The following is a 72,089-nucleotide window of genomic DNA, read 5'->3' as shown; positions in this document are numbered from 1 at the left end:
AAGGAAAGGAATTCTTGAGCACGAAGAAGAAAAGGCAAAGGCATGAATAGAGTACTCTCAAGGCATATTCTGAAAATAGGCAGATCCATGTTCAAGGAGAGAACAGGTGGTTTGTTTGACTTTCCGTGGCTCATTTATCTAGCTTGACACACTCATGACCCATGCCTTTGCTGGTCTCTAGAACTGCCTAATCTCTTGGATAGTGGGTGAGAGTTCACCCATTTGAACCCACACCTCTCTCCCTGGTTTCCTTTGTCAAAAGGTCGCATACTTTTAGCTTGGTATCTTGATTAACTCTCTAATGTGGCCTCTTTCTGTTTAGCTCCCTGGCCTCTGGACCTTGGCTGTTGGCCCTGATTTGTAGTAACTTTTGGCAATTTTTTATCATTGACTTTACTTTTGAGTTTTATTGTTAAGAAAATCTTCAGTGAAGATTTTATCATGTGGTTTATTCTTAGATCTTTATGACGTTTTTTAGTCTTTTTGCTCCTCCTGTTGGGAAGAAAGAATGCCCTTACATTGTAAAGCTAATACTGGGCAGATAAAGCTGTCGGTTTGAATTATAAAATGAGGACACAATTTGCAATAGAAAGCTCTTAAAGGGAGTATGTTAGAGTACAGAACTACAGAATAACTATGATGAAAGGGAAGTGTTTTTTTCTTAAAGTTTATATTTGCTTTGAGAGACAGAGCATGATTAGGGAAGGGACAAAGAGATCGGGAGAGAAAGGGAGACAGAGACAGACAGAGAGAATCCCAAGCAGGCTCTGCGCTGTTAGCGTGGAGCCCAATGAAATGAACCGTGAGATCATGACCTGAGCCGAAGTCAAGAGTCGGACACTTCACTGACTGAGCCTACCAGGTGTCCCACAAGGGAAGTTTTAAGTAAAACATGTTTTATAGTTATTTGTTCAAAATTAAGCTGTGTGAAATATGAAATTGGGTAGACTTTTATAGTTAGGAACTCAAGCCTCTGCAAGAATATGGAAGTATTGGCTTCATTAAAGAAAGAAGGGATCACAGTATTTATTTAAAAGTAAAGTGTTTAACTTAAAGCAAACCTAATAATTCCCAGTTGCCAAATCACAACGACACCAGCAATGAATAATTTAGATTTCACTGTAGCATTTTTAATATATAATCTTGTGGAGAAAAGTCCATATGATTTGTTTTTCTTTTCCAAGTTTGTGAGCAAAACCTTGAAAGTGAATTCTTAAGGCTTTCAAAATCTCTGAGTTCATACATGTTACTCATCAAACCTAGTAACCTCAAATCAAAAATGAAGGACTTTTTTTTATGGTGATATTTTCATTTTTTTCCAAAATAGCATTCAGCAGGCCCAACCTGCGTAACTTTGCAAGTTCTTTGAGAGACCTAGGGTTTTATGTGTCTGCATTAGTCTGCCATCTTAGAATGCGCTAGATGAGATTTCAGCCATTTTTATAGACCTGTCAGTGTTTTGGAATTTGGGTGTATTTGCATTGTGACTCTCATTAACTCAAGAGGAAGCCTCTAGTCAACAAGGTGATAAGGACTTTCACTCTAACGGCAGCCAAATGGATTTTTTGAAACAGCAATTTGTCCCGCTAGCAAATACTTTTAACCTAACATCATGCCAGAGAAACTCCACAAGAATTTGAATGTTCCAAAGTTCTACAAGTGGCAACAATTTGGAAGAGGGTAGAATCTTGATAAAGTTTTGATAAATCACTTGGTAAACTTCTACTGACTTAAAATGATCTCTTTGTTGAATGGCATCTCGGACTATAAATGATATCGCCAGCCATCATTTTTCACCTATTATCTTCTCACTGATTTCACAAACCTAGTAGGAAAAGTAGGTCAGGCTTGGTTACATTTTTAACTCTACTCTTATTTATATTGGCTGCTTTTTTCAGTCTGTAATAAATCTACCAAAGTAAGTCATCATTTATCTGGTATTATATCTGTAAGGGACCTAAAAGAAGAAAGAGGCATACTACATAAATACTTCCCCCCCCCCATTATTTTAAACATAGCTCCAAGTGAAATTTGTGACAGTAAATTAACAAGGCTTTTAGAAAATCTTGACATCTGAAGAATTCTTTATGAACCTTCGTTGGTTTCCAGAAGCTAAATTTGAGAAGACCGAATCTGAATTTAGCGCCTTCTCATTATTCTGAAAATTTGACTGTTACTCTAAAGCATGTACCACTATAAAGCCAAACACTTGTTTTCCTTTTTAAAAGATCTCCAGATTTATTAGCTACATTATGTTGACCCTGCGGACAGAAGAAAAACAACTGTGTTTAGTTTCCTTAATTCACTTCTGGCACTGTGTGTTAATGGTCCTAAAATACAAGTTGTAATTTTAATGCGTTTTCTTGCAAGAGTTTCACAATGGCCATAGGAAATGAGGATGTACGAAGCTCAAAATATTCTGAGTTCAAGAATGGTTTATATAAACAGTTCAGAGTCAGCAAAAGCTTTACCAGAAACCCCTGTCAACTTTCTACTTACAGCTTATTGACCAAAATTTTGTTTCCTAGCCATGACTAACTACAAGGGTGGTGGCAACAAGTACATCTATTTAACCTCCGCAGCCTCTTTGGAGGAGGTAGTCAATAGAGAAGTTGGTTAGAAACTGCTATTGGATTGGTCTTTCAATGCTATGTATACCTAAATTATTTGCAAGATGATGGGCCAGTCTTCATTTCTTTCTTCTTATATATAAAATAGATTCCCTTACTTCATTACTTATTGTAATAATAGTGACGTTATTTATTAAGCATTTCCCTGTACTAGGTAGTATATCAAGCACTTTCCAAATGTGAGCTAATTCTCCAACAATTCTGTGAGTCAGGTTCCATTATGCCCATTTTACAAATGAGAAAACTGAGATACCAAGAAGCAAAGTTACTTATTTCAAGTGTGTGCATCTCCTGATTGGCAGAACAGAGGTATTCTGCGACAGGGGACTTTAAACCACCCCTTAATTATAGGTTAATTACAATGACATTTCACTCCTTAAATGTCTTTTTCCTTTTTACATTACATTATTTATATTTCATTTCATTTTTTTAAGTTTATTTATTTGTTTTGAGAGAGAGGGAGAGAGAGTAAGTGAGGGAGAGAGAAGGAGAGAGAATCCCAAGTAAGCTCCATGCTGTCAGCACAGAGCCTGACACAGGGCTTGGACAAATGAACCATGAGATTATGACCTGAACCGAAATCAACAGTCTAACACTCACGTATAACTGTATGTATATACATATTTTATGTAAAATATTTTAAATATTTTAAAAATATTTTATTTACTTCTGAGAGAGAGGGAGAGAGAAAGAGAGAGAGAGAGCACAAGCAGGGGAGGGGCAGAGAGAGAGAGGGAGACACAGAATCTAAAGCAGACTCCAGGATCTGAGCTGTCAGCACAGAGCCTGATGCAGGCTCAAAGTCCTGAACTGTGAGATCATGACCTGAGCTGAAGTCAGCTGCTACTAATGGAGTACCCAAGCACCCCCTACATTATTTATATTTTAAATGGAATTCATTATTTTTGTTTGTTTTGGATCAAAAACCTTGATCCACTCACTCTTTGTGCCAAGTGTGCATCAGGTCATTTTCTGAAACATAATTTAAAAAGACAACTTGGCCATGTTGTCTACCATATAGTACAAGTTGCCCAAGAATGTCTCATTTTCTTTATTTGCAGATGAGGGATTATTTTATATGTCCTTCAGCAGATCTTGGAAAATTAATACCATATAATCACTGAATTTTTTAATGTTTATTTATTTTTGAGAGAGAGAGAGAGAGAGAGAGAGAGAGAAAGAGAGAGAGCAGGGGAGGGGAAGAGAGAAAGGGAGACAAAGAATACTAAGTAGGCTCCAGGCTCCAAGCTGTCAGCACAGAGTCCCACGTGGGGTTCAAACTCATGAACCTCAAGATCATGACCTGAGCGGAAGTCGGATGCTTAACTGACTGAACACCCAGGCACCTCCATATAATCTCTGCATTCAAAAAAAATTAGGTCTTTTAGGGCCCAGTGCAGTCCAATTTTTATGGTGGACAAAATTTTCTGATTGCTCAAGAGAGTCATTGCTAATAAGTTTGCAAAGAATCTTCAGTAAAAAATGTGAAGATAATGCTTTGAGGACAAGGCAAAGTGACAACAAGCTGGAATCCATCAACACTAAAAGGAGTGAAAGATGTTATGACTTTTCACATATATTCTTTTGCATGAAAGGGAAAAATGCAGAGTGGACCACTAGAGCTGTCTTTGATTTATAGGTGGATTTGGGTGATGTAAAAATAATTGCAGTAAATTACTCTGAGGAGAATCTAAAATCATCAAGAATGCAGCATTTATCGGTACATGATCCCTCATTAGTAAAGAATGAAATAATGCAGGCTCTGACAATTCTTTCTCCCACATTGGACAAACGGGCCCTGTGCATGATGTTAATGACTTGAAAGAATGCCAACTTCGGGCAATGTTTGGAATTTAACTAGCACTCATAAATACAGGTAGATGTGATATGATCCCAGCACTGCCTCTGGTTTGACTTGACCAGGCCTTAGGTTAAGCATGCTACACAACGATCATTCAGAATGATAGGTGAGGAGATTTGAAAGAGTGTTGCTTAGTGTTTAATGGGAATGCTTTCCTAAACATTTAGGCAATGATAACAGTGATTACATAGGCATCGTGTGAGATTGATGCATTAGTCAATAAAATCCAAATAGAAACTATGTCCTGCTGGGCAGGGAAGTCAAACGTTGTGCAAAACCAATTCTGTCTACTTTCTTCTCTCTCCTTCTATCATGCCCCTACTGCATTTCCACACTTACCCAGAGAAATCCTTCTTCTTCTTGGCAAAACTGGACTCAAAAAGCACGATATTGGACCATTGCAAAACTATGTTGGCTGTAAGTATGACTATGCTGACAAACTTTCTCTTGGTTCATCTCAGGTCAGGAAAAGCCACTTTGAGTTAAGTAAAATATTTTCGTGCTATAATCTGCATGCTGTAAGAATTGGAGTCTGTAAAGCTTAAGTTATGTCTGAAATCTGACCATTACTATTTGAATGAACTTGAGTCATTTATGTGGAGATTTACTAGGATTGAGATAGCATGGGTTTGCTACCATATTCAAGGTCATCAGACTCCTCCAGCAGAATAGTGTTCTCAATTACATCTAATGCAGCTCCTGGTATTCAGTATCTGGTATTAATCACGGAAATAGGTATTTTCATTCACTTTTGTATTTATGTTGGCTGTGTTCAATAACTCTATCCTTTGGAATAGGTAACATATAAGTGCTATGTTAGCAAGGAATCTATTAACAAACTCTAAGTCATCAATTTATTAGCATTATCTTTTTTAAATGTTTATTTATTTTTGAGAGAGAGAGAGAGAGAGAGAGAGAGAGAGAGAGAGAGAGGGCACGGGTGGAAGATGGGCAGTGAGAGGAAGACAGAGGATCTGAAACAGGTTCTGTACTGACAGCTGAGAGGCTGAGGTGGGGCTCAAACTTACAAACAGTGAGATCATGACCTGAGCTGAAGTTGGACGCTTAACCAGGTGAGCCACCCAGGTGCACCTAGCATTGTCTTAAATGGTTCTCTTGGAAAATTGTCCAGGACGAGAACATAAGTTAATCTTGGGAAGGTTTATGCAGAGATAATTTTATTAAAGTATCTCTCTTAATAATTAATAAAAGAAACCTAAGATATGCTTTTAACATTTCCCAAATATATAGTTTACTGATTGTTAGAAGGTGAGGGGGACAGTAAAGTATCCCACAACCTGAGAAGGCAAGTTGAGACCAGAAGACAAAGCAGGTGACTCCATGCAATTTTCAGTCTTATTTAGTAACTTATTGATGGGGGTGGGTGGGGGGTGGCGCAGATCGGGTGGAAGATGATCCACGGCAACTGAATGGTTGTTGTCCTCAAAGTCCAGAGCTTAGTCTACAGATTTTCTAGAGCAAGGGAACACACAGAAGGGCATTACCAGGAGATCAAAGTGTTTACATGCACCTCAGAGGGTCTGCATGCTCTTAATTGACAGCTCACCTATAATTAGACCTTGTGGGGCACCACTTCTGTGTCAGGAAGCAGAAAGATTATGTTATCCCTAATAGATTCGTGGGAAGCCAAAATAGGCTTCCCTCCATCCTAGTGGGCATCCCTTGGTGGACATTTCTAAGGTATGGATATTAATCTCCAAGCGGCCTGGAAACATGCATCCCTAAGAGAAGTCTTGAGGGAGCACAAACAAGATGGAGGGCCAGGAATGGAGTCAGTATTGTCAGCACGCCTACAGTGATTTTGCGGTAATTCAGTGATGCCTCTTTCCCTATTAGACCATGCTTTTTATTTTTTTTCTTAAAAAAAAAAGGTTTTATTTATTTATTTTGAGAGAGAGAAGGGGGAAGGGCAGAGAGAGCGGAAGAGAGAGAGAATTCCAAGCAAGCTCCATACTGTCAGCACAGAGCCTGATGTGGGGCTTGAACTCATGAACAGTGAGATCATGATCTCAGCCAAAACCAAGAGCCTGTTGCTCAACCAAGTGAGCCACCCAGGCACCCTGACCATGCTTCTTATTTGACAACTATCATACTGTATTATAGTTATCTTCATTCTTCCTTAATTATATGTTCCATATGGGCAAGAAATACGACTTTTCAATATTAATGACTAAAAATATTTTACAAAATATTGGATTCCTTGCCTGTGGTTCACGGGGTATTTAAAACATAGAGAAAAAGAGGCGCTGTTACTGGTTACAAATGCACTTTATTGAAACTAATAAGTATAAATACTTTTTAAATATCCATTTTGACAATACAGAAAGTGTATATGAAGCTCAAAGGCTCCTCAAACAAATGACCATCAAGTGGTAAACACTTCACGATGATTGATAACTCTGAAGGAGCCATAAGAATCATTGGGGAAATAAACAGGTGACAATTACAATCTTGTGGAAATTAAAATATGTAGTTTTACAAGATGGCTGATCTCCCAGTTGCTCGGTGTACTGGAGAGGAGATTATAGTGCATACAACTGATCAGTCCATGCAATATGATTCAACTCACCCTCATCCTAAGTGTTTTTGTGCTTCTCAGGAAGAGAGGACTTTCAGGGATTCCTCCTAGAGTGGAGATTGATAGTGGTGTAACTTTAGCTGTTAGGAGCACAGGCATATTTACAGTAGACATCAGGTTTACTTACAAAGTTTTGGGCCACATAAATTGTCTTAAGACATGATTTGTGAAAAATGTGGCCAGGTGGTCAAATCTTAATGTACTCACTTTCTTATCTTTTAGCCCAGAACTCCTCCTTGTCCAGATTTCTACTTTTATCTCTGGTAGTAAAAAAAAAAAAAAAAAAAGCACAGAACTAGAGCAGAGAAAGGCTTAGCTAGAGGCAGTGTATTATTGAGGTAACAAAAGGTAACATAGTCATAGGTTTAAAGGTTAAGAGGGATCTTTGATTAGGATGACTCTCTTGGGGGAGAGGGTATTGCACTGCGTACCAAAGTTGACTCTGGCCCCCCATAATGCACGTCCATCTTATGTGCAAACTATGTTCAGCCCATCCAACATTTGCAAATGCCTTAACTCTTACAGCATCAACTTTGAGTCCAAATTCTCTTTTAAATCTCATCACCTTTGGGGCGCCTGGGTGGCTCAGTTGGTTAAGCGGCCGACTTCGGCTCAGGTCATGATCTCGCGGTCCGTGAGTTCGAGCCCCGCATCGGGCTCTGTGCTGACAGCTCGGAGCCTGGAGCCTGCTTCAGATTCTGTGTCTCCCTCTCTCTGACCCTCCCCTGTTCATGCTCTGCCTCTCTCTGTCTCAAAAAAATAAATAAACGTTAAAAAAAATTAAAAAAAAATAAATCTCATCACCTCCAAAGTCCCCCATTTCCTTACCTAAATCATCTAAATCAGGTAAGGGTGAGGCTCTGGGGAAAATCTCTTCTAAGGCACAATTCCTCTCCATGTTGAAGCCTGTGAAACTCAAGAAACAAGTTATCTGTTCCCCAAATGCAGTGGTGGGACAGGCAGAGGAAACCGGAGCAGGCATTTCAGTTCACAAAAGGAGAAAAGGGAAGGAAGGGTACCAGTCCTAGGGAATTTAAAAATGCAGTTGAGACGCTAACATTGGCCCTAAGAATAACCCTCTGTAGTTTTCAGCTCTGCCTTTTGGGCTTATGACTCATTCCGCTGAGGTTGCACCTCCACCCTTGGAATCACCCCCCACCCCCCTCTTTTTTTCAATATCAGAGATAGCATGTATTTGTAGCTGAAGAGTTTTACCAGCCTGTCTTCTGGCTATGGAATTATGGGAACTCTACAGCCTTTTTTCATTTGGACCTCTCTGTTGCCTTCAGTCCAAACTGGCAGTATTTCTGCTGGCATGAAGTTACCATGAACTTCATGAGTCTCCTATGTAGGTCACAAGGATTCACTCCATTAGAAAAGAAGCCCCTTCCACGGGCCTTTCTTAGATAACCTCATCTCTAGTTTTGGCTTCCGCTGAAATGGTGGAGGTGGATCCATGAGTCACAGGCCTAATCTCTTCGAGGAAGACGTCTCTTTGTGACTGACTATGTTGACCTTTTGTCCCTTCTGAGGCACTAGAAGATGGTTGTCCAGTCACACTCTTGGCCATCTTTCCAGAACGCTCTTGACAGTGAATCTTGCGGTTTTAGAGTCTTCTGCAATCTGGATAGCTGAGAATTTCCCATTTCATCAAGTCCTGGTTCCTTTTTTATTTATTTCTTCCCCCTTCCCCCTTCTCTTCCCTCCTGCAGTTTATTATAAGAAGCAAGAAGAAACCAAGCCTATTTTCAACACTGAGAATTTCCTCAGAAAAACCCAAGTCCATCACTTACAAATTCTGCTTTCCATGTAACTGTAGGACACAGTTCCACTCAAATTTCTGCCACCATATAACAAGAATTCTCTTTCTTCCAACTTCCAATATGTTTTTCATTTCCTTTTGAGCCCTTACCAGCAGCGCATTTACTATCCTTACTACCATTAGTCAGCTTAATGATGATTTAAGTATTCTCTAAGACAATATAGATTTTCTCTCCTATGCTCCTCATTTCCTTCTGAGTCTTTATTAGCAGAGTCGTTAAAATTCATCTTTTTACTAACAGTCTGTTCAAAGCAGGCATGGCTTTTCTAACATGCTCCCCAGAGTGGTCCAGTTCCTACCCTTTCCTCAATTCCAAGGCCACTTCCACTTTTTTAGGCATTTGTTACAGTAACATTTCATTCCACTTCCAATTACCAAGATTTGCAGTAATTTGCTGCTGTAATAAATTACTGTAAATTTAGTGGCTTAAAATCCTAATTTATTATCTTACAGTTCTGGACATCAGACATTCAAAATGGGTCTTACTTGTCTAAAATCAAGATGTCAACAGGGCTCTAAGGGCATGTCTATTCTTTGGTCTTTTTCAGCTTCTAGAAGCTTCTCACACTTTTTTTCTCATGACCCTTCTACTCTCACAGCCAGAAGTTTAATGTCCTCATACTTTTCCCTCTGACACTTCCACCTTACTCTTATAAGGACCCTTATAATTACATGGGGTCCACTCAGATAATCTAGGGTCATCTTTCCATCTCAAGATGCTTCACTTAATTACATCTGCAATGTCCCTTTTCCCATGTAAGGTGTTCACAGGTTCCAGGGATTAGGCCATGGACGTCTCGGAGGGTGGGGCATTGCATTTCCTTCCAGAGAAACATACTATAAAAATGAGTTCCTTGAAAGCAGAATTCATACCTTCCTCCTTTCTGTATCATCAGAACCTAGTACAATCATGTTCTGGCACCTAGAAGGCACCCAGCAAATGTTTTTAATTGCTTTAATCAAGAAAAATATGTATTCGGTATCTGCTATGTGACAGACACTCTTTTAGGTGGTTGGGAGAAATAGTGAACAAAACACAGTTCTTATTCTTACAGGCCTTATATTCTAGTGTGGAGAAGCAGAAAGTACATGCCAAAACTATGTATTAAGTGATGATATGAAGAAAAACAAACCAGGATAAGGACAGAATGTGCTAGTGTGTATGTAAGAAGTCCTCTCAGAAAGGATGCCATTTGACTAGAGACCAAAAAGAACTGGAGAAACAAGATTTATGAGTATTTGGGAGAAGAATATTAAAAAAATTAATGTTTTATATTATTTTTGAGAGAGAGAGAGAGAGAGAGAGAGAGAGAATGAGCACGGGAGGGGCAGAGAGAGACACACAAAGAACTTGAAGCAGGCTCCAGGCTCTGAGCTGTCAGCACAGAGCCCCATTCAGGACTCAAACCCACTAACTGTGAGATCATGACCTGAGCCGAAGTCAGATGCTTAACTGACTGAGCCACTCAGGTGTCCCTGGAAAAATATTTTAGAAAGATGGAAGATATGTGCAAAGATTCTGATTTAGGAACGTGGCTTGGATTTTGAGTTTTTAAGGATAGTAAGAATACAAATGAGGGTCACAATGAGAGAGGGAGAGAATGGTATCAGATGAAGTCAGACAGGTAGAAAGGTGACAGAATGCATAGGATTTTGTAGTCTGTGGTAAAGATTTGGATTATACACAAGGAGAGAAATGGAGGTACATTACAGGGTTGGAACAGAGGCTAGTAAATATCTGACTTGTATCTGAAAAGGTTAATCTGGTTGCTGTGTTGAATACCAACTGTGGAAAGGTTAACGGGGGAAGCAAGGAAACAAGACAGGGCTATTGGAATAGACCCAGGAAGAAGTGATGGTGATTCGGATTAGTTTGGTAATAGTAGTAGGGGTAAGAATTTGTAGTCCATTCTGGACACATTTTTAAGGTGGGGCTTGTATGATTTGCGTGATGGATTGGATGTGGTGTGAGAGAAAGAATGCAATTATCTTTCTTGGATTTGGCTGAGCATTTGACGAGTGGAGACACCATTTTCTGAACTGGAGAAGATTAGAAAATAAGAACAAAATCCCAGTTTTGTATATGTTTAGACTAATGCTTATCAGACATTAAGTCAAATTCTTATGGAGGCAGAGAGACATGGGAGACTCGAGTTCAGGAGAGAAACTGGGGCAAGAGATATTCTTTTGGGAATCTCAGTACATGGATGCCATTCAAAGCTCTGGAACTGGGTGAAATTCCCAAGGGAGACATTTTAGAATAGAAGTGATACCAAGATTGAGAAAAGGGGCATTCGTGTGTGTGGAAGTCAGGAATATGAAAAGAAAACAGCAACAGTGTGCCAACAAGAAGGCAAGTGGGGGATGATGGGACCCAAGGGAGAGTGATGTCCTGGAAGCCAAATGAAGAAAGTCTTTCTAGAAATGCATAATCTAATGTGTCATCTGCTGCTAAGGTATAAGATAAGGACCTCAAAACAACTATTTTTTGACAGAATGGAGGTAATTGTGTTTTGCTGGAGTTGGGGATACATTAAATGCCTGATTGAAGTTGTTCGTGGAGCTTCAAATGCCTTTATAATTTACCCAACAGCAAAGAATCCTTATTGCATTTCTAAGTGTTGACAAATACTTAACACTTTATGTTATGCAACTTGGGGCTGACTGGTAGTATAATTATTGGAGGTTTTTGAAGTTTAATTAAGGCTTCTAAGTTGGTCAGAACGCCTGGGCTTGCTCAGCCTGTAAAGCATGTGACTTGATCTTGGGGTCGTGTGTTCCAGCCCCGTGTTGTATGTACAGATCACTTAAAAAAAATCAAAAAGTCTTCTAACTGGGTCATCTAGCATTTCTTTATTTGCAATACCCTTAAAATGTATTCTAAATTTTCAAATTTCCTTACCTCCAATTATCTCCTTCTCATTATAAGGCAGATGGGTCTATAAAATGGAGAGATTTCTAGAACCAAGGACAGTTTCCATTTCTCTGGGAGAAGGCAGCTCAGTGCAGGCAGAATAGTTCACAAGGCATTTTTCCTTTAACTTTTTGTCCCATTTTCTCATGATGCTGACATAGATCAAATATCAGATGCTCCAGGTCAGAGATTAGTTACGGGAATTCTTTAGTTAAAAATGCATTCATTCTTTTGAAACAAATAAATATGTTAGTAATTAGTGTTGTTTGTATATTTTCCTCCACTTAGTAAAATCAACAATCAAAACATTGTTGGCTTCATATGACTCTAATATTTAAATCATAGACTTTATAATTGATATATTTTGCAAAAAAAATCAATAGGAACACATACACACAGTATGTAAAGCACATACAGTAGTGAAACTCATAGAGCCAAAAAAATTCTCGAGTATTCTGCCAGTGTTCATGACAGTTTCCCTTAAAATACAATGGATCAATGAAAACTATTCCACACACTTTTCCCATATTATACTCTTTTGCTTTTATAATATCCTTTCCACAGATGGGACACATACAGAGAGCATGGGATTGGCAAATAGCAGGGGAAACTGATTAGGAAGAGGAGGATGTGAAAGAAATTTGCCACATTTGATTTACAATCTACAGGTATGACCGGAGGACAGAAATCACTGTTCATGTACCTGGCTTGTCCTAGGCAAATGCTGGGTTGTGATGGGGTGAGAATTTTCCCTTGATGCCTCTTATACCCTTGCTGTCTGCTTCCTTCCCTCTTACTGAGGATGTTCTTGCAGTGCTAGACATCTGGTTACATATTTCATTACCCTCTGCTTGAGCGCATCAGTCTTGGTTCTAAGGATGTTTCTCTGGTAGGTCATAATGAACATTCTCAGATTTTAATTGGGTAAATAATCTGTGCTGAAAACGGCTTGGTTTAATTCTAGGTTAAAACTGAACAGAATAGGCAATCAGCCAGCCTTTGCTAAGTTGAAAGTAAAAATAAGCAGGAAGGGGAAAATACATTAGTAACGGTTGGCATGTCAAATCCCCAATTCACCTGTAGGAACAAAACTGACTCTGGACATGTGAATTCAGGAAAGGGCTTAGAAAGCTTAGTATTGGGAAATGTGGGTTCTCACTGATTGGAAAGAAAATATTGGTCTTTTTTTTTTTTGGTAAGGGGCTTATATTTGCTTTTTTATCCACACTTTATTATTTAACTTCAATAGGTATCAAAGGGGCCACTGTTATTGTTATGGCTAAGAGAGACTCAAGTTCAAATCCGAGTCTTGACACTTACTGGTGATTTGATCCAGTTACCTACCTTCCATGTGCCTCAGTTTCCTCAAATATAGAAAAGAGACAATTTTCACATCATGAGATTGTTGCGATGTGGATTATATCAAGTGATTTATGAAAAAAAGACTGGTGTAAAATATAGACCCTATAGATTTTAATTGGAAATGGAATAACATGTTCTGGAAGCAAACAATACATTTGACAAGAGTGTAATAGTTATATATCAACAAAGGAAATTTGGGGAAACCATTTCTCAAGTATGGACATTTTTCAATTATAAATAGGAAGCCTTTTTGATTCATACCGTAAGGTGTTTAGTACAGAAACATATTTACAAAGAACAGTTTGAAATCTCAATAATTCACTCATGAGGAATCATTAAGGTAAAAGAATGTGGAAGATTCATAACACACCAAAATGAAATGTTTGTTTACTACATGAGTTATATTTTTGGATGTCATTTCAGAAAACTAAGAGATTATTTATTCCAGGATGACAGGATATATTAGACTTCACAAATGGTGATTCTAATTCCCACTTCATCCATCCATCCATCCATCCATCCATATATGTGATTTATGTGTTTGTATATCATATCAGAATCACAAAACACCTATAAACAAATGTCAACAAAATCTCAAAATACAAGTTAGAACCTCTCTAATAACCTTCATGTATCTAACCTCAATTATTCTTTGAAATCTGGGAGAATCCTATATATTATCACACAACTAAGCTTATATAGTTTGAGTTAGAGTCACTAAAGACAAAAGTACGATCCAAAGTATGAACTCAAAGTTGAAGTGAGCAGATTTCACAGAGTTGTGGCTTCCGAACAATTGCCACGTGGAAGTATGTGATTAGCTGTATTGTTTATTTTATACTAGGGAGTTTTTGCCTACAAATAATGCCTACGTTCGTTGCAGCTCTTTTGTCCAACCTACGATACAAATCCTAATAAACTTCAGTATGTTCTGGAAAATGAAACTTTGAATTGTTTAAGCATACAAAGAACAAAATAAACTGTTGTCAGACTTTGGTTTATTGTAAAATTTAGCAAAGATTTATTTTTTGGTAATCCCTGACCCCTTGCTCTGAAAACAAAAGCAAAAACATAATTATTGCTTATTCTTTTTCCCCCTACTTTACTTGTGCCACTGTAAAGAAGGGAGAAAAATCATTGTAATAAATAAAAATAGAGATGTACGAGAGAAAGATCAATCAGTCCAGATGAGAAATATTAGGAGCAACAGAATTATCATCAAGCAGTTTCAAAATAAGCTTCTTTTAAAAAGGTTGTCATATATATATATAAAAAAAAATCACACCAAAAAGATAGCAGCGGAGAAGAAGGATAAATACAAGTTAATTGCACACCAATCCCATGCAAAAAACTGGGTCATTAGCCAAAGCAGTAGTATTCAGAATCCAGTTTGGGGTGCTTGTGCAGTGCTTGTGAGTCCTCTATTATGGAGCTGTCACTGAATTGGTCCAAGTCTGATGGGGTCTGATGGCCTGGGACATCATCTGCCAGAGTGTCCAGAAAGCTCCCCACGGAGATGCCATCCAGCCCATCACTGCCATCATGCAGGCTATTGTAGCTGCCACGTAAGGAGGTGCTCTGACTCTCCAATAAACTGCACAGGCTGCCACTGAGACTGCTTCCTCGGCTGGTAATGGTGGCCTTCTCTTCAATCATCCACTTGATGGACTCAATGCTCTCGTTGATAACAAGCAACTGGCGCATGAGCCTCACATCTGTGGCTCTGAGGTTAACCTACGGGGAAGAGGGGGAAGACGAAAGACACGCCAGTTATTCTACCTGTTTTTAAAACGTGTATTTATTATTGAGAGACAGAGAGAGACAGAGCATGAGCATAGGAGGGGCAGAGGGAGGGGGAGACACAGATTCCGAAACAGGCTCCAGCCTCTGAGCTGTCAGCACAGAGCCCGACGTGGGGCCTGAACCCACGAACCGTGAGATCATGACCTGAGCCGAAGCCGGACACTCAACAGACTGAGCCACCCAGGCGCCCCATCTACATTTTTGAAAGACTCAAAATTCATTTGGATCCTGTCTTCTGCAGTCTATAACTTGCAATGCACAGAACAGAATACAAATTCACTCCATCTCAGGATCTTTGGAAATCTGACCGATGGCAAAAGTCATAAACAACTCACTTCCTGCCAGATGCATTGGGTCCAAAGGGGACTGTAAAACTCCCACTGCATCCCTGGCCCTAACCAAGTTGCCTGGGAATACCATTTTGAATGTCAGGTTTTCTGCTCAGAAACACATCCTCTCTCTGGCCAGACTAATCACTTATCCATATTTACCTGGGGATATATATATATATATATATATGTAGATCCTGTGAGGTGGGGAGAAGAGAAATGTGTAGAAATTAAGGAATCACTACCATTGTAGCAGCTCCTGGTTTTTGCATGATAATGTACCAGACATCATTATGCAAAGTCCAACCTTCATTAATAGCAACCCGTTACCATAGATTATTATTTTTATCCCCATTATACAGATGAAGAAGCTGAAATCTACAGAAAAGAGTTAAGAGTACAGAAAAGGTCTGCACTCTTTATAGCTATGTTGACAAATATATAGTACTAAATAATGCTTTTATTTTTAAGAACAAATTGCTTTAATATTCCTTGAATCAAAAGGATGCCATCCAATACTGTTCCACTTTACAAGATGAAGCATACAGATGTCTCCTATAGACCTGGTTACTTGCCTCGGACATGTCAGGGGAAGTCCCACTCCAAATTGGTATATGAAAATCTGAGAAAGTTCTAGAACTTCCCTAGGTGACTTCTAGGTGTGTAGTCCTAAACGACTTCAAAGAAATCTGTCTCACAGCACAAAGTAGAATTTCTTTATAGGCCCTACAGTTAAATGGGGGACATTCACTAATATCAAAAGTGTGGTGGTTCTGTAGAATACGGAAAGAGGCAGGCTGCACGAACTCTCATGATTGCCCCTATTCTAGTTGGAAGTGAAGAGACATAGCTCCCATAAAGATTCCAGTGCCTAGACTAGGAGCCAGGAATACATTTGGCCACCAGAGGTCCTGGTCACATTCATTATGGTTTGAAATGGAATTTCTGGTTTTGTTTTGTTTGTTTGTTTGTTTCCATTTGGGGTCATTAATCCAAAAGGGTGGGCCTTGCTAATTCTTTCTTTTTTTTTTTTTTAATTTTTTTTTAATGTTTATTTTTGGGGTCATTAATCTAAAAGGCTGGGCTTTGCTAATTCTTTCTTTTTTTTAATTTCTTTTAATGTTTTTTTATTTTTGACAGAGAGAGAGAGACAAAGCATGAGCAGGAGAGGGGCAGAGAGAGGGGGAGACACAGAATCCGAAGCAGGCTCCAGGCTCTGAGCTGTCAGCACAGAGCCCGATGTGGGGCTCGAACTCACGGACCGCGAGATCATGACCTGAGCCGAAGTCGGGCACTCAACCGACTGAGCCACCCAGGTGCCCCGCTGACTCTTTCTTTAAGATACAAGGCTAATTCAGACTTGTGGGTTTCTAGAATTATTAAAGGCATTCAGTCATGAGTGACTCAAGCCTTAAGGGAGAAAGGAGCCTATTGTCTTCAAATGTATGCATTCATATTATAAAAGTACTTCCCGGTTAGGAGTTAATCCATAACCGAAGGTGAACTTTGGATTGAGTGATTGAAGTGAACAAACATTAGAAGAGATAGAATGTCTATCAATGACTTCGAAGATGTGAAGTTACCAGTTATGTATGTATAAATACCAAAAAAGCATAAAGTACGATTTTAAACCCTTCATTTTGTGAGGATATTACATATAGTAACCAGGGTAACTTCCTTATCTTCTCTGAGAAAAGCACCAAAACCAACTGTGTGGAAGGTAACAGTGACAATCATTCATCTCTGAGGTGCCCATGAACAGAAGAATGGTAACTGAGTACATTTTGAGAGGCTTTCCTGTCTGTCTTAGTGTCTCAGTGACACTGCTGGCTCAGTGACCTTGCAGTGGTGTTGTGTTGAGGAAGGAGGCTTTCTGGCGGTCTTCCTGCTCATAATCACCCACACACCCCATGGGCCATCAAGATACTGTTCAGGTTACACGTGATACAACAGATATTTGTCAAGCAACAAATTGTCTAGGTCCGCTGAAGAGCCTAGAAACCCCATATGAGCCAAAGTCTTACAAAATTCTTCTGTTAGGCATCTGTAGCTGATGAAACACGCTGTGCCCGCTGTAGGCATGGTGCGACATAAATGGGACCGTTTCCCGTCAGCTCTCCAAATGAGCCACAGCTGCATTTGTTCGCAGCCCCGCCCTGTCGCGTGAAAATGTTCTGGTCTTTTCCAGCTGCGAGTGTGTTCTCTGTTAGTTCCCTCCCTTGAACTACTTCTTCTCTTCCTCTTTAAATCCTCCCCATTCCTGAAGTACTCTTCTTCCATCAAGCACTAAAGCTGAGTCCAGCCTCCTCTGCTGGCCCATGTAAGAAATGTCTTACAATTTTTCCATATCTTAACGTCTGACCTGAGCACTGATTTTTTTTTTTTTTTTAGAAATAGGCATAATGTTTTTAGAAGTAGTCCCCTGGGTGACGCAGTCAGTTATGCGTCCGACTCTTGATTTTGGCTCAGGTCCTGATCTCAAGGTTCATGGGATCGAGACCCGAGTCGAGCTCTTGTGCTGATAGCATATGGAGCCTGGCTGGGATTCCCTCTCTTCGTCTTCCTTTGTCCCTCCCCGCCCACCCCCCCATAAATAAACTTCAAAAAGAAAAAAGAAATAGGCATAATTTTAGATGTGTGAAAGTTCGGCTCTTAAGGTGGTAATAATGCACATTCCCAACAAATGTGTCACTCTGGGGTTTTAGCATGCTCAGGACAATTTTTTTCCAGCAGTCTTGGTCTGAGTCACACAGTGACTGCATCAGATACAAATTTTTCAATTTCATTGAGCAACGCAAATCAGAGAGGAGTAGACTATGAAGTCACAAAAGCTTCCTTTGACCATTTTTTTTTTTTTTTTAATCTTTTTCTACTGAAGGTAAACATTCACAGGCCATTGAACCACGGCTGGGGGAAACATGATGAAAGCAAGTCAGTTAGAACTCGTTGATCTGGCTGATAGTGATTACAGATTTAACTTCCACCTCTGTCCTCCTGGGGGGAGAGTAAACAGCTGTCTGCTGTAGGAGTGCCGGGCCGGCCGGTTCACATGGCTGCCTGTCCATTACCTGGAGCTCTAGGCTGCTTCCTACCACTTTCTCCTGGAACTGAGGTGTGGTTTTGCTATCGCCAATGAACCTTGAAAGTCTAAGCAATCTGTCGCGGAACTAAATCACAATGATGCTTCTGTCTCCGGTAGCTACCCTGCCTTTCCTCCCTGTTTCTCATGTCCGTCTTTAGAATGTCTGGCCATCTATCAAGGAGACAGTAGCCTGGCCCGTTGGTAGGGAACTTCCAGTTCTTTCACCTGAGACCTTATAAGGTCCAGTAACTTTAAGGATATAGAGAGTTGGGAGGCCCTGTTCACGGTCTGGGTTTACATTCCCTTTCTTGGAGAACACTTTCCTGATCTATCATGGTATCCAATCTCCATGCTGAGTTCAACACTACTCTTCTATGGTTTTTGGGTTCCCTTCACAATATTTACAGCTAGTTGAAATCATCCTGCTTATTATATTTATGTTCTGTTTTCCCCATGAGCATGTAAGCACCACAGAGTACAGGGAATTTGGTCCATTCTGGTCACCACTCTGTGCCCAAGACCTGCAAGAGTGCTGGGCACGTAGCAGGTGCCTGATTGGTATTTATTCAAGGGCAGAATTATTGCTTCAGATTGGACCATCTGTCAAGAACACGCCTCCCTTGGGTTTTGCGGTGGGTCAGTGATATGGGACTTGAGAGGGAGGAGAGAGGCAGCTTCTGGAAAGAGCATTTCCGTACTGAAGCATTCTCAGCGTGCAATCCCATCTGGATTCATTCACAGGATGCAAACACTGAGTACCTGGCACAAGGAAACTGGCATTCCTAGCTTAAATGTACAGATTCTGAGATAGTGTCTCTGAAAGGATGTGGACTTCAAGGTGTTACTCACATTCCAAACACCATTCTGTTTGTTCTGATGTGATAACCGGTACTAGCACAGCACACGCACAGGTATTCTGTAAACACTTGATGAAATGAGTTAAACAAAGGGAACAAATAGGGCATTTACAAAAAGAAAAAGAAAAAAAAAGAAAAAGAAAAAGAAAAAGAAAGGAAAAAGAAAAGGAAAAAGAAAAAGAAAGAGAAAGAAAGAAAGAAAGAAAGGAAGAAAAAGAAAAAAGAAAAAGAAAGGAAAAAGAAAAGGAAAAAGAAAAAAAGAAAAAGAAAGGAAAGAAAGAAAAAGAAAGAAAGAAAGGAAGGAAGAAAAAGAAAAAAGAAAAAGAAAAAGAAAGGAAAAAGAAAAGGAAAAAGAAAAAGAAAGAAAAGAAAGAAAGAAAAAGAAAGAAATAAAGGAAGGAAGAAAGAAAGAAAGAAAAAGAAAAAGAAAAAGAAAAAGAAAAAGGTTTGTACTGATTGATTCAAAGAGATCTGAATGTCACTCCTTCTTTTCTTCCTCCCCCTTCCCCCACTTTGGTCCTTGTAGTTATCGCAATGTAATTCACCTTCAGGCTTAACCGAAGTCTCTCACGCTTCAGGATTGTAACATAGCAGGTCTCTAGATGGGGTGAATGCTGAAATTTCATATCATTTTTGGACAGGTAGTGAGCTGGGTGTACAGCAGAACTTGAAATGAGAGATCCGGAAAGAGGAAATCACCTTTATTTTTTTTTTTAACATTTATTTATTTTTGAGAGAGAGAGGGAGAGAGGGAGAGAGAGCACGAGTGGGGGAGGGGCAGAGATAGAGGGAGACACAGAATTTAAAGCAGGCTCCAGGCTCCGAGCTGTCAGCGCAGAGCCTGATGCAGGGCCTGAACTCACAAACCATGAGATCATGACCTGAGCTAAAGTTGGTCACTTAACTGACTGAGCCACCCAAGCACCCCAAATAGTCTTTTTCATATATATATATATATTGAGAGAGAGAGAGAGAGAGAGAGAGACAGAGAGACAGAGAGAGAGCATGCCTGAGCAGGAGAGGGGCTGAGAGAGGGAGACAGAATCCCAAGAAGGCTGTGCGCTGTTAGCACAGAGCCCAATTTAGGGCTCAAACTCACGAACTTGAGATCAGGACCTGAGCTAAAACCAAGTGTCGGGCTCTTAACCGACTGAGCCACCCAGGAGCCCCAACAGCGAAATATTCTTAATAATAAGCTTTTCCAGATCTGTGTTTTCTTCTAGGCCATCATTCTAACACTGAAAGACTACAAAGGTTATGAATTAGCATAATGAATCCGTGAAGGCAGGAATGTGGTCAAATTTGCAGTGAACCAGGGAGTTGCTAAACAAGTCAACTTCTTTTGTGCTGCTATGTGAGGAACGCGGCACAGGGTTCCAGTCACTGTCACTGTCAACCTGTGTGAGCTTTGGGCAAAGTGGCTGGGCACACGGGACCTCGGCCTCTGTGTTCATGAGGAACAATGATGAGGCTGTATTCTCAGCTCCAGTGAGTCACCTGCCTCGGTGGAGGTGATAAAGCAGTTTGTGAACAAAGGTCATTTCTGCAGGGGTTGAAAATTTAACTCAACTCAGGAACCACCTAGTACTTGTCTGCTTTTCACATTGAGGTTTTTTTTTTTGTTTTTTTTGTTTTTTTTGTTTTTTTTTTGTTTTTTTTTTTTTTTTTTTAATGATGTTATTTGATCCAAAGGATCTGCAGATCGGATCATGTCAGGATTTCCCTCCATTTTGACATCCCGGATCCTTTGGTCATTCCTGTGGCCATTTGATTACTAGGTTGTTTCTGCTAGGAGAAAAGTACGTGGGCTCTGGAGGAGAGGGAGCCATCAGTTTTGCTAGTCAACAGCTCCAGCCAAAGTGTTAGCTAGTAAGAACTCCTGGCCCGAGCCAGCTGTTTGAGCTCTCCGTGAATTTTAATCTCCTTATCAGAAATTGGGAGAGGACAGTAATTTTAGCTCTTTCTGTTTGGCTTCTTGTTTGTGTTCTGCCCCAGGATAAACATACATATCATCTTCCATATGCCTATTTATGTTCATAAATGTGTACATGGGCTGTGGAATGTGTCTTCCAAATACGGGCAGTGTTGGCTCTGTCTTGTCATACTGGAGGCGTGGACAGCACTCCAGCCCTTTTGTTTACGAGGATCGACTAGTCAGATAAAAGCAGGCCATCTCCTAGGTATGTACCTTCTAACGTAAAATCTGCACTATCCATGACCTGAATCCCAAATGTCCAGCAAGCTGCAGTATGAATTAGAAGGGAGAAAGATGACTTTGTAAGTCCATAATCACATACACGAAGGAAAACAGATCAGATTTGCCTTTTAATGTGATGCTCTAATCCTAGTTCCTAATTCAGAGGAACGTATTTTTCAAATTTGAAATTGGTAGAAGGCCTTTTTTTTCTAGCTGTATTTATTTCCAAATATACAAAAAAAAAAAAAGTTAAAGGCATCTTTTTCTACCTTATTAAAAGGCTGCTATAACAATGTTTGGAATATTGTTTTCCCAGTTTATCCCAGTTTATTTGTGTGTTCCCTTGCCTAATCTAATCGAGTCCAAATTTGCTCCCTCTCCAAATTCACCACATCCTCAATTTGATGATCACAGAAGATTTTCTGCCTACCCATCCTTAAAATTTCTGGCGGTTTTATTAATAGCTGTATTTATAAACCACTTCTCTAACTGTATTCTCAGAGGATCCATAAGGATATTATTGTCTCTTTGCAGTCCGAGAAGGCACTGTACAACATTTCCATCCACAGCTTTTGGTTTCAAATGCTTCAGGAGAAAAGCCTGCGGCCTTTTACAAGTGCTATTTGCCAGAAATTCCCTCTGCCTTCTCACGCAGTTTGAAATTTACGACAAAATTTCTTTCTAATTGGGCAACGGAGGATTCCATTTTTATATCAGCTTTGTCTTCCTCCATTTGTGGTGTTTTTCTGTGGAACTGAACAATAACTAAAACAGTTCTCTCTTTTCCCAAAACCTTATAGAAGAGTAATTTCCCCTGAGACTAAATTACGTACATAAAACCACGTTATCTGCACAGCTAACTGATTAATGTTTTGATAAATTAGGAAGCTTCATCTGGTTTATTTGAAAGGGGGCACATGTGACTCTCCCGAATGTCAAATATAAATTCCTGCCACCAGGCCTGCTCACCAGTGCCACACAGTTCTCTGCTGGTGAATCCTCTGATCACCAAAATAAGACCCAGGAGCTTTTCAGTCCTCTTCTGTCCAGTGCTAGAATCCAATCAGCACTTAGAGCCTGCGATGTCAATTTCTTTTCCATACTCTGATACAGCGAATATTGTTTCTCCTGAGTGCTTTCAATATGTATATGCAAAACGTCGTTTGGGGCAATGAGAGAGAATATAAATCACCTAAGCAGAAATTCATTTGGAATGCGTTAAGAAAAACACGGACTTGAGATATCTGTAGCAGAGAACCGCACGTGAATAGAACAAGGACCAGACCAGAAGTGTCCCCACTAAGTCGTAACAAATATTCTTTCTGCCTGTGCATTTTTCCCGGTTAGAACTTAAAACGGCATTTTTACGTGGCAGATGAGGCTATGACGATGTGCTCCTGTGATACGGAGTGGCCCCTCTCACACTGGGAAGGAAGGAGGAGGCAGGGTGGCGTGGCAAATGTCCAACAACTGACTCCCTGGGAAAACCACACTCACGCGCCACCAGAATCGTGCTGATATAACAGATGTGTAGCACACACTTTACAAATAATACTAAAATGTACGTTACCTTTTATTCTACTTGTGTATAGATTTTTGTGTGTGTGTAACTAGTTGATTCTCAGAAAATGCTTTCTGTACATTTTTTGCTGAATTCTTATATGTACAGCAACCTATCGTTACAGTTCAACCATAATTTAACAAGGAGTTGACACCAATCACTCTTTTTTCAATCGTTTTGTCATTAATCTATGTGATCTACTTGTTTAAAGTTTGGTTTGTTTGTTTGTTTGTTTGTTTATAGGCAGGGAGAGGGCAGCAAGAGGGAAAGGGAGAGAATCCCAAGCAGGCTCTGCACTGTCAGTGTGGAGCCCGATGTGGGGCTTGAACTCATGAACCGTGAGATCATGACGTGAGTCAAAATCAAGAGTCGGATGCTTAGCTGACTGAGCCGCCCAGACGCCCCTATGTGATCCACTTTTAAACAATTTCTCACCCTGGCACAAATTATATTCATTAAAGGGAAGCCTGTTGCTGCTTCAGCCTAGTTACGTGGTTCAGCACTAGTCAGGTCAAAACTTTACAGGTTTATTAGTGATCTTTAGTGACTTGGACAAGAGTTTTTTAATATCTCCCAACTTTATATGCTGTCAAAAATGTAATAATTAAGGACATGACACTCTTCTAAATTTAATCTGCCATATTAACATTGTCTCCATCACTGTCTTAAAGACAGTCAACAAAATAAAAGTCAAGTTCTGATTGATAGCGTTTTCTAATTTCTGTGCTGTCAATACTCCAACCATGGCTAATTGCAAGCTCCCAATGTGACGCCGCTAAACACGAAGCTGAGAAAAGGTGCTCAGTAGCCCAGCATTAGGTAATATTTTCTCCCTGTGGGTACAGTAAATATTTTAAATAACCTCAAGAAAATTATTAATAGTGAAACATTAAAAAGTGATGGTTTTGAACATTTCTAACCTTTGTTTTTCATATGGCGTCTTAGTTTGTAGGCTTCGATGCATAATTTAAGGTTTTTTGAGATACAACTGACATATAACATTGTGTCAGCTTTAGGTGTATGCACACCTAATGATGATGATTTGGTGTATGTACATACTGTGAAATAACTACCACAATAAATTATCTTTCGTCGCCTTGCATACTTAATAATTTTTTTTCTTATGATAAGAATTTTTGAGATCTATTCTCTTAGCAACTTCCAGATATACGATGCAATATTGTTAAGAATTTTTAAGATCTACTCTCTTAGCAACTTCCAGGAGATACACGATGCAGTATTGTTAAGAATTTTTAAGATCTACTCTCTTAGCAACTTCCAGATACACGATGCAGTATTGTTAAGAATTTTTAAGATCTATTCTCTTAGCAACTTCCAGATACATGATGCAGTATTGTCAAGAATTTTTAGGATCTATTCTCTTAGCAACTTCCAGATACACGATGCAGTATTGTTAACTTTGGTCACCATGCGGTACATGACATCCCCAGAACATATTTATCTTGTAACTGGAAGTTTGTCATCCACCTCTGGCTACCACCAAGCTGTTCTCTGACTCTGTGAGTTCAGTTTGTTAGATTCTACATACAAGTGAGATCAAACACTATTTGTCTTTCTCTGTTTCACTCAGTGTAATGTCCTGAGTCCATCCACGTTGTCACGAATGGCAGAATTTCCTTCTCTTTATGGCTGAGTAATATTCCTGTGTGTGTGTATGTGTGTGTGTGTGTGTGTGTGCATGTGTGTATCACATTTTCTCACATTTTCTTTATCCATTCATCCAGTGATGGGCACCTGGTTGCTTCCATGACTTGGCTATTGTAACTAATGCTGTACTGAAAATAAGGAGTGCAGATATCTTTTAGAGATAGTGATTTTGTCTCCTTCAGATATATACCCAGAAGCGACATAATTTTTAATTTTTTAAGACACCTCCATATTGTTTTCCATAGTGGCTTCAACAATTTACATTCCTACCAACAGTGTACAGGGTTCCATTTTCTCTACATCTTTGTCAACACTTAATATTTATTTTCTTTTTGATAACAGCCATCTTACCAGGTGTAAAGTAATATCTCATTATGCTTTTGATTTGTATTTCTCTGATGATTAGTGGTATTGAGCACCTTTTCATATACCGGTTGACCATCTGTATATCTTCTTTGGAAAACTGGCTATATTCCTCTGCCCACTTTTATTTTATTTTATTTTATTTTATTTTATTTTTTAAATTAAATTTTAGTTAACATGCACTGCAACATTGGTTTCAAAAGTAAAATTCAGGGGTGCCAGCCTGGCTCAATTGGTTGAGCGTTTGACTTCGGCTCAGGTCATGATCTCATGTTCTGTGAGTTCGAGCCCCATGTCTGGCTCTGTGCTGACAGCTCAGAGCCTGGAGCCTGTTTTGGATTCTGTGTCTCCCTCTCGCTCTCTGCCCCTCCCCCACCCCCCTTGTGCTCTGTCTCTAAAAAATAAAATAAAATTTAAAAAATTTTAAAAAAGTAAAATTCAGTGATTCATATTGTTTTTTTGCTATTGAATTAAAGGTACAGGAAGAGTAAAGGCTTTGCCTAACCCAGTGCATTTTATGATAAGTAGATTAGACAATTAGAGACTTTCATTTCTCCCCTAAGGGCTTTTATTTTTCTATTCAGGATTAAAAATTTAATGTAATTTTACCCTTTCCACTAAACATAATTTAAGGAAAATTTAAATATTTATCCCAAAGTTATTAGTGTTTTCTATGGAAAGATTTCAAATATTGAATATAGATTATTATTTAAGCATTATTGAGACATGAAATATACTTGGAAATGGACTAGAGATATCTAAAAATAATGTAAGCATTTGCATTTTATATTATAATTTTAATGGATATATTTCCAAAATATGCTGCACACTTCCCTATCTTGATAAAAAGAACCATGTAGAACTGAGCTGAATCAATTAGTAATGGGCCACCATTATAAATAGCATTTTTAATGCAGAGTTATTTAGCAATGCACTTAAGAGGTTTTGAGGAAACAGTACTGTAGACTTCTTGTTAAAAAATTTTTTTTTAATGTTTATTTATTTTTGAGACGGAGAGAGACAGAGCATGAACGGGGGAGGGTCAGAGAGAGGGAAACAGGATTTGAAGCAGGCTCCAGGCTCCGAGCTGTCGTCAGCACAGAGCCTGACGCGGGTCTCCAACCCACGTGCTGTGAGATCGTGACCAGAGCCAAAGTCGGACACTCAACAGAATGAGCCACCCAGGTGCCCCTAGACTTCTTGATGCTGGTATTCAATCTGTTCGACATAATCCTCATGCCCCACTTCTTCTCCAGTCTCCCGATTCTCTTTCTTTTAATGTTTATTTATTTTTGAGAGAGAGTGACAGAGGTGAGTGGGGGAGGAGCAGAGAGAGAGGGAGGCACAGAATCCCAAGCAGGCTCCAGGCTCCGAGCTGTCAGCACAGAACCTGATGCGGGGATCAAACTCACGAACCGTGAGATCATGACCTGAGCTGAAGTTGGACATTTACCGACTGAGCCACCCAGGCGCCCCCCCGATTCTCTTTCTAATCTGTCTTCAGCACCGTAGTATTTCCATAACCTTCCCTTTTTTTTTTTCTTTTTGTGAGAACTGAGTCGTGAGGAAAACTGACTTTGCACTCCTTGGAAAGTAACATCAACTGGTAAGTAACATTAAGCTGAGAAGCACGCCTCTGTGACAGAATAAAGGGCATGTGCCTTGCTCCCTAGAGGAGTGCTTTTCAACCTTTACATGCATATGGGTCACCTGAGAGTCTTGTTAAAATTCAGATCCCGTTCACTAGTTCCACGATCATGCATTTCTAACACATCCCAGGCGGATGCCAGGAAATCCTTGGGGGCCTCTCAGAAGACTCCCGGTAACCCCCTTCTGGTATCCACACTCCCATTAGTTCCCTGCCCTGGAGTGTGGACTGGGCCTATTACCTTGTTTCTAAGGAACAGATTATAGTGAAAATGATGGGATGTCTCTCCTGAGAAAAGGTTACAAAAAGACCGGTTTCCATCTCAGGTACACTCTGTTGCTTGCTCTGAGGCGAACCATCTGCCAGGCGATGCACTGTCCTATTGTGAGATCTACATGATAAGGAACTGATATCACTGGATAGCAGTTAGCAAGACCTAGGCCCGCCAACTGCTACTGGCTATACGAGTGAGGCTGGAAGCAGAGCCTCCTGAGTTGAGCCTTGAGATGACTGCAGCCCTAGCCAACATGTTGACTGAAGACTTGTGAACAGACCCTGAGCCAGAAACACTCAGTTAATCTGTGCTCAGGCTTCTGACTCACAGAAGCCATGACATAGAACATGTCTGTTGTTTACATTGCTAAGTTTGGAGGTATTTGTTACTCAGCATGAACAACTAATAACCAGTGCTCTTGGTATATGGACACGTTGAGTAGCAAGAGCCTAGAGATCTTTCTACTTGTGGATAATGTTGGGTGATGGATGCTGGACCACAGTGCCCATGGAATGCTACTCTGCTGATTCACTGTTATATAGTTTGGATAAAAGTTAACAAATAGAGTAGTTAAATCTTTATTGATGGAGACAGAAAATGTTCAAGGAAGTTAAGCTCTTCAAGAGGGGGCCATACGCATCTCCCACAGGATCACCATTTTCCCCATAAGAAAGGGTAATTTATTACCCTACAGGAGAAACAACAGATGATTCCTCTGGTATCTGACACAGGATGCTTTCAATGAAGGTCACTTATAAATATATTCTCTAGGGGAACATGGGTGGCTTAGTTGGTAAAGCATCCAACTTCAGCTCAGGTCATGATCTCATGGTTCGTGAATTTGAGCCCCGTGTTGGGCTCTGTGCCGACCGCTTGGAGCCTGGAGCCTGCTTCAGATTCTGTGTCCCTCCCTGACTCATGGGGAGAGAGATATGTGAATGGGGAGGGGCAGAGAGAGAGAAGGGGAGAGAGAGAGAAAATCCCAAGTAGGCTCTGCACTGTCAGCACAGAGCCTGATGTGGGACTCGAACTCACAAACCATGAGAACATGACTCAATTTGAAATCAAGAGCTGGATGCTTAACTAACTGAGCCACGTGAGAACCCCTATATGCCATATAATTTAAGGGCCATAGAAAGTAGGGTATACAATGATAAGATAATCAACTAAACTTAGACAATAACATCCAGATATAATTTTAAGAGTTTAGAATATAGTAAAGATTAATGAAGCTGACATCACTGAATTTTCAATACTGAGGAATCTATCAAATTGTAAGCTTACTTTTCATAATTCCCCATTTAAATCCCCTTCAGTCTGGCCTCACTAGAGAAAAGGGGGAATGAGATTAGGATAGGGATAAAAGTTGCATTTATTTAGTGCCTCCCATAAACCAGATTTGTTTTTCACACGTTAACCCATTTTCTTTATGAAGCGCCTTTCATAGAATGGTCCTTTTGCACAGGAAACATAACTGAGGCACTGGCATTTTGTTACAATCATTCATATTTACCCAATGTTGATAATTTGGTAATATTTGAAATGTTTCACTTCATGATGCTGAAGATCAATTTTGTTTTGTATATGATGTCTAAACACTGACCGTTTCATTTGGGAAACTTTGGGTGGGACTTTCCAGATGATATTAGTTAGAGCAGTGATCTCACACCCTGAAGAGTGGCCAATGACAAACACCTGCCACATTGCAACATTTGCTGATAAAGCATTGACTATCATGTCTAGTGATGTATTTTGTCTCATTTGTCTTGTTTCATTAGCTTTAAGAATATTACTAAAAACATCTGTCATTTATTGAATGCTCTCTATGTGCCATGGCCTTACATAGTAATTTATCTAATAAAAATAATGTCATTATTACAGCAAATAAGTAATGAAGCTGATTGTTATTCTCATTGGATTCCAGTCTGACACGTAAAGTGCATGGCAATTATCACTCCTATCTTTCTTTTTTAATTTTTTTTTTCAATTTGAGAGAGAGAGAGAAAGAAAGCAAGCAGGGAAGGAGGAGCAGAGAGAGAAAGAGACAGAGACAGAGAGAGATAGAGAGAGAGAGAGAGAAACCCAAGCAGGCTCCATGCTCAGCAGGAAGCCCAATGCAGGTCATGACCCCAAGGCTTTGGGGTCATGACCTGAGCCTAAATCAAGAGTGAGATGCTCAACCAACTGAACCACCTCAGCTTTGTTTTTATTGTGAAGACAGGAGTGATGGGGCTCCTGGGTAGCTCAGTCAGTTGAGCCTCCAACTCTTGATTTCAGCTCAGGTCATGATCCTAGGGTTGTGGGATTGAGTCCCCCCTAGGGCTGCTCACCGAGCATGGAGCCTTCTTGGGATTCTCTCTCTCTCTCTCTCTCTCTCTCTCTCTCTCTCTCTTTCTCTCTCTCTCTAACTGCCCCCTCCCTGTCTTGCGCATGTGTGCCTCTGTGCATGTATGCTCTCTCTTTCTCTCAAAAACAAAAACAAAAACAAAAAACAACAACAAAAAAACAGAGTTTAACGAACTGGAAGTCAACAACTCTTCTTAAATTCATCAGAGAACTGAGGTCACAGGGCAAACCACTGCCCCTGGGAGATAAGCAAGTAGATACAGAAACACACTGCTTTCTAAGAGCATAAGGCCAGAAGCAGAAGGCTCCAGGTAGAGCTGGTATCAGTAGAAACACTTTAAACTCTAACTGAAGAATTGCTGAAGGTTCAGGGTAGACTAGATTGAGAGTTAAAAACTCCAAGAGGCCCAATTTCAGGGAGACCCCCACATGTTCATGAGTGTCACCTCCAGGAGCCCCACCAGGTTCTCACTATCCCCTATGCTTCTGGCAGGGGGAGGGGACAAGTTATCATTCTGAAATATGCTCAGAGCCCTCTATTCTCCTTAACATTGTCTGTCCTCAAGGGAAACTATTTTACCAGACCCTAAGTTACTGGGCTGTTGCCAGAGCTTAACCAACATGGGGGAAGGGAAACATCCAATTCAGGCTCACTAATTCTGAGACCTAATCATTCACTACACAAGGGTTCTCCTTCCCTACAACCTACCACCATGTCAACAAGGCTCCTGGGTACCAACAGGGGATTTTGGCTAAAAGTATCCTAGGCCTCAGACTCTATTTCAGAGTCTCCAGGAAAACCCAAAGATAACAGAATATACAAAAACAAAGACACTAGAGGCAATTTTAATCTCTGACACCTACTCTACAGCAAACAATAAACAGTCTTACGCCTAATCAGACAAATACAAAACCTCACACTTCAGGCCTATCTATTCCTGTTCCTTTACATCATATCCAGCTTTCAACAAAGAATTACAAGGTGTGCTAAAAAGCAAAACCAAAGTCTGAAGAGACAAAGAAAGTATCAGAACCTGACTCAGATATTATACATATTTGGGGATTACCAGACTAGGGATTTAAAATAACTATGATTAATATGATAATGGATCTACTGAAAAACAGTGGACAACATGCAAGTACAGAAGGGTGATGTAAGCACAGAGATGAAAATTTGAAGAAGGAAAATGGTGTAAATCAACAAAACTGTAATTTATGTAAAAAATGACTTTGACGAATTTATTGGTAGACTGGACATAGCCAAGGAAAGAGTCCGTAAACATGAAGATATATAAATGGTTTTAATGTCTCCTCAAAGATATGTTAACTCATGGCCAAATCATTATTTAATCATCTAGGGGGGTATATCTTTGTGTGACCTGCTATTTACTACTACTTTGGCCCAGAGTTATAAAGTTATTAGCTAATTTGTAGATTTGTGTCTGGAGAACATGAAAATGAATTGTCTCCAGTTGAAAAAATGTTCAAAGATTATAGTTTTATTGTCCTACTGGACATTGAACAATTTTGTCTCTAACTGAAGAAAATTATTTCATATGTTTTCTGAGAAAACAGACCATTTCTATATTTCTTTTAAACCAGTTGATATCATCTTGCTGGTTCTCTCATTAAATGAACTAAATAAATCTTCAACATGTGCTCCATGTTTATATGACAGTAATGTTTACAATTTCATGAAAATTATACTTTGATGGATTTGGAGCTTTCCCTTGAGATTCCCAGTGGCTCACGTGCTAGAGCTAGGTAAACCGAGTTGCCCAGGAAGTGGCTTCTGGAGTTAGTCACAAAGACCATTAGAACTTTATCTTTCCTGACTCTGTTTTCTTTTTTCTGATTTGGTACCTTTTGTTCTGTTGGTTTGTTTGTTTGTTTGTTTTTCCTTTGTTGTTGTTCCAGATTCTTGGTCAATAGTTACATGTTTTGTTTACTCATTAAGTTGTGTCCATTTCCACAACTGCATACTGAATCCTCATGTATAAAACGTATGCAAACAGTCAACTCCAGGGACCCATGGGTACTGAACCACTAGGTTATTCAAGGTCACATAATCCATTAATTCTTCCCCATTTGGGGTGACGATATTTGGCAATCTGGTATCATGACGGGATCACTAAGTGATCTCTATTAGGAAGATGTGAATCTATTCTCTGTTGGGTGAGACTGAGAGACAACACAGAATATGGTTAGCTGGTCTATACCATTCATCTACTGGTGTGCTCAAATCCATGTAGAAGGTATTGCATTTCCACTGAATAGAAAGATAACCTTTTGAGAACGTGTGTTCTGTGTTTTCTAAAAAGTGCCTGAGGTGGCAGAATTGAAATTTCATGTCCTGTTGAAGTCTGTGCGTTAAACTGGGAAAAACCTTTTATGGCTCATTGATAAGAAAATGAAATATTTTCTTATTTATAGAGTCTATTGATAAGTTATAAAGTCCCTTAAGAAAAAGGAGACTTTTCTAAATATAGAGGCTAATAAATATTCCCAGAATTTCAGGGAAATAAAGAAACTGAACTCCAATACACTGAATGTCCTGACCTTTTTCAGGGAAAGAGAAAAATAAAAAATCAAAACATTCCTCATGGATAATGCTAACTCAGAAGCATGTTTATGGCAGAATCCAAGTGAATCTTTAGCCATCCACTGAATTTTAGGCTATAAATAACTAAATATCTTTTCCTTGCTTTTGTCAGTATTGAGAATAAACATATATATGTGACCCCTGAACAGTGCGGGGATTTGGGGTGCAGAATGCTGCACAGTTGAACATTCACGTATAAATTCTGACTTCTCATGGCCTCCGATCAAGCAGAAGCCTTATTGATAACATAAATAATCAACACATATTTTGTATATGTATCATATACTGTAACCTTGCAATAAAATCAGCTAGAGAAAAGAAAATGTTATTAAGAAAATCATAAGGAAGACAATATATTTATAGTGCGGCACTGTACAAAATTCTCATATCAAAAAAATGTTTAATTTCAGAGACAACATGAGCAGGAGAGGGGCTGGAGGACATGAAAATGAATTCTCTCCAGTTAAAAAAAATTTCAAAGATTATGGTTTTAGTGTCCTACTGGTACAGGTGGGGGGAGGACAGAGGATCTGAAGTGGGCTCTCCACTGACAACAGATAGCCCACGTGGGGCTCAAACCTACAAATGGTGACATTGTGACCTGAGCTGAAGCCAGAGGCTTAACTGACTGAGCCCTACCCAGGTGCCCCCAAAATCCGCATGTTAAGTGGACCTGTGCAACTCAAACCTGTGTTGTTCAAGGTCAACTGTAATTTCATTTTATTTAATTTTATTTTTTAATATTTATTTTATGTTTTGAGAGACAGAGACAAAGCGTGAGCAGGGAAAAGGCAGAGAGAGAGGGAGACACAGAATCTGAAGCAGGCTCCAGGCTCTGAGCGATCAGCAGAGAGCCGGATGCAGGGCTCAAACCCACGAACTGCAAGATCATGACCTGAAGTTGGCTGCTGAACCGACTGAGCCACCCAGGAGCCCCTAATTTTATTTTTAAAGATTTCACTTATCTTCTAGTGAGAGAGACTAGGTTAATGTTAACTTCCTAAATCTGTTGTATTGGTTTATTGATAAGAGAAGCTAAAGTTTCTTCCCTATATTGTTTCATACTTTCTACACTGAATTAAATTTCATTGTTTAATTAACAATTAAATTGTTAATTAAATTGTTCCCTAAATTGTTTAATACTTTCTACACTTAATTAAAATTCTCAATATTTTCAATCCAACTGTAATTATGATCCTTCTGTGACAGCTTGAACACAATCTGCAAGATATTTATTAATTTTAGAACTTAGACTAACATTAAATCAAATTAATAAAAATCTTGAGATCCGTATAATTTCTAAAGAAGACAGAATAGTGACACACAGTTTACCAGTTGTCATGGATATCTTTGCTTTTTACTTTAACAGTAATAACGTGGCTATATTTTTGGGTCATTTTAATGAACATGAATTTTGTCATCTACAAAGGTGAAAGGTATGTTTTTCGCTGTGGAGATTTTATAATGTAATTGTGTAAGCTTTGCTGGTCTGCCAGCATAGGGACAGGAAATGATCACTCTCCAGTTCTCCTCTGAAAGACTAGTAACTTTAATTAAAAATTTTGGCCTATATGTATGGTTGAGATCAGACTAGGAATAATCATGACAAAGAACTATACCTAAAATATGGTTTTATCAAAGAGAGGAGTATTTTTGTTGTCAACATCATTTGTTCCAGAATGTGAAAGAAAGTAGTGAAGGATAGAACTTACCTCAATATAGAAAACTGATGTAAACAAACAAAAAAATACCCCCTTTATTGTCCTTGAATTGTGTCATTCACAAAGAATGATTCTGAAAAGTAGTAAAATGTGTAAAAAATTTGGGAAACTTTGCTCAGTTTTGAATGGACTTATTAGGAGATACATTTTTAAAAGAGATTGTGAATAAATTACTGCTAAATATATTCATTCAAATCTAGAACTTGTTTTCATTTTCTTCTATTAGAATGAAAAATTAGTATGGGAGCATTACCAAGAAATAATAAAATTATTTTTCTGTGTAATCTGTCCAGATAGTAGAGATTCCATATCTAACCTGAAAAATTTCTGTGCTCTGTCCTGACTTTGCCATGCCCTTGATCCAAAAAAAGATGGCAGGCGGGGCTGGGGGGGTGGGGGTGGGGGCAATTTACTTATCGGAATTGTATTGTATTCTTCTTACTCCAAACAATAATCATTTATTGTTTCTAGGCACATATGATAATGTTTTAATGAAACAGCTTAATCTATTCTAATAAAACTTTAACCTTTTTAGTTTGGCCTTCCTAAAATACAAATGTAAATTCAAGGGAAAAAATTTAAGATGTCTTTTATACCAAAGCTATTCTTGGGAGTCTGCAGGGGCCCCTGGGCAACCCTTACACGAAGGTTGCTGGACAGCAGCCATTGTAAGTGAGCGGGTATGCCTGTGTTCCAATAAAACTTCTACAGAAACAGGCAAGCTGGATTTAGGCAGTGGGTTGTTGGGGTCCCAGTCTTATAGCTACTAAAACAAAAAAGACACTTCCTGGTGAATTTAACTCAGCACACCTTTCCTCATGGACTATTTTCCGCTCCTCTGTTTCTTCCTTTCTCCACTGTTTCCATCTTGATAGTTCTCTCCTCATTAAAGAGTTAAATAAACCTTTGCCTTGTGCTTGTTTTATATTTGTATGAGTCATGTTTTTGACTTTTTTCCTGAAAAATGTACTTGGAAAGAATCAAATAACAGAGCCATAGGGAGAAATCTTATTAGAACTGGCATAAACGCAGACCGGCCTGGAACAGTATAGATAATGCCGATGATGCAAAGGGACTTACTAATGTGACTTTCCTGTGACAAAAGTTTCTGTTAAACCTGCATCCTTAGGTCTTCACCTCCTTTTTACTTTTACCTAATCACTTCTTATCTCCCATTTATTAGGGGAAAAGTTGCCTGTATTGCATGAGAGAACACTCATACCCTGACTTTACTTCTTCAAATTAGACTAAACGATTTTTGTCTTTTGAGTGTGAACCAAGGTGAATTGCATGAGGAAGGAATGGATTTCCTCTTTAATTTCCAATGAATTTATCTCTCTGATTCTCTTTGATTCAGCATATACCAAGTATTGTGATGATTCAGTGCTCATGATCTTACAGAGCTGTTTACATTTTATTTCCCACAATTAGTTTAATGATATCTCTGGCACAGCAGATTACTAGTAACTAAATGCATGTGCTTCTAACTTTAGTCTTTTAGAAACCAGAGGATGTAAACTGTCCCTTTTCAGGATATCATTCTGAAAAACTATTTCATTCATTTTAAATGAAATTAATGTTGAAATGTTGCCTGAAATACCATGTTCATTTTTCCAATACAGTTTTCTCCTAGAATTTTATGCTAATTAATGTAGATGATTTCACCTGGAAATGTGAGTTTGTTCTCCTTCGAATGTGATGTATGTAATTTGTCATGTTTATATCTACACTGATCCATTTACAGCAGGATATACAAAAAAATTTAAAACAGAGGTGATGGCTGATTTGCTATTTATTTACATCTATGATACCCTCTGACCCAACTACCCATTGATGGTGTAGGGTTAGTGAGAATGGCAAGGATACCGACACCTTGGTTCTGTTAATAACTAACCTGTGACTTGTAACAAGTCACCTCACCTTCCCGTTTCCATTTTCCTGGTGGATGAGAATATTGGAAGCTATCTTTAAAATTCCTTCCCGGGGCGCCTGGGTGGCGCAGTCGGTTAAGCGTCCGACTTCAGCCAGGTCACGATCTCGCGGTCCGTGAGTTCGAGCCCCGCGTCAGGCTCTGGGCTGATGGCTCAGAGCCTGGAGCCTGTTTCCGATTCTGTGTCTCCCTCTCTCTCCTGCCCCTCCCCTGTTCATGCTCTGTCTCTCTCTGTCCCCAAAATAAATAAACGTTGAAAAAAAAAATTTTAAATTCCTTCTAGCCCCCAAATCTGATTAATAGCACATTAGCAGTGTATGTATGATGACTGTACATTATCATTTGAGCCTGCAATGGGGGAAAAGAAAGAAAGATCTAGAGATGTAAGAGTTCATTTCATGCTCCGGATGTGGCAAGCCAATCAGAAGGGCTGAAGGTCTCAAATACAGTGGGAGGTGAATGTGGAGAGGTCATTTGTTGGATATCATGCCTGGAATGTTGAGCAAGGATAAGTCTGGAAAGGCAGTGACAGTTGATTCCATAGAAAAGTTCACCAGACTGTCTGAAACAGAAGCTCTTGATGGGACTTCCCTCACTGCTGTGCTGTCGGTTACTGACTTTGAGCTGCCTTCCAAACACCTTCAAACGGTTTCATTAGAATCTTAGGCCTGTTCTTTAGTGTGGGCAAAATTTTACTAATTGCAACAGAAAAGGATATCAAAGAAAAAATAACTTGGCTGTGGATGACGTTAGATACGGACTAGAGCTTTTCTGACACCAGCTACCTTTATGCACAGTTCTTTCTGGAATGGATTGATTTTCTAAACTGTAAGTAACTCCTATTTCATTCTCTTGAATCCAAAGTGATACAGTCAGTTTTAGGTGGAATAGGGCCAAGAATTCAAAACAGAGTTCATTTGTATATGTGAAGCAAGGCTACTTTGCATTTTTTTTCAATCAGAAGCAAAAATGGGGGTGAACGGCTTCAAGTATGTGCTTTTCAAGTATATGACATAGAAAGGCCCAGAGGTCTTGACTCCAAATTCTTATTCTGATCTCTCATTTCCACCCATAAACCCAGTCTTATTGTTCTTAAAATTCTCGTGACAAATAGGCTTTTCCTCTTGAGTTTTGATTTGTTCGCCCTATCTGAGGACATACTTAAGTTTTTCTGAAGTCTATGTTTATTCTTTTTTTTTTTTTAATTAGGCACAAAGGAAATTTGTTACATGCCTTTCCAATGCAATAACATTAATTGTACCTAACTTAATTACTGAACACATTTAGTTTTCAATGAGTCTGTTTAAAAAATGTTCTTAAAGCAGGATTTCCTTTTTAAATTATATCCTTATAGCATTTTAATGAAGTTAATATGGTAAAAATTTCTTAAAATGATAGATGATTTGAGAATCTCATGTTTCCTTTTAGGAAAAAAAAAATAGCCTGGTGCTCCATTCAAAGGAACAAGGATACAGACTTCTAAGAAATACTTCCTGTAATTCCTAATTTACTACATTAGAAGCAAGGTTTCTTTTAATTTTTTTAATGTTTATTTTATTTTTGAGACAGAGAGAGACAGAGCATGAGTGGGGGAGGGGCAGAGAGAGGGATTCACAGAATCCAAAGCAGGCTCCAGGCTCTGAGCTGTCAGCACAGAGCCTGACATGGGGCTCGAACATGTCAATCGCAAGATCACGACCTATGCTTAAGTCGGACACTCAACTGACGGAGCCATCCCAGGCACCCCAGCAAATTTTTTTTAACAGCTTTAGCCATCATTAATATACTTAACCACCTTTAAATAATATCCCGATGTTACTTCAGGGAGACGTAGCTAGACTCAACTAGTTATAGCCTACGGAATGATTAGATGTTCTTGAATGAAAGATATTATTAAAGGCAAGGTGCAATGTGGAACTACAATGTGATTATCATAATTAGGACGTCACATCTCAGCTTGTGCAACTTGTTGGGAGAATAGGTTTGCACCAAGGATAAAAATTTTATTCTCATCATTATGTAAAAATGGTAAGTATTTTCAGTTGCTTTTACACCTTAAGTTTCACAATTAATTTTACGCCTTGTCTAAATTAAAATAAGAGGTGCCAGTTTCTGTTTTATCTTGTCAAGAAGGACACTATGCAGACACTATCTCTTTTCCATTGTAAAAACTACAAAGAATCAGCCATTCAGATGCTCTTAACAGAGTGTTGCTCACACGTTGATTATATCACTTACGGAAAGATTTTACCTAAGTGCTTTCTCTAAAACCAACTAATGAACAATAGATTTTGCTTTATTTTGTATGTTTTTTTTTTCCTTTGGGCATTTGAGTGTTTCCTTGCTATATCCTTATGAAGGTCCAAAGGAAACACTGTAGGAAAATTGTTTCCCAGGCAGACCGGTACCCTAGAAGGAACATGGGTTTGATCTTGAAAGACAAAGGATAAAGTGTAATTCTTCCCCTAATTAGCTCCTTATTTTGATCAATTGGACATGTAACTTAGTATCTTCTCTATGTCAATTTTCTAATCCATAAAATAGTGTTTATTTTCTACTCAATTAGTAGGTTAGTGTGATTGGAAGAACTATATGAGATAAGGTACACTCATGGCATGAATCCTGGCCCAATGGTACTCAATAAAATTTAGTTTGCCCCTAAAGTTTAGAGCAGTAAAGCACCTACATCAGAAAAGGAAAAAAAAAATATTTCAAACAAACAACCTAACTTCACACATCAAGGAACGAGAAACAGAAAAACAAACCAAAATTAACAGAAAGAAGAGATCTGAAAAAATATTAGAACAGAAATAAATGAAATAGAGGATAGAAAATAATCAATGAGACTAACAGTTGTTTTTTTTTTGAAAAGATAAAAAAATGACAAACCCTTAGCTAGACTAAGAAAAAAAGAAAAAAAAACCTGAAATAACAAAAATCAGAAATTAAAGAGGAGACATTATAACTGATGCCACTAAAATAAAAACGATTCTGAGATTACTGTGAATAATTATATGCCAACAAATTGGATAACCTAGATGAAATGGGTATATTTCTAGAAACACAAAACCTACCAAGTCTGGATCATAAAGAAATAAAAAATGTGAACAGACCTATGATGGCATTTAGGAAAGAGTGCCCCCCAAAATGGTACTTTGCTGTATTGATTTTTTTTAACATTTATTTATTTTGAGACAGAGATATAGTGAGTGAGTGGGACGGGGCAGAGAAGGGGAGAGAGAGAATCCCAAGCAGGGCTTAAACTCATGAACTGTGAGTTCATGACCTGAGCCGAAATCAAGAGTTGGAAGCTTAACTGACTGAGCCACCCAGGTGCCCTGGTACATTGAACTTAAAAAAAAAAAAAATGTTTATTTATTTTTGAGAGACAGAGAGACAGAGAGAGAGAGACAGAGTGCAAGTGGGGGTGGGGCAGAGAGAGAGAGAGAGGGAGACACAGAATCTAAAACAGGCTCCAGGCTCTGAGCTGTCAGCACAGAGCCTGATGCAGGGCTCGAATTCACAAGCTGCGAGAGCATGACCCGAGCCCAAGTCGGACGCTCAACTGACTGAGCTACCCAGGCGCCCCGGTGCAATGAACTTTTTAAACTGAAAGAGTTTGAGAAAACAGCAGAAGCAGGAAGGTCACTCTGATCACTTGCTTTCATTCTTCTCTTGAAACAGGTCATAAAATTTCATGTGAGAGGTGCTCTCCCTATGCCCAGAGGAAAGCATTCTTTTCTCCAAAGAGAAGTGGATGCTGAGAAGAATCTGAACAAACAGGCCTTGTTAAGATTCCCCAGAGTTACAGTTAGGCATACTCTTTGATCTGTCATATCTCTCCATGACTGTCCACCCTGCACCAAACCTAACATAAAAATACTCAGAGTTAGTCATTTCTGCAGCTTTTCCCATTTGTTTATGTAGGCTCCCATGTCATGCAAAGCTTATATTAAATAAATTTGTACGCTTTACTTCTGTTAATATGTTTTTGTCAATATAATTTTCAGACATAGCTGGGGATCCTGTGGGGGTTAGGAAAACTTTTTCGTCCCATATAACTAGTAGGAAAATTGAATAAGCAACCCAAAACCTCCCCCAAACAAAAAAGCCCAGGATTAAATGGCTTCACTGAAGAATTATACCAAACATTTAAAAAAGAATTAACACCAACTCTTCCAAAAAATTGACGAGGAGGGAACACTTCCAAAGTCACTTTATGAGGCAGCATTACCCGAATACCAAAATCGAAGATACTATAGGAAATGAAAACTATAAACCAATAACTGATTACTGATGCAAAAACCCTCAACTAAATACTACCAGATACAATTCAAAAATACATTTGAAAGGATTATACACATGACCAGGCAGGAAATATTCCCAGAATTCAAGGATGGTTCAACATAGGAAAACTCATCAAATACACCAAATTAACAGAGTGAAGGTCAAAAATCCCATTATCATCTCAATTGATGTAGAAAAAGCATTTGACAAAATTCAACACCCTTTCATGATAAAAACACTCAACAAACTAGGAACAGAAGAAAATTACTTCACTGTAATAAAGGCTATAAATGAAAAACCCACACCTAACTTCATACTCAGCAGTAAAAAGCTGAAAGCTTTCCCATCCAGATTAAGAACAAGGTGAAGACGCCTTCTGTATCACCATTTCTATTCAGCAGGACACTGAAGGTTCTAGCCCGAGAAATTAAATAATAATAATAATAAAAGGCATCCAAATTGGAAAAGAAGAAGTATCTCTGTTCACAGATGATATAATGTTACAAGTTGAAAATCATAAAAATTCTACAAAAATAAAACCCTGTTAGAACTACTAAATAAATTCAGCAAAGTTGAAGAATATTAAGTCAGCATGCAAAATTCAGTTGCATTTTTATATGGTAACAATGAACAATCTGAAAGGAAATTAAGAAAACAACTTCATTTATAATAGAATCAAGAAGAATAAAATACTTATTAGGAATACACTTAAACAAGGAGGTAAAAGACTTGTATACTGAAAACTACAAAATGTTGAAAAAATTGAAGAAAAAACAAATAAGTGGAAAGACGTTGTGTGTTTCTGGATTGCAAGCCTTACTAGTGTTAAAATATCCATAATTTTAAATATAGAAAATCCTAAAGACTCAACTAAAAAGCTGTTAAATCTAGTCAATGAATTCAGAAAATTGTAGGATACAAAATTAACATAAGAAAATCAGTAGCATTTCAATACACTAACAACAAATTTTCTGAAAAAACAGAAATTGATCCCATTTACAATAGCATTAAAATAATAAAATACTTAAGAATATATATTTTTTTAAAATTTTTTTTCAACGTTTTTTATTTATTTTTGGGACAGAGAGAGACAGAGCATGAACGGGGCAGGGGCAGAGAGAGAGGGAGACACAGAATTGGAAATAGGCTCCAGGCTCTGAGCCATCAGCCCAGAGCCCGATGCGGGGCTCGAACTCACGGACTGCGAGATCGTGACCTGGCTGAAGTTGGACGCTTAACCGACTGCGCCACCCAGGCGCCCCAATACTTAAGAATATATTTAATAAAGGAGGTGAACAATCACTACACTGAAAACTATAAGACACAGGCAAAAGAAATCAAAGAAGAAACAAATAAATGGAAAGATATCCTGTGTTTACGGAACAAAAGAATTAATAGTTAAAATACCAGTATTACCAAAAGCCATCTACAGATTCAATGCAATCCTTATCAAGATTTCAAGGGCATTTTTTTATAGAAATAGAAAAAACACTACTAAAATTTGTACGGAATCACAAAAGACCCCAAAGTGCCAAAGAAATCCCAAGAAAGCAGAACAAAGCAGGAGGTATCACATTTCCTGATTTCAAACTATATTATAAAACTGTAGTAATCAAATAGTGTAGCACTGGCATAAAAACAGACAAATAGATCAATGGAACAAAACTGAGGGCCCAGAAATAAATCCAAGCATATAGAGTCAACAAATATTTGACAAGGGAGCCAAGAAGACTCATGGAGAAAAGACAGCCTCTTCAGTAAATGGTTCTGGGAAAATTGGATATTCACATGTAAAAGAATGAAACTGGACCTGTATCTCTTAAACCACTCATGGAAATTAACTTGAAATGGATTAAAAACTTAAATGTAAGACTTGAAACCATGAAACTCCTAGAAGAAAACAAAGGAACAAAGCTCCTTGACATGGGTCTTGGTAATGATTTCTTGGCTATGACACCTAAAGCACAAGCAATAAAATAAAAAACAGACAGTGGGACTACATGAAACTGAAAAGCTTTGGCACAGCAAAAGAAGCCATCGACGCTACAGAACGGGAAAAAATATTTGCCAACTGTATTATCTGATAAGGTGTTAATATCCAAAAAACATAAAGTACTCATGCGACTCATTAGGAAATAAAATGACACAATTTAAAAAATGGACAAAGGATCTGAATAGGCATTTTTCCAAAAATGATATATGGAAGTTCAACAGGTACATGAAAAGATGAGAAACATCACTAGTCATTACAGAAAGGAAAATTAAAACCACAATGAGATATCACTTCACACCTGTTAGAATGGCCATTATCAAAAAGTCAAGATGTGACAAATGTTGGCTTGGATATGGAGAAAAGGGAGCCCTTGTGCATTTAAAAAAATAACATTTATTCATTTTTGAGAGACAGACAGAGACAGAGAGCAAACAGGGATGGGGCAGAGAGAGAGGGAGACACAGAATCCGAAGCAGGCTCCAGGCTCTGAGCTGTCAGCACAGAGCCCGACGTAGGGCTCGAACTCACAAACTGTGAGATCATAACCTGAGCAGAAGTCAGACCCTTAACTGACTGAGCCACACACTCAGGCGCCCCAAATCCTTGTGCATTATTGGTGGGAATGCAAATTAATACAGCCACTATGGAAAACAGCATAGAGGATCCTTGAAAAATTAAAAGTAGAACTACCATATGATCCAGCAACTCCAATTTTGTAAACACATCCAAAAATAATGAATATACTAACTCAACGATACCTTACCTTCCGTTCATGGCAGCATTATATACAATAGTCAAGACTTAGAAACAACCTAAGTGTCCACTGATGGATGAATGGATTAAGAGGTTGTAGTATACGCATATAAAATAGAACATTATTCAGCCATAAAAAAAAAAAAACAACAACAAGGAAATCTTGCCATTTGCAACAACATGGATGGAGCTTGAAGGTATTATGCCAAGTGAAATAAATCAGAGAAATATGAATACTGTATTATCTTCCTTTGTTGTGGAGCCTTAAACAAACAAATAAATAAAACTCCCAAACTCACAGAAAAAGGGATCAGCGTTATGGCTACCAGAGTTGGGAGTGGTAGGAGGGAGAACTGGAGGAAGGTGGTCAAAAGGTGGTACAAACTTCCAATCACTAGAGGTATAGTTTATAAGCTGATGACCATAGTGAACACTGGTGTATAATATATAGGAAGTTATCAGCATAAATCCTAAGAGTTATTACAAGAAGAAAGTATTTATCCTTTTTTCTTGACTCTTTTTTTTTATTATACCCCTATCAGAAGATGGATATTAGCTGAACCTACTGTGGTGATCATTTCACAATATATGCGAATCAAATCATCATATCATACCCCTTAAGCTTATACAGTGATGTACGTCAATTATTTCTCAACAACAAAAATATAAAGTAAAAATAAATAAATAAATAAATAAATAATCTAAACTAAAAAAAAAAAAAATGCCTGCCACATCCAATGATTCTGAAATTCAATGTACATAAGCAGGTCAATGAAACTGAATGAACTGGTTTCTAACAAATCTGGTTGTTCAAAAAGATTATTTATATGTTGGATTCTGCTTAGCAAACCCGCACAATACACATTAGTTAAGTCATTTTTATTTTCATCTGTTAAAGACAATGTTATTTTAGTCTAAATATCTAGTGTGTGTTGCATTCAGAATTAAATGTATACATGAAAAACTAGACTGATGAATTCATATATGATGAATTCCATGCAATCCAAAAGTATATACCCTAAAGACAGGCATAAGCATCTCGGATCGTTAGTGCTAAAGATACCATAGTTAATAATCGAGTCAGGTGACCATTCTATCAGATACTCAGGATTGATGAATTTTGCCCCAAATTTATCACTACTTACTGGAAGACACAGGATTGGCAGCTTGATTGTCTGATTTCAGTTCACTGGTATTTCCACAACACTAAAGGATTGAGAATATTACATTGTGATCTGATAAGTGTGGTCTTAGCCTTTAATATTACCTTACCGCCCTCTGATGATAGTTGAGCTCTGGATAAAAATGAATCATCTTTAAAAAAAGAAAAAAAGAAAAAAAGAAAGAAAGAATTCTGTAACTTGGATTAAACAGGCACTGACCTGAATATGCAATAAACTTCCATGAGCAATTCTAACCTATTATATTTGATGTCGTATTTACTTTGATGTAAATGCAATACATATTTTATAATCAAGGATCTCTCCTCGTATTTTCCTGTTAAAGAAATGGAGCTTTAGGGGTATCCAATTACCTAAAAGTTATACACCTATTCAAAAAAGGTAGCTGGGAATAAATATACATTGCTGATTTCTATTTTTATCTTCTTGCATTTGCTTACATCTGAAAATCAGTGCCGCCAGATTAAATGGTTTGCAAATAAGCTGTTCTCTTGTAATAAAAATTAGCATAAACTCAAAGTTAATTCATCACTTCCAGCATTGAAAGACCCAAATGAGGGTGATAAAAGCAGATGCCTGGCATATGGCAACAGATGGGTCACAACACTTAAAAAGAGCTACTGGGAATAGGATGATTCACTCTTCTCAATTCTTATCACATAAGGTAAAAAGGTTGGAGAACGAAACAGTCAAAACAATATAGACCTAATTAGGTCCTAATTTTCTGATAGTTTTTAAGTGCCTATTAAATTACAGGACTTGCAATTTGCTAGTAAGTTTCAGGTCCTTGTACTGTCTATAAAAATCATGTAGAAAATTCCATAATAGAAAGAGTCAAGCAAATACAGTAGGAACCTACAATACCCACCGGCAAAATATGGCTGCTAGTGGCAAGAATTATTGGAGCAGATGGTACATGATGAATTCATCAGGATATGTCCCGACACCCAGTTTCATAATCATACCAGGTTTTTTCCTACTATTTTTGCTCACATGACACCTTATCCTAACATTACACTAAAAATGTCATCTGTGAATCATTTACAAGTTTTGTAATGATGCATGATTTTCATCGTAAATTAGAAATAGTAATAATGATGCTTATGATAAAAGTTTGATGTTCTTTTATCCATTTGGAGTTGGTTTCATAAATACAATTCACAAACTCTGATAGAAAAAAAGTGTATTCATGCAGGTTACACTAAACAGATAGATTTTAGTGGATATAGCTGTTTGCCACATAAGTAGGAAAGATGATGTCAAGTCATATTTTCCTTTGAGTGTGAGTTTTCTCAATAAGACTGTGTTTGGATCGATTTGACATCTATTAAGGAAAATATAACTAAAATCCCTAAAAATTTCCTGAAATTAACATAAAACTCAAAACCTTATCTTAAATTGTAATACAGGAAAAAAAAGACAAGGTCACCACAATAAAAGCTTAAATTCAAACTATCATTAGAACTTGAGATTATTCTCTACTAACTAAAATCCTGGTGAATGCAGCTTTAAAAAATATAATCTATGTTGTATATAGGCTCCTCTAAAAGTAGTGGGGAAAAAAAGAGCCTGTTTTCCTTCCCCACTGTCTATCTCCTCATTGAGAAATGGAATTTTTGCAATCAGCTGAAATTTGGCGTGGGTCCCTTGGAGCCCTCCGTATGTGCTGCTTTTATAAATTAATCAGGGTGTGACTCCCACCCAGGGTGAGGAGTGAGGGTGCCACTCCTCAGTAGTAGCAATGGCAACTTTTTAAGCTGGTTTTGCAATGACCAGAATTCACTGCTCAGGAGGTAGGGTAAAGAACAGGTAGAGGTGCTCTATGGAATTCTGGAAAATAAGCATAGTACCCGTCAGTAAAGGCTTCCGGTTGGAAGCAGAAATGGGCAGAGCCCTGGTAGCAGTGCCATTTCAAGGCAGTGTGGGGTTTTGTTGTTGGCCATGCATGTGCTGTTTTGCTTTTTTTTTCTTACCGTTTTTGTAACCCCACATAGAAATTTAAACCCATTGACTTGTTAACTTCCACGGTGACAGCAAAGAATACCAACCATAGCATAAATGACCAGAGCTGGCCTTTAATAAAGCACTAGTTCCAGATACCATGAGAAGTACCCTATAGGTATTTTTTTGCACCTAATCTTCATAAAAATTCTAAATGGTAAATACTATTATCTTCAAATTGCAATGCAGAGAGGATCTGTAACTTGCCAACGTTACATGATTAGGAAATGATAGAGCTAGGATTCACACTTCGATCTCTCTGGTCCTGAAGCCCACGTGCTTACCTGCTTCCTTTCCCCTCCACAAGAACTCAAAAACACAGCAGTCATGCACCCCTTTAAAGAAAACAAACTAGGGGCACCTAGGTGGCTCAGTCAGTTAAGCATGGACTCTTGGTTTCGGCTCAGGTCATGATCTCACAGTTTGTGGGTTCGAGCCCCGCCTGGGGCTCGGCACCGAAAAGCATGGAACCTGCTTGGGACTTCTCTCTCCCTCTCTCTCTCTGCTCCTCCCCGACTTGCTCTCTCTCTCTCTCTCTCTCTCTCTCTCAAAACATAAATAAATGTTTAAAAAAACTAATGAATCTACCCAAATATTTAGTCTGACAAAAGAAAAAGATTTCAAGGGTTGGAAAATCATGTTGCAAAAGGAAAGACACGTAGTCTTCCAACTTAGAAATTATTAAGGAAATAACCTGAAATATTATAACATCACAACAAAAGTATAAGAAACAAGCTATCCAGTACTAGGGGAATGTGCATAAAAGGGACTATTTCTCATACAATACAAATTACGTTTAGGAAAATCATACAGGAAAAGGTTTATGATACAATGTCAAGCAAAAAATACCACAAAAAGTAAGATATAAGGTATATATTCTAGCCTCAACAATGCAAAGGAAAAATTACGGAAGAAAAATACTTCAATAAAATAAGATTAAAGTGTTATAATAACAGCCTCAGAGTAACATAATCATATTTTTGTCTCCCTTCCTTATATTTTATGTACTTTCATTCAAGAGTACTATCATTTAAGAGTATACATGGCATTTTAATCAGAAAAATCTTTAATTACAAAATAATTCAGTCATAAACAGAATTATATAAATAACTAATCGTGGATAAATGTCATTTGGATGATTAAAACATTTAATTATTTTATTTAGAAAATGTCGCCATACTAATAAAGCCTACTTAAATTTATTGAGGGCATGTTTCGTAATCAACAAAATCTGTGTAAATATGGAACTATATGTGATAGGAAGAAAACAAACATTTTTGAAATATGCATATCCTGTGCAAGTATAATCCCTCTTTCCTTGTTCCAAAAATATTTTTATCATTTTTTATTTTGTTGCAGACTTTCATTCCTAGGCAATCAGTGAACTTTCAGTGAGCTTTCTTGTTTATAAGTATTTCAAAAGTACAACATACTTTAAGGACCCCATAATATAAAACACATGGAAACTATTTAGTTGTCATGAAGAGGATTGTTAGAAAAACAAAAACAAAACAGAACAAAAAACTATCGTAAGTATACAAAAATATAGCAGCTTTTATTTCTTAAAATAATAACTATAATGGGTCCTATGGCCTATGAAACCATACTCAAATTTCTCAGCCTAGTATTCCCATTAACTGGGATCATTTTACCTTTTCTATCTTCTTTTCATTAACTTTATTAGAGTTATTCATTCACAGTATCCATGAATTTTCAGTACAATAGCCCCAAATTTGCTCAAGCTATTACCTTTACCTGTTGTTAACCCCTCTCTAATCATGCCTTCGGAGGTCACTTCCTAAGTAGCTTTGTTAATGTATTCTTTGAATACTGAGCTCTTACACTCTGCTAAATTCTAGAGAGGAAATATCTGGACACGGTTCTACCTATGAAAGAACATATAGTCTAGTGAGGGATATCAACGTAAAAAAAATAAAAAATGAAAACAAAATACTATGCCATCAGTGGGACAGAAGGGTAGAAAGTTAGAGCTAAATGGGTATGTCACCCAGGGGTGGGAGAGGAAGAAAGATACAGGCAAAAAGAATACCATGTATGAATGTCAAAAGCCAGTGATAGATACAAGGCACATCTGAGGAACTGAGATGGGGCTGGGTTCGCACATCAGGATGTAAATGGCCCGTTCCTAGGCACAGTATTAAGTGGTTGTAATAAAATTTGTTTCTTATAGAAGTTAATTTTTTTAAGGTTATGGATCTTTGGGATTAAGCCAGAACTCTCAGTACCATGGAAACGAAATATTGCTGTTTTAGTAGTAACCTCATGCCTCGTTTACCTGATTAATTGGTCAATAACCTGAAATCCACATCTTCAACTTCATGTGCATTTTTTCTGGAGCTTACACAGGAAGGGGATATAGAAGAGTCTTAAAATTATGTGTCATTCTTACTTGATTCTTATGAAAGAAACATTTCTAGAAGCAGAGATGGCGAACACGTCCAGGGTGGAGAGTTACACAGTCAAATGATATGTAGCTGAGAGTTTCCATCTGTCTGTAAGGCCCAACAAGGAGTGAAGATTTGGAAGTACTTATATTTATTCATCATCATTGTTTAATTTGAGCAACAAAGATTTTTGACCGGGGCAAAATTAATTGCATGTGTGTGGTCAAGAGATGGCATGTAGATTCTTGTTGGACTCATTTTCAAGTGTGTGAATCAGTGTGACATTCTTAGCTTGTACTTATTTTATTTGTTCTCAAAAGAGTTAGAACACTTGAGCAGCACCAAATTCTGCTTACAAAAAGGCACTGGGTTATTTTCATGTAGAGACTAAGTTTTTCAAGTTATATGATCCTACTGCACAAAATCAAGTCAATGTAAAAAAAAAAAAAAAAAAGTAAAAGTGTTTTTCTCCTTAAAGAATTTTGGGTGAAATCCAAATAGAATCAATTTGTCTTAAGACTGAAAGCAAACAAGAACAACCTAACACTCAATGTTATGAAGTTGCTGAACATTCCCGGTAATCATGTCTGGGCTTTTGGAATTAAAGTTTAGCTGGAAATGCATTTCCTCTATTTATAGTGGCTGCTCCATGGTACTCTGGACAACCTGTTTGGAAAGTGGGAAATCTGCCCTTGTCTTTATCTACTATGAATCACTTGGTCTCTGTATCTCCACTTCCAACTCAGCAATGTGAGCATTTGATAGTGCTCCTAGGAGACCCAATTAATGGTTAAGGTTTTGAATAAAACAGTATATAGGCTCTAATGATAATCGTTTCAACCCACTTGCTTGTGAATGCCAGTAAGATAAGATGGCTATGCTGTGATTATTTAAAAGGCTCCAACATAGAAAGCAGTATCCATTTATGAGCTCAGCCTTATTATTTATTTACTGACTTCTAATCACCATATTCTGAGCTTATTTTATTTATTAATTAAGTCAAAATGTTTGGGCAGCTCCATTGTGTGCGGGCACCGCCCTTTAGAGCATGTTGGTTTTCCGTATGTTTCGTGCCAAGTAAAGATATGGTTCACTAAAACGATTGCTTTGTATCATGACTGGAAGGAACACTGCTGGAAGAAGCTTTTTCACTGTGTTGTTGAAACTGCTCTTTAAAGTCACAGTATGGGGGCGCCTGGGTGGCTCAGTCAGTTGAGCATCTGGCTTCAGCTCAGGTCATGATCTCCCAGTCTGTGAGTTCGAGCCCCACGTCGGGCTCTGGGCTGACGGCTCAGAACCTGGAGCCTGTTTCGGATTCTGTGTCTCCCTCTCTCTCTCTGCCCCTCCCCCACTCATGCTCTGTCTCTCTCTGTCTCAGAAATAAATGAACATTAAAGTCACAGTATGGATCAGTAGACTACATGACAATCATTAAGATCTTCTCAAAATTCCTGATCTTATCATATAGGAATCCATGTCAGATTTCAAATTCAACAGAGTAGAAGTAGTCAGTTGCTTCACTGAGTGAGTTTCCCATCTTCCATGAAATTAATCTCTTTAAATCCCACTTATAAATGTTAATTATAACATGGTTGGAGGAGGGCAATTAAAAAGTACGGTCATTGCGTAACCAAACAAGTCCGAAAACTGCTTAGCAGGACATACAGGATGTTCACCAGTCTAACTCTCCTCCAAAGTACAGATTAAGTCCCTGGACATCAAATACGTATGCTGATAAAAATCAATTTGATTAACTGACAACCCGAAGAAATCATACCCAAACTGATATCTAAGGAAACAGTTTCATTTTTATATTGAGCACACTGTGTGCAGAATCTAGATTTTATTTCTCCATGGCACTAGATTAACCTTCTAGCAGGATGTACGTTGGTAGACACAGTGGTAATTTATATAATTTCCTAGGCTATTAATGGATGGTGATTGGAAGGAGGGGATTCAGACAGAGCGGGGGAAATTCAACATCCGTTTCTAAGTCCTTAAATTTGTTCCCTATGAAAACAGCATGTAATCTGAATTCATCATCACGAGCCCAATGTCTACCAAAATAAACCTTGTCACACACTGGTTCATCCCCCCCGCCCCGACAAAAACACAAATATAGAGAGGATCATTAATCTCTTAGTTACCCTGACTTTCTTCTCACGTATTTATTCTGGCATTTCCAAACTAATTTTTTAAACTTCTAAGTAAGGAATAATTGGAACCAGGACTACATTACAAAGAAAACACAAAAATAAATTTTAAAAATGAAGTAATACACTCAAAGTTAAGAGGCAGAATACCAAAGTTAAAATTCTATTTCGTTTCACTGGGGTTGTCTGGGCCATTTCCTGGCAAACCCTGCATATAGCCAGATTAAAGGAAAACAAGTGGGTATTTTCAAGAGTTAACTCAACATATGGATTTTACTGTTAAATATAATCTCCGCAAAGAGTTTGTCTGAGTTTTTAAAACTAAATTTCATATGGGTCATGGTAATAGTATCGCTTGATTCATTACTTCTTTGACCAAGTAACTAGAATATGAGGCAGAAGGCTAGTATAATAGTCATATGTATTGGGTAAATACTGTATTCTAGCAAATATTACTATAAACACTGTATTGAACCGTATATAGCAAATGCTATATTCATTGTGTTATTATTGTAGCTTCATAGCTCCAGGACTGAGGACGGTGTAGCAAATGCTTTGTAAACAATGGTGTAGAGTGCAAGGTAATGACTCACAGGAGAAATATCTTATTAGACCAAAATGCCCAAATATTATTTTCCTTTTCCTGTGTCCTTTTCCTTCTTTTTCCTAACTTAAAAAAAAAAAAACAAAAAACTGGCTCTCAAATCCTTACTTCCATACAGTTTAAGTTGTAGAAGGTAATAGTGTTTTTACTGTATTCAATATTGAAAACGTATTTACTGAGTACCATGTAGAGTCCAAAATCTTCCACTTATTATTTGATATCTTCATCTGAATCAGGAGCTCTGGCTGACAGATGATTTTGTGAGGGCAGAATTTCTAGCATCAAGTCAGTAAGAAAGTGAGAAATTGAGGGCATGCTCTTCTAATTGCCCCTACTACCCTTCAGGTAGACCCAATTCTATTATTTAACTGAATGCTAGCCTCAGGCAGCTTTCTGATTGATGCTGAGTGGCCACTTACAGGGCTCTGTTGAAAAATATTCTTAGGACTTGTCTGAACTCAGCAGTAATGTAAGTCATTAATTATGACCGCAATGTACTCAGGAGGGAGGAAGGATAGGTCTTGGTAACTGATCTTGATTTTGAGAAATGGTCACTGAAGTATTTAGAAGTAAAGTAATATCATGTCTGCAACTTTTAAGGTAAGGATGTTTAAGAATATGTGTGTAGAGAGAGAGAGAGAAGGGAGGGGAAGGGAAGAAGGAAAGGGAGGAAGGGAGTACATGAGAGGACACTGATACCATTCATCACCATCTCACAAAAAATTAAGATATGGGGGGATCTAGGTGAGGGGTATATAGTGATTTTTGTAGCTTTTATGTAAAGTCTACAATTATTTTAAATTATAAAGTTTTGGGGGCACCTGGGTGGCTCAGTTGGTTAAGTGTCCAACTTCTGCTCAGGTCATGATCTCACAGTTCGTGGGTTTGAGCCCCGTGTCCAGCTCCGTGCTGACAGCTCAAAGCCTATAGCCTGCTTTGGATTCTGTGTCTCCTTCTTTCTCTGCCCCTCCCCCACTTGTGCTCTGTCTCTCTCTCTCTCTCAAAAATAAATAAACACTTAAAAATAAATAAATAAAATTCAAAGTTCAAAAATAAATGCCTGCCCCATATTTGGAATTCCTCCTGTGGGAGATATAAATAAGAAAGACCAAGATTGAAAGCAGGAAAATCCCATTATAGCAAGAAGGTAGTCAAACTAATATTTTGGGGGAGAGGATGTTAAAAGTTCACATAGGGACAAAAAAAAAAAAAAACGGAAGGAAACCCATCCAATTGCTGCTTTAGAGGCAGTACAGGAATAGTTGGTAGCCATTTTTTATCTTTTGATTCTAGTTCCAAATTAAAAACAGAAAAATGGGTTGATTCCTTGAAATTCCTCTCAATTCTAGAATCTTAGAAAAGCACTCAAGAAACCTAGTCTTCCTCATCCTGTTCATGCAGCTTACCCACCTGGACGTGTATACCCATCTAGACAAGTATCACAAACACCTCAGACATGAGTCACACTGTACTCATCAGTTTTCAAGTCTATACCGAGGGCTGTGTCAGGCATGGTCAGAGACTTCATGCCCTCGTGATTAATGCTACCCATGTACGGATTTAGGCTGCCAAATTAAATGATCATTATTTTCAACCAACGCCACAGAAACCATACCATATGTTAATATACTACGCATGGAATACTAGACCACAATGTTACTAGAATGTTTTCCTTTTCTTTAAAGTTCTTTCTTTTCACTCCGAAACTTCAAAAGCTCACTCCAAGCAGGAAAAGAGGATGACAAAAATCTAAGATATGTACATTCTTTGTTTACTTATCAGAGAAGAAAAACAACTCTTTGCAGTTTTAGGTTCAGCAACTACTCCTGGGAATAATGTTTCCTGAGACCAACAATATCTAAGGATAGAGTAGGTCCTGCAACCAAGAGGAAATTTTGCTGTACCACCTCTAAGCAGGCACAAACGTTCTTTTTCTCTCTCCCTTTCTTTCTCTCTCCCTTCTTTTCTTTCTCCCTCTCACTCTCTCCCTCTCAGTCTCTCTTTCTCTCTTCCCCTCTTCCCCCCCTCTCTCTCCCTCTCTTCCTCCTCTCCTCCTTCTTTCTCCCTCCATCCTTCTTTCTCCTTTTCTTTTTCTTTCTTTCTTTCTTTCTTTCTTTCTTTCTTTCTTTCTTTCTTCTCTCTCTCTTTTCTTTTCTTTTCTTTTCTTTTCTTTTCTTTTCTTTTCTTTTCTTTTCTTTCATCACAATAACAGATTGGAGGAAAGTTATTTTATTCTTTTTTTAACCAAGGACCTACATTCCTTGTGACTGGGTTTGGCTGGTGGGATACAGAGGACAGACTGAGGTTCTATGTTCCAATCCAAAAAGGAAATGTTGCTAATGTGTTCCAAACACAAAAATTAGAAGCAGGCCTAAAGTGTACTTTAATTCACACATTTAACAAATGGGGGTCCCTAAATACTTGGCTGGCCATTAAGGAATACAAGGATTGATTAGTCACAGCCTCTGCTCACATGATTATAGTGAGGAGGGAAAAAGATAATGAGCAATATTATTAACAAAGCTGGAATATACAGCCTAATTTTAGGAAAATGACAAATGAAGTCATGTATATAGAATTTTCTCAAGACTTTCACTCTGTGGAAATCTTTAGCCCCAGAGACTTATAAATATACTTTATTTTTATAAACATATTTTAAAAAAATTTTAAATATTTATTTTTGAGAGGGAGAGAGAGAGAGAGAGAGAGAGAGAGAAAGAGAGAGAGACGGAGTGAAAGCGGGAGGAGGGACAGAGAGAGAGGGAGACAGAATCTAAAGCAGGCTCCGGGCTCTGACACAGAGCTTGAACTCACAAACCATGAGTTCATCACCTGATCCGAAGTCGGATGCTTAACCGACTGAGCCACCCAGGTCCCCCTATTTTCAAAAACATATTTAAAATTTTTTTTTTCAACATTTATTTATTTTTGGGACAGAGAGAGACAGCATGAACGGGGGAGGGGCAGAGAGAGAGGGAGACACAGAATCGGAAACAGGCTCCAGGCTCTGAGCCATCAGCCCAGAGCCTGACGCGGGGCTCGAACTCACGGACCGCGAGATCGTGACCTGGCTGAAGTCGGACGCTTAACCGACTGCGCCACCCAGGCGCCCCTTCAAAAACATATTTTAAATAATAATGTGCTCTCACTATGGGAAGATTTTTGTCAATGCACGATATTTAGTCTACCATTAAATCATTAAGAGTTATAGTGTGACCAAAGTCACTGATCCATGTGATTGAATTAAGTTCTACTTGGTGGCTCCTTGTATATTATTTCCTGACAATTTTGTCATCAGATTTAAAAATGGAAGAAGCCTAGAGTATGGTTTCAGATTCTCGCCTGTGGTTCTTGTGAAATCCTAAAAAAGGTTTCTGTCTATAATCAATTATTTCTAATCCTTTTCTGCATTCTGGGCAAAAACTAATTTCCTCTTTATGTGAACATCTCTCTGAGTGCTAATATATTCTACCCACCTATTTCTGGCAAGAGGCATAACATTCCCATTAGCTCATATGGAGAGACTGTGGAATGCTTTGCAAGTATTTCTGAGAGTAGCTGTCAATTCCATTACCTTCTTAATGTGGACTTGTCCATGATTTGAATCAGCCACTACGACTAAAATCCTGAGGAGGCAGTTGGTTGTTAATTTACGTTGCTCTACAGAGGGGATGTTCCAGAGTTTGAAGTGGCCAGTTCTCCCTTGGGCACTAATCATTTCAGGTATCATTTCTGTGCAGGGACGCCTAATGCCAAATTTAGCAACTCAGATGTGGTACATGCAAGACAAGAAGTTATTTTATATATTGCCATGTCCCTTCTTCTATGAAATGGAAGAAAAGGAAGAAAGAGAAAGGTGAATAGCAGGAAAACTTCTAGTCTCATCCTTTCCTATAAGCATCAAAAGAGTTAAGTCATTGGTTAAGTTAAGACCAAAAGAGTTAAGTTCGGTCATTTGGAAGGACCAAAAAAGAAAAAAAAAAAAAATCAATGCTTAATAAGTGCCTACTATTTGGCAGGCAGAATCCCAGCTACTTTACATAATATTAAACTCATTAGGTGCTTAAAACCATAGCACTGGTTAAAGGAAGAGCCGTGATTCCTTGAATCAGCTCTACCTTATTCTAGAGCCCATACTCTTTGATTTTTATTTTTTTAAAAACTCTATCTACCTATAATTTTTTTCTTATCAAAATACAATATATACTTGGTGCGGAGAAACTGGATAAAACAAAAGAACTCGGGGCGCCTATGTGGCTCAGTCGGTTAAGCGGCCGACTTCGGCTCAGGTCATGATCTCGTGGTCCGTGAGTTCGAGCCCCGCGGTGGGCTCTGTGCTGACAGCTCAGAGCCTGGAGCCTGTTTCAGATTCTGTGTCTCCCTCTCTCTGACCCTCCCCCGTTCATGCTCTGTCTCTCTCTGTCTCAAAAATAAATAAACGTTAAAAAAATATATTTAAAACAAAAGAACTCAACAGAGAAACAAAAACAGACACCCATAAACCCACCATTTTATGATACCACGGTTAACACTGGAATGGTATTTCATTTCAGCCTTTTACTCTATACATGAATATATCCATAACTACTTTCTCTCTTCCATAAACAATTCTGCAGCACAGTTTTAATAGCTACATAAAGTTCTATCACACACACATAAATAACCTACTGTCATTTATCATTCAGATTACTCCAGTTTTTTCAGTCACACAGAATACCAAATATATAAACTAAATTTTTGAACAAATTCATTATTGTTTCCTTGGGGTAAATTTCTATATTTCTCCTAAGTATCACTGGCATCAGAACTGCTATGTCAAGGAGATTCTCTTTTCTGCTTTTTCTTTTAGTACAGCGTCAAGGTTACTTCTCACGGTTTCTTCAGTGCACACTCCCAGCCGCAGTACAGGACGGCACCCATTTCTCTCCATCCTCAGCAAGGCGCTGCACTGCTGTTCTCTTCTCATTTTGCAAGAAAGGCAAGAAAGTCCTTTATTTTAGCCACAGACACACAAACCTATGAGAAACTCACTGACCTTTTGTTGCACTTCGTACCTGAAAATGCTTTCATCTTAAATTATAAATCCACAGCTGGAGGCTCACACGCTGGAAAAGTCCTCCCTGTGGTGAATGATCATAGAGGGTGCTTTTGATGAGCAACCGGAAGGGCCGATTAACAAATATAAATGGACAGAAGTGTCTGGAAATGGAATGGTTGGCCTTGGGAGCCAATGAAGGGCTCATCCCTGAGGTCGTTCAAGCAAAGAATGCATGATGACTGGTTAGGGTGATAGTATGGAATTGGTCTAGATGAACTCGGACGTTTCTTCCCACCCTAGGGTTTTATGATGCTCTATTCTACTTCTAGAGATTATTGACTCTGTTTCTTTACCTCATCAACTGCAATCTTTGTATACAAATAGAGTGACTCTTTCTAACTTCTGTCCTTGACAGTAATTTATCCAAAGTGGCCACATTGTGGGGCGCCTGGGTGGCGCAGTCGGTTAAGCGTCCGACTTCAGCCAGGTCACGATCTCGCGGTCCGTGAGTTCGAGCCCCGCGTCAGGCTCTGGGCTGATGGCTCAGAGCCTGGAGCCTGTTTCCGATTCTGTGTCTCCCTCTCTCTCTGCCCCTCCCCCGTTCATGCTCTGTCTCTCTCTGTCCCAAAAATAAATAAATGTTGAAAAAAAAATTAAAAAAAAAACACACAAAAAAAACCAAAGTGGCCACATTGTAAATTGTGCTTTGAAGCAAAGTGTGTATATGAACATATGCACATCATATGTTATATATACACACATCAAATATACGTCATATATGATATAGACCAGAGTATTTGCTATATCTAGAAATCTAGCTGCAACATGAGCTCCGAAGAGTCTCAATTTTAAAATTATACATACATATATCTTTCCAAATAGGTACCTATAATTATAGCTAAAGGTAAAGACAAAAAACAAAAACTACAGGTACGCTTGCATATGTTCAGAAAAATTTTAGGACACACAGAATATTATTCATAGTAGTTATCTCTAGGGAGAGAGAATTGGGAAAAGGGATGTGGGGAACTTATATTTTCCACTTCAGGTCCTATTATACAGTTTGCATGTTTAGTATCATTTTAATAAGTTTTAAATTTTATGAAATTAAGAGAAAACCTGGAAACACAGTTAATTTCATACCAATCAAAAGTCAATAGTAGCTATTTATGATTAAAATCTCAGCAAAGGAACTATAGGCAGATCTCTGAATTTAGCAGCCTTGAAAATTGGACTTCATCAGCATGAGGAGAGACATTTCCTTCTCAACTTTGATCTCATGCTTTGTTTGGTTAACAACAGGGGCGCCTGGGTGGCTCAGTCGGTTAAGCATCCGACTTCGGCTCAGGTCATGATCTCGCAGTCTGTGAGTTCGAGCCCCGCGTCGGGCTCTATGCTGACAGCTCAGAGCCTGGAGCCTGTTTCAGATTCTGTCTCCCTCTCTCTGACCCTCCCCCATTCATGCTCTGTCTCTCTCTGTCTCAAAAATAAATAAACGTTAAAAATATTAAAAAACAAAAAACAATAAAACAACAATGATAGAGACAACTTTTACAAAAGAAAAAAATCAGGGAACCTATTAGAATAATAGCCTATGCCAGCAATCAGAGTGGTAACCGACATAGCTCACTGTTTGGAATGCTGGTGTTACATTTTTGTGAATGTACTCATGGTGGGTATGAATACGACAACAATTTTATTCTGCCCGTCAAATATATGGAAAGTCAAAGACTTAATTCTAGCTCACTTCAGGTGTCCTAATTTAAATACAGAGGAAAAAAGAGAACATTCCATAATTGTAATTAAAAATAGATAACGCTAATGATTTTGTAGCTCACACACATTATCTAGCGAATTTGTTAAATTAAAAACTATTCTACAAATGCAACACTATGCTGATAGTAGAGGGGTGGGGACATGCCTGTGAATGTGATGGAAGGGAAGTGATTATCCTATGAAAATCTGAAATCAATCATAAGACATCACAGGTCAGGTCGAGAACTCTCACCCCTAAAGACAGTCCAATGTGGCTATCTCCAGATTGACAGGATTAACAAACATTGTGAATAATAAAATGTGTCAGAATTATAGGCTGAGCTGTAATGGCCATGCTGGCAGACCCAATCAAAGAGGGTCCTGTCCTGAAATTGCCAAATGAAGCCCTGGGTCCAGCAGTGCCAGGTCATAATCAAATTCCTATCTCACTCATGCCCTGATTCCTCGCTTGCCCAGTCTTCTAGCTTTCCACTGCATAGACCTGCAGAGAGAGGGATTATTAGTCAGTGACATATTATAGTTTTAGTTTTAAACATCACTTGCTTGCAAGAGTCAATTTGAAAGATATGAATCATTTCTTTAATTGAGAACTCAAATATTCCGATTATGTCTAATCTCTTGGAATATCACGAACATTCCAATGTCTGACAAAAATCGAAGATGTTTTTGAGCCATGAAGACTGAAGGCACATGAAACCCGTGGGTTGCCCTTCTGCTTTCTCCATGTGGCATGGATCGCTTTATGACTGTTAGCCTTTAGACCCAAATTTTAGAGTTTGTATTTATATTATTATCACCAGGAAAAAACTCAATAAGAAGATTATGTTAACATGGTATTGAGGGGCACCTGGGTGGCTCCATTGGTTAAGCAACTCTTGATTTCAGCCCTGGTCATGATCTCACGATTTGTGAGATCAAGCCCCAAGTCGGGCCCTATGCTGAGAGCATGGGGCCTGCTTGGGATTCTCTCTCTCCCTCTCTGTCTCTGCCCCTCCCCAACTCATTCTCTCTCTCTCTCCCTCTCTCTCTCTCTCTCTCTCCAAATAGGTATTTTTTAAAAAAGCAGTATGTGATTGAAGATGAGTACATTCCAATTGGAAGACTTTGTTATTTCTTGAATCGAAGACTAGTCTAAGTCCGATTTCCAAGAGCAGAATTTTCTTTGTAAAAGACCTGTTACAAGTTGGATAATCAGTTATTATGAAAAGCGAAGTAACTACTTTTCCTTCTGATTAGTAATTAATTAGGTTGCTTATAAAAGTGAAGGAATAAGATAAAGATTAACCAGGTAAACATTTCTTTTTCTTAAATTTTTCATTTCTTTCTTTTGAGTGAGAGAGAGCAAGCGCAGGGGGAGGGACAGCGAGAGATGGACAGAGAGAATCACAAACAGGCTCCACTCTGTCAGCACGGAGCCCAATACGGGGCTCGATCTCATAACCGATTGTTAGATCCTGACTTAAGCCAAAATCAAAAGTCAGACACTTAACCTACTAAGTCGTCCAGGTGTCTCCTAGGTAAAAATTCCTTAAGATGTCAGGAATCTGTTTATATTATCTAACATCCCACAGTGCCTACCTCAAAAGTGGGTGAGGAGTGAGAAAGAAATACCACAATACATCAAACCTGTTTAGAATGCTAACTGGCATACCGTAACCCTCCAATAAATGTCAGGTAATATAATAAAATATTATTATGTAAAATAAGGAAAACAAAATCCAATCCACACACACCAAATTTATGTAAGCATATATGTACCATTTATATGCTGGCAAAGATACAGAAAAAGACCTGAGAGGATTCACACCAAACTGTCAGCAGATGAGTGATTCCCTTGGGGTGTGGAGTAAAAAGGAGGAGGTGTGGTGTCTGGGGGAAGGTAAAAGGGCACTTTTTTTTCTTTTTATAATATATTTCTGGAAGTCTTATAATGAGAAAACAGATGTTAACTTCTAAAAAGAAAGCAATAACATTTTTAAAGGAATACCAAAAGATCCATTGGTGGCTATGATGAAATTTCTCTAAAAATGTTCATTGGTAATAAACGGGCATGGGCATTCTCCATGGTACACAGACACAGTAGGGTTTGGGAGTGAATTGGATCCAGCCTATAACCAGGCTCACAGAGGTTCTTGTTTGAATGGAAGGCTGGGAAACCACTTACAGTGACTTAGTGAAATGATTTCACCTCCCCCCACCCCAGCCCCAGAAACAAGAGTTTTCCTCTCTGTAAAAGGAACATAATACTATGTATGAAAATCTAGTTCAATGTTTATTCCCTTTTAAAAAAAAACGAATTGGGGCGCCTGGGTGGTTGAGTCAGTAAAGCGTCCGACCTTGGCTCAGGTCATGACCTTGCAGACTGAGTTCGAGCTCCGCGTTGGGTTCTGTGCTGACAGCTCAGAGCCTGGAGCCTGCTTCAGATTCTGTGTCTCTCTCTCTCTCTGCCTCTCTCTCTCTCTCTCTCTCTCTCTCTCTCTCAAGAATAAATAAAAAACATTTAAAAAATGAATTATTCAGGTTTTATTTTTAAGTCTTAGACTGAGGTGTTTGAAATGTATGTTTGAAAACATAACCTTGTTTCTTGTGAAATCTATCAATACAATTTACATTGGGCTCCATCTGGATCAGTGCGGTTCAGCCACCCAACGTGGGAAGTCCCAGAACAGTGCTGTGCCACTGGTACCACCACAGAAACATAGGATCACAGAGCTCCTGTCAGAAGAACGGCAATTCGAAGGTGCTTCTCAAATGGACACAAGATGGTGTCACAATTCCCGGTTTTCTGGTTCTTCCTAGTGGGTTACCTAAGATTCAACCTCATCCTGAACAGAATCTCTCAGAGAACCAAAATGCGACCAGTTGGAAGCGTTTAAAAGTGTAGGTCATGAACACTGTTGAGTTCCACTCCTGAGCTCTGGTCTTGAACTGGTCCAGAGAATCCTTCCCTAGCAGCATTTGTGGAGTGGGAGGAGGTATTTATGAAGATATTGGTGACAGGAAGGGTACAGTTGCTGGGAACCAGGTGACTTTTGGATGTGTTCATCCAAGCCTTGGATCCAAGTCATCCAAGTCTGACACAGGGATGGTCTATGGATGTTACTCGTGAGAGGGAGCCCACAGTAAATAAACACATAGTTTAACATGTTTAAAGTTTTAAAAATCTGGAAGAGTATATCATCTCGGGTGTCACCATGGGCATCAAGAAATTCCGAAGCATGAGAAGTAACAGCACAATCATGGTTTAAAGCTCAGATTCTGACCGTGACCTAGCTCGTCTCTTTACTGTGTAGGCGGTCTTGAGCATTGACAATTATCTGCAACGCTTTACCTACAACGTAGATATGAAAATTATATTTAGTTAAGATTATTATAAGGTTTCACTGGGATGATACATATAAAATGCATGGTGCTTTGCCCATTAGAAAGCTTTTGTTGTCAACGAACCAAATACTAGTCTCTGTTCTCAGACTTCCTAGGCTCACCCCAAAATTAGGTTCTTACAGTTCCTTAGCCTAGGCTACCCATACACTGCAGAGGGCTTAGTTCATAGCATGTGCTTCATAAACGTTGAGTCTGAAATCAAAATCGACATTTCAGTCGGACTGAAGCTAGGGAAAGGCCTCTCGTATTCCTTTTTCACTTCTAGATAGAAATATAGTGTCTCCTTGGAACGTGTGACGCGGGAGGTGCTGTGATAGTCAAGCAGAGGAGATGCTTAAACTTTAATCAGTCCCCAAACCACACTGCCCATCTGCAGCTACTTGTAGAAGATCAACAGAGCAGCCGTGTCATTGACATACTACCTCTTACTGCCATCGTCCTTACTGTTTTGAATGCCTATGTAATTGTTGACTTTCTTGTATTAGTTCATTGAATTCTTACACTGCCTACATAGAGATTTTTTTTTCCCTATGTTAACAAGAAAGCGGAATCCTTGAGTGGTTATATAACTTTCTCAATGCCACGCAGAAAGCCAAAACCAGAAAGAGAGCCACTGAGGGCTAGACAGGCCTTCCGTCTGGGAAGATGGGCTAAGAGTCTCCAGAGGGAGAGGGTACAGGGCCTTGGCAGCCGTCTGGGCTCTCCTGGTTTGTATCTCGACTTGCTCTAGACTTGGCCAGAATCCCAGCTTGTCTAGGTCCAAACCCATGAAGATTCCACCAAACCAGAAGCCTACCACTTGAGTAGTGAAGAATAACATTTAAAGAAAAATAAAAGGAACATCCTTCAAAGAAAAAAAAAAAAAAAACAAAAAAAAACACCACAAGAATGTAACAAGTACTCAGGGACTCCAGAGACTCCAGCCATAAATCGCCATTTCAGAAGCAGTATTTAAAAAACCAGAAATCCGGCGCCTGGGTGGCTCAGCCGGTTAAGCATCTGAGTTCGACTCAGGTCACGATCTCATGTTTCATGAGATCAAGCCCTGCATCTGCCTCTGTGCTGACAGCTCAGAGCCTGGAGCCTGCTTCAGGTTCTGTGTCTCCCTCTCTCTCTCTGTCTCTCTGCCCCTCCCCCGCTCAGACTCTGTCTCTCAAAAATAAGTAAACGTTAAAAAAAAAGTGACAAATTCTTTTAATTGTGACTTATTAACTACAAAATGGAAAGCTAAATATATGGGTTTTGTGCTGTCATGGAAATGAACATAATACGTCTTAAAAAAAAATCTCACAATATTTGTGGTCTCTCACGGTATCAGGGCAGTATGGTTGTGCAACTTGAATGCAATGGAAAGGAATTCTCTTTGGTCAGAAAGTGTTCTTCAAGTATGTGCCAGTAATTCAACATACATTCCTAGGTACAGGGCGGGGCTCCATCAGGTTTTGGAAATGTCACTGTTTTCAGGGTAGGTATAAATTCTCTAAATTGTGTCTATGTGTTTCTAGCAGAATGACACGCGTGCCTTTGTGTTCACTTCTGTCAATTTCCGAGCCACTGTGTAAGGAAACACGTTTCAACAAGATTTGTTTGCCAGGTTTAGGTAAGTATAATGACACTCCATGTGCATAGTCGCAGAAGAAGCCACTGTTAGGAATCAGATTTCCTCATCTCCTTGATGTCTTTGTCCCTAATATTAAGCCCCTTACTTCGTATCATTATCCGCAATTTCAATTCCTTGCCCGGGGCGCAGTCAGAAATCTCCTCACTTTACCTGATAGCCTGATCTCTGCTATGGCATCGGGCACCTGCTGACATGGTAGTTTGCGATCTTTCTCTGGCCAAATGATACTCCCATTTTATCTTTTCCACTATCTTGTGACCTCATCCAGGAAGGAGCCTTCCACTGTACAGATTCTCAATTACATACATAAGGGTTTTTGCTTAAACTTTTGCCTAACTTTAAAAAATAGCTAAGTGATAAAATAGGAAAAATATTGTTGAAACTGTGAAGTTATGAAAGATGACTAAATTATAGAGCAAGTGATCTATAGATCAACATGTATGGAACAAGAAATCTCCTAGCCTACTCTGAAGCATATCCAAAGCAACTGCGAAGTTAATTTAATGAATTTTTTTTCGAGAGAATATAAGATAACTGTTTATTACAAAGTCAGCAAGCCATTGAACAGGGGTGGGGGTGGGGGGGAATTAGAAAAGATCCATGAGAGAAAGTATCAAAAACCAAATATAAGTCTACCACTCTTAAAATCTTTGACATTTTGATTTATGTTCTGCTAATAATCATGTACGCATTTGTCTGAGTATACGTGTGTTTGTGTCTAGTCCTGGGTATTGCCTCGAAACTTTATTAAAGCAAGATTTGAGGAACTTGGTGGGGTACTTGAAGGTTTTAATAACAAGAAAGGATAAGTAGCTTGAGATTGTTTATTCTCTTTGCTGTATTACACAGCTGTTATGCAAACAAACCCCAAAAATATAGAAATTAGAACATAGTATTTCCATAGCAGTTTTCATGATGGCATTGTATCATGTGACGAGTAGCAGTCTTGACATAACCCAGAACTGACTGGAACCAGAATGTGGCAACACAGGTTTTGACAGAGATTATTTACATATATTGGAAAAACACTTTTTCTTTCTCTGAAAACAAATACATAAACATTAAAAATAAAATATCGGGGCACCTGGGTGGCTCAGTCGGTTAAGCCTCCGACTTCAGCCAGGTCACGATCTCGTGGTCCGTGAGTTCGAGCCCCGCGTCAGGCTCTGGGCTGATTGCTCGGAGCCTGGAGCCTGTTTCCGATTCTGTGTCTCCCTCTCTCTCTGCCCCTCCCCCGTTCATGCTCTGTCTCTCTCTGTCCCAAAAAATAAATAAATGTTGAAAAAAAAAATTAAAAAATAAATAAATAAATAAATAAATAAAACGCTCTGAACAGAAAAGTAGTGAACACATACTGGGCAGACTTTGTACAAGAGGCCTGACATCTCTTTCCCATCTCGTTATAAATTTCCGAGGTATATCTCTGTGTTTGTTTATTGTACTGTTAAATTTCCTGATCTCTAAATTCAAAATAAAAATACTTCACATACTGGGAAAATCTGTCTCAAATAAGAGAGAAGGAAATGATCCATGAAAGCATAAAAGGTGAGAAAAGCTACATAAAACCATGTGTATGTAAAGAACTTTGTGTTCAGACTACCCCCCTTCAAGTCTATGCTATATTGTGTCAATGGTATACACATCCATCTAACAGGAAAAGGAGGGAGGCTTAACTCCTGGAAGTCTCTAGAAAGGTTTGGGCATGGCTCAGGTGTTTCTTAGGGAGAGAGTTCCAAGGGCAGGCCCAACGCCTGGTAATTCCAGACAATCCAGAAGAACAATGTGTGAACTAAAAGTAATAAACATGAAATGTGGGGTCACGCTTAATACCACGGAGGTTAACTCAGTGCACATAGTATAGGGCAGAAAAGCACATAAGAAATCACAATTAAGAAGTCACAGTCCGCTCTGTCCCTAACTTCTCCACATGGGGATGTGGGGAGGAGACAGGCAGAACAGCAGAACACCTGCTCAGTGTTTATAACAAACCTGCCAAGTTGACACAAAAAAACAAATCTGTTGCTTCCCAGATATGCCGAAGCTGGGGTTTTTACCACCCAAAAGAGTTATGTAAAATGGGGGAAAAGGGTCTCACTGGCAGGGGAATATACCTGTCCCAGTCTTTTCTCTAAACTCCCAAGGCTAATGTTATTTTCCTTGTGGAGCACAAATCTGAACACAGAACATCTGTCTGGCGTAAATTCTGTGGATCCTGATGTTAAACATAGAAAATATAACAAATACTCAATGTAGCAATCTGCTGCTGAGAGCATTGTGGTTTCTGTTTGCTTTTGAAAAATGTATTTATTAATACACGCTGATCATACACAGCAAGTTCTGGCTTGGGGAAAACACAGTTTTACTGCACTTGTGGTATTTTCATTAAGAACAACAGATAAGTCCAGAAAGTGTCCTTGGTTGAAAATGACCAGATCCCCGCCCCCCCTGGAGTTCTTCAACACACTTGGCTTAATTTACTACAAATAATAAATGGCAAATGAGTGCAAGAGATTTGAGAGCCCTAAGTAGACAAGCTCTTGTATTTTCAGCACCCATTTAACCCACAGTAAATGCTTAGTACTTTTTAAAGAAGTAAGATATATAACCTGTGTGTTAGACAGTGAAACATGAACAGAATAATAATTTGCAATATACATGATGCATGAATATATATGCCTATACATGTATAGGTGTGTGTTTGTGTGTGTGTGTGTGTGTGTGTGTGTGTGTAATTTGCTTTCAACATCTGAACACTCCAAGTAGGAAGAAAATAGAACATAAAACTACAGTTATTAGGTAGACCAACTTTAAAGATCTTAAGATAGGTTTTTAGAGTATATATCCTAGGACCTTTATGTAGCGAACACGGTGTGAAAATTCTGAACACAGGACATCATCATCTCTGAAGACTGGCTTTTTACCCTTATATATTCGCCAAGATTACTTTATGCTGTGGAATTTATTACCTCTTGAGTGTTCCAAATGCAGAAAGAGAGGAACCAGGGGAAACACCTCTGGTTACTTTTTAATGCAAAGCCCTAGGAGACAGGGTCCTTTAGGTGGAAAATCCTTCCCATCCTCCTGGTTGACTGCGACCACTGTGCCAACTTCCCTCCGCTCCAAGCTGGTAGAAAATGCTGTTGCTTTGTCACTTTCTTCAAACGATTTAGGAAGGAATTATGTCCTCCAACCAGTTCACTGGATAAATAAACTGAGGTTCACAGAGGCCAAGTGTCTGGCCCCAGAGCTCAGGGCCACTAAAGTTTGTCCGTTTAAGAACATCCGGAATGACAAGTATTTTCAGACCCTGTACTAGTCTCATTGTCTTACTCTTAAGGTAATGTTTGCAAGCATCACAGAAAACAATTGCAGATTGAGGACTGGGGGTGGGGGGTGGGGGGTGGGAGTAGGGGGAGAGGGCAGGAAGTGGTCGTTAGCAAATCCCTGGGCCTGGGGATCACCTGCTCCCTAGGATCAAAACAGTGAAACAAGCTATTCCTAAGGACATCAAGGACGAGTGGGCCATTGTTTTCAGAGCCAGCTGTGGAGAATCAGCTGAACGGTGGCCTTGGAACAGCTGCGGCTGCCGCACCACTGGGCGGGGGCGGTAGTGGGTGCAAGAGTGAGCCAGGAAGGAGCGCCGGCGGAGACCCTGCCTCGCCGCCTCTCGGCAAACCAGGAAGTCCTTTTAGCTGTGGGTGCAAAGGATGGAGCCACCTTTCGAACCGACAGTCTGAAGGCACGCAGCAGCCCCCAGACTGGCTTAGTAACTGCAAACCCTCGGCGGGCAGGGTGCCCGGGAGGCCGCGGACCGGCAGCTACGCGGTCAGGGTCTGCAGCACGGAGTCGGCGCTGTCACAGAGTACACAGAGCAAAGCAGGCTCTGCCGTCTTAGCAAACCCTGGCCGATCAAAGTCCGGGGTAAACAAGCCTCCAGACGCGCGCCCCCCGCGCGCTCCTCTGCCCTCCGGATTGCCCAGGCGCCCTGCACTCAGCTCTGCAGAGTCCGCCGCCCTATCCCGCGCCCCCCCCCTCCTCCGATCGCCCCACCTTCCGGCGGGGCCCTCATTCCCACAGCTGGCGCGCCGCACTCACCATCTCTCGCCTGAGGAAGTGCAGCTTGGTTTCCAGCCTCTCCAGGGCGCTGCAGTGGCTACGACGTGGGGAGCCAGAGGTTGGAGAGGACGAGGAGGACGACGACAGGGAGGGGGGGAGGCTGCAGCTGCTGCTGCTGCTGCTGCTACTGCAGCCGCCGCCGCCGCCGCCGCTCCCCCCGCAGGGGTCCCCGTCCCTTTCCAGGGGAACCGGCTCCTCCCCACGGAGCGAGCGCACTAGGCTCTCGGGTACTTTGCGCCCTAGCTTCAGCTCGATGTCTCTGAGGTCTGGCAGCGGGCCGTCTTCCATGACTTTTCAAGAACGAGGATAATGGTAATGAAACGCAGCGGAGGAGAGGCGGCCGCGGCTTCCGAGGCTGCGGCGAAATGAACCGACCCCTCCCGGCGCCCGGGTCTCTATCCTCGGCGGCGGATGGAGTGCACCGTCCGCTCCATAACCGCTTGCGCTGTGACCAACCCTGAAATCCGCACAGGACGAGGCGGGTCGCAGCCGCAGTTTCCCGGGTGCCGTGGCTCCCCCGACACTTACTGAGATTTTAGAGATCGCTTCATCCTCTTCCCTTTTGGCCACCCCACTGCAAAGTTGAGTCAATTGATATTGCAGAGAGGAGAAAATCCGAGTATTATAAGCCCAAAGAAGTGAGAGGGAAAACGAAGTCTGGTTTTTGGCGTTATGGGGGGAAAATTCACATGATAAAACTGTCCGTTCACATCTCTGCCTCATTCACTGATTGCCCATCTGGTACCACGCGACACAAAGTAAGATGTGGCCACACTCCGGGGTCGTTTCATTTTCCAGCCATATGTCTCCAAGCTTTCGGAATATCCTGGATTGGCAGAAATAATCCCTGGTCAGTGAAAGAGGAGGTCGGTCGTGTGCATGGCCGCGTGAAAGAGGTGGTTAGCTTAGCGGGAGTTTAACGGCTTTCTCCTTGCAGCAGAAATTCCCTTCTTCTCATTTAGGCAGTTTGGTCCCAGTCATTGTGTTCTTCTGAGCCTTGGAAACTTTAAACTCCGCTGGCAGGTGGACCAAACCACGGCCAACCCTTGTACCGTATATCCCAGGCAAGAAGAGCAATAGAAATGTTCCCAGCCCTGCTGTTAGTAGGAGTTTCAGCGAACTGCTTTAGGTCGAAGTACCTCATAGGGGCGTTAGGTCTCCTGGTAGCCAGAACCTTTAAAACAGTTAACAGAGGTCGGAGGGAGAAGAATGAGTTGAAATGCACCGTCCTTCCCCGCCCCTGATCTTCCCATACAGCAAAAGTCTACCTTTAGAAAGAAGCCTTTTCTACTTGTACGCTAGTAAAAAGTGAAACTGTTTCACCATAAGTTCAGTGAGAATGCCCGGCCAAAGTGAATTACCTTAGCAAATGTTACAGTATTTCACTGCCGGAAGTGAAGACTTACATAGCCAGAATAATTTAGATGAGTGCGGAGGTAGGGGTGGATTTTAAAAGGCTGAAGTTGCTGAGACATTTTAATCGGCGAGAGAAAAAGTACTGAACAGAGCTAGTGAAACGTTGTGTTTGATAATTTAGCTATATTTTTCAACTACTCAGAAGATACCCAAAGCGTATAATCTATTTACAAGATACTACCCAGTAAATTGCCATGGGCTATGTGGATTATAGGTTGGACTCAATATCGAGTTTGTGTGAATGATCTTCAATTAGAGGATACTCTTTCCAATTCAGTAGGCTGATTTGGGGGTTCCTTTGGAATATTTGAAAATATGGGCTCCTCTATTCGGGGGGACAAATAATTACTTGTGTTCTTGGTCCTTCGTGGGCTCCATTCCCAAACATCGCTCGGGTTTTATACTTGGCACGAAGGCAGATCCCATCTCAGAGTTTGTTCTTTTGTAGAGCCTCATCTAGGAGTGATAAGGACAGACAACACAGGCCTTCAGAATGAAATATTTCACGCCAGGGTGAAAATTGCTAAAGTTCTCTTATCAGCATGCCAGAAATTGGTGTGTTAGTTCTCACTCTTAAAATGAATGAAGAAAACAGTTGTAAATTTAGTGGCCCATTTTAAAGTTGGAACAACCATTCACGGAATCAAAGGAGAACAATGCTAAATCTCCACTCACTGATAAAACAACGTGCTTTGCCCTGAATTTGGAAAACCACAAACTCATCAGATAAGAACCGCACTGGGATGGACATACAATCCAGGAAGGTTTGCACTTCCCTCAAGAGCAGTTTGTGCCTTGTTGTTGCTGCTGTTGTTGTTTTCACACCCTCACAAAGTTCAGCACAGGGTGGGCCCAGAGGAATAGCTTTACAAACGCAATAGTTTAGCTTGTACTTGGTCAATTAAAAAGTGTATTGTCGGGACGCCTGGGTGGCGCAGTCGGTTAAGCGTCCGACTTCAGCCAGGTCACGATCTCGCGGTCCGTGAGTTCAAGCCCCGCGTCAGGCTCAGGGCTGATGGCTCGGAGCCTGGAGCCTGTTTCTGATCCTGTGTCTCCCTCTCTCTCTGCCCCTCCCCCGTTCATGCTCTGTCTCTCTCTGTCCCAAAAATAAATAAATGTTGAAAAAAAAATTTATAAAAAAAAGTGTATTGTCAAATTATCAGTGTAACTGTGCAAAAAACAAACGCCTCCTTTGCTGTGAGTCACGGACAGTAAAACTGGTATTTGATACTGAGGTTGATAACTCAGAAATAGAAAACTTGTGTGTATGTATGTACGTACGTACGTATGTATGTATGTTTTCATTTTGAATGTCTGCAGAGAAACCTTCTCTGAAAGCAAAAATAAGCCCTGTATATGTCCAGCTTCAGCTTGTATGACTTCTTTAGATAGAAGATAACCTAGCATGCCCTTAAGGATCTGGGTAGTCAGCCTTTTGTTCTCAGCAGCTGTACCACCGGAGGGTGGGAGAAGAAATGAAAACACTAATTTGGAACGTTACTGCCATACTGGAGGAAACTAGAATTGAAAGTTTGGTAAGGTCTGATAAAATATGAAAGACGGTAGGTCCAGTTTACAGCTAGATGAAAACCCTCCAAGGCAAAGAAGGACCAGAGTCTGAGAACTCACAAAGGCATGCAATACTTTTCTTGTAATTTATGAAACATAAATGTTTCCTATAGTTTACGAAACGTGAAATGTCTCTCTATAGTCACCCTCCTTTTTGGTTCTTGTTTACAAAATAAATCTGGCCTCGTTAAGAAAAAAACCTGTATGTAAAGTGATACTTTGTGCTAGTGGAATATACAACAAAGGTAAAAATTTTAAGAAAAGCTTAATTATGTTGAGCCTTTCCAGCTTTCTCAGTTTAATGGTTGATAACATTTTAGTTTAAAATAGAGACATTCTGGGGGCGCCTGGGTGGTTCAGTCTGTTAAGCTTCAGACTCTTGATTTCCACTCCGGTCATGAATTCACCCTTTGTGAGTTTGAGCCCTGTGCCCCCAGGCTCTGCACTGACAGCGTGGAACCTGCTTGGGATTCTCTGTCTCCCTCTCTCTCTGCGCCCCCCACCAATCCCCCAAGCGAGTACATGCACTCCCTCCCCAAAACAAACAAATACTTTAAAAAGTAAAAAAATAAAATAAAATAGACACATTCTGGATGCCAAAATGCTAATTTTCAAAACATATTAGAATCCCAGGACCCTTACTAGGCTTCTTACAGGTTGTGTTAACTTTTATGTGGTCTGGTATGAGGACATTCCTTACCCAAAAAGTACAAAAAAAAAAAAAAGGTCTTTAGAAACAAAACAAAACAAAACATACAAACAAAACCTTTGGGTCTTGAGAATTTTTTTTGTTTGCAAGATTCTCCTATCGTTAAAAAAAAAAAAAAAAAAGCATGAGACATTGAACCACTTGGTAACCTTGTATGTTAGCCCCGTGGATTCATTGCACATCTTGATCTGGGGAATCAGCTGTTGAGAATTGGCAGTGGTGGGTCTAAGATGGGAATCTGGACTGGGAGTGAGGTCATCACGAATAAGAGGAAGAACAGAGAGAAATGGGGGGGGGGGAACCTCTCTGGATAACCTTTTCCTATTTCCCCAGCTGTCACTCGTAACAGCATACCCTCCCTGCTCTTTCCTGTCTATCTCCAACCAGCGCCTGGTTCCCTGAGTCTGATCTACTGAAAAGTAAAATTATAAAAATAGTTCTCATCCTATTTGTGATCTAACTTTTTAGATTTTCATGCTTCTTTTTCTGACTGCCATAAAAGTGACCTGGATTGGCCTTTTTCTTTTTCTCTTTTTCTATTTAGAATGCCTAGGAAATCTGAGAATGAGGATTAAACTATGGAGGAGAAGAGACTTTCCTTCCTAGTTGGATTGTGCTCATTGAAAAGGAAAGGGAGCCTCTTGTTTGTCATTGCAAACAGAACAAAACAAAGCCAACCAAAACAAAAAGAAACTTAGTGGCTAATTAAATAGGAACACTGTTGGACCCAGATGACAGGTTCTCAAAGAATGCCTCAGTCACAGAAGCAGAGTGATGTGATGCACACTGAGAAGGCTTCCTGGTAGGGGGACGCACTACTTTCAGCCCAAGTAGACTCAGCCAGCCCTTGCGTGGTGTGAGTAATGCCACTCCTTAATCTGCTGCTGGCATTGTGGTTAAAAGAAAAAAAAAAAAAAAAAAAAGGCCTCTCACCTTCTCTCTGGCACCGATTGAAAGTTTGCAGCTTTCCCAACTCTTGCTGGCAGAGAGTTCAAGCGCTGGGGCACAGTCTCTAACCTGAGACTCCACTTCCCACAGTGCAGGATAATAGCTCCAGCTAACAGCCTCAAATTACGCTTAAGAATTTTAGGAAGTAGCTATTTCATGGGTAACAGATTCTTTGAATTTCTGCGTTAAATGTGGAGAGCTGCTGTTCCTATAAATGTTTTTGTTCGGCCGATGAACTGCTTAACAAGGAAGATGTCATCGCGAAACTAAAGAATGTTGAGCCTATCCACACACAATGGAATTAGATATCTGGTAAAGCTATGAAGACTTTACCCTGCCTGTTTATGGCGATTTAATTCACCTATAATTTTGTAGCTGGGTTGGGTCTGTTTTACTAAGTAGAATCATCTAGTTTATTAGCACCCTGAGCAGCTTACACATCTTATGCCGTGTATATTGCCCTATCTATCTGTCTATCTATCTGCCTATCTAAAATGTCTCTCCCTCAGGAGCACAGATCCTTTAAATAGTACTCTGATTGGAATCTAATTAATATTTATAATCAC

At 39.4% G+C, this 72,089-nt stretch overlaps 1 protein-coding gene and 1 long non-coding RNA gene across 2 annotated transcripts; both read right to left on the bottom strand.

Annotated features, from left to right (window-relative positions):
• Window positions 1-7,347: 7,347 nt before the first annotated feature.
• On the bottom strand, window positions 7,348-10,245 carry LOC122474728. Its single transcript, XR_006294995.1, has 2 exons — window positions 7,895-10,245; window positions 7,348-7,655 (listed from the first exon to the last, which is right to left on the bottom strand). It is a non-coding gene; the product is annotated as an uncharacterized LOC122474728 (long non-coding RNA).
• A 3,032-nt stretch (window positions 10,246-13,277) lies between these two features.
• On the bottom strand, window positions 13,278-68,270 carry LURAP1L (leucine rich adaptor protein 1 like). The gene is made up of 3 exons (XM_043566877.1): window positions 68,150-68,270; window positions 66,861-68,055; window positions 13,278-14,922 (listed from the first exon to the last, which is right to left on the bottom strand). Exons 2-3 carry the CDS (start codon window positions 67,167-67,169, stop codon window positions 14,548-14,550), a joined length of 684 nt encoding a protein of 227 aa, XP_043422812.1. The 5' UTR covers window positions 67,170-68,055; window positions 68,150-68,270; the 3' UTR covers window positions 13,278-14,547.
• Window positions 68,271-72,089: the final 3,819 nt, after the last annotated feature.

Source organism: Prionailurus bengalensis, chromosome D4 (genome assembly GCF_016509475.1).
Source record: "Prionailurus bengalensis isolate Pbe53 chromosome D4, Fcat_Pben_1.1_paternal_pri, whole genome shotgun sequence".
NCBI classification, from domain to species: Eukaryota; Metazoa; Chordata; class Mammalia; order Carnivora; family Felidae; genus Prionailurus; species Prionailurus bengalensis.
This window is presented reverse-complemented; position numbering and strand designations above follow the sequence as displayed.

What these genes read in the sequence shown, in the direction of transcription:
- LURAP1L (XM_043566877.1), bottom strand. Translation starts at nt 67,169, where the DNA reads ATGGAAGACGGCCCGCTGCCAGACCTCAGAGACATCGAGCTGAAGCTA. An exon ending in ACTTCCTCAGGCGAGAGATG is followed by an intron (nt 14,923 to 66,860) that starts GTGAGTGCGGCG and finishes TCTTCCCCGTAG; the next exon opens with GTTAACCTCAGAGCCACAGA.